At 42.4% G+C, this 71,246-nt stretch overlaps 2 protein-coding genes and 2 pseudogenes across 5 annotated transcripts; 2 read left to right on the top strand and 2 right to left on the bottom strand.

The window, feature by feature from the left end:
• The first annotated feature begins 5,703 nt into the window (after positions 1 to 5,703).
• On the top strand, positions 5,704 to 6,793 carry Cyp4b1-ps2 (cytochrome P450, family 4, subfamily b, polypeptide 1, pseudogene 2; annotated as a pseudogene). The gene is made up of 3 exons (NR_033575.1): positions 5,704 to 5,751; positions 5,847 to 5,929; positions 6,361 to 6,793. The product of NR_033575.1 is annotated as a cytochrome P450, family 4, subfamily b, polypeptide 1, pseudogene 2 (transcript).
• A 3,022-nt stretch (positions 6,794 to 9,815) lies between these two features.
• On the bottom strand, positions 9,816 to 25,204 carry Cyp4a31 (cytochrome P450, family 4, subfamily a, polypeptide 31). Of its 3 annotated transcripts, none has more exons than XM_006503279.3 (12): positions 24,926 to 25,204; positions 23,677 to 23,821; positions 23,116 to 23,160; positions 22,224 to 22,351; positions 18,998 to 19,122; positions 18,491 to 18,645; positions 17,962 to 18,068; positions 17,683 to 17,873; positions 17,453 to 17,586; positions 14,067 to 14,131; positions 13,865 to 13,924; positions 9,816 to 10,895 (listed from the first exon to the last, which is right to left on the bottom strand). In XM_006503279.3, the coding sequence occupies exons 1-12, from the start codon at positions 25,112 to 25,114 to the stop codon at positions 10,863 to 10,865; spliced, it is 1,377 nt and encodes a 458-aa protein (XP_006503342.1). In that variant the 5' UTR covers positions 25,115 to 25,204; the 3' UTR covers positions 9,816 to 10,862. The 3 variants fall into 3 exon arrangements, with proteins under 3 accessions (XP_006503342.1, NP_964002.2, NP_001239468.1); NM_201640.3 differs by having other exon boundaries at positions 13,865 to 13,941; positions 24,926 to 25,182; NM_001252539.1 differs by lacking the exon at positions 23,116 to 23,160 and having other exon boundaries at positions 24,926 to 25,182.
• On the top strand, positions 43,762 to 45,447 carry Cyp4b1-ps1 (cytochrome P450, family 4, subfamily b, polypeptide 1, pseudogene 1; annotated as a pseudogene).
• Positions 55,182 to 70,544, bottom strand: Cyp4a10 (cytochrome P450, family 4, subfamily a, polypeptide 10). The gene is made up of 13 exons (NM_010011.3): positions 70,321 to 70,544; positions 69,057 to 69,201; positions 68,535 to 68,579; positions 67,636 to 67,763; positions 64,459 to 64,583; positions 63,952 to 64,106; positions 63,423 to 63,529; positions 63,143 to 63,333; positions 62,913 to 63,046; positions 59,532 to 59,596; positions 59,313 to 59,389; positions 56,127 to 56,300; positions 55,182 to 55,697 (listed from the first exon to the last, which is right to left on the bottom strand). The coding sequence occupies exons 1-12, from the start codon at positions 70,507 to 70,509 to the stop codon at positions 56,132 to 56,134; spliced, it is 1,530 nt and encodes a 509-aa protein (NP_034141.3). The 5' UTR covers positions 70,510 to 70,544; the 3' UTR covers positions 55,182 to 55,697; positions 56,127 to 56,131.
• Positions 70,545 to 71,246: the final 702 nt, after the last annotated feature.

Genomic DNA, 71,246 nt, shown 5'->3' with positions numbered 1-71,246 from the left:
ATTAATTTAAAGTTAGATATTTTATTTTGATCTTACAACAGTTATGTGCACATGAGCTGCTTTTCTTTCTTTTTATATTTTTTATTAGGTATTTTCCTCATTTACATATCCAATGCTATCCCAAAAGTCCCCCATACCCTCCCGCCCCACTCCCCTATCCACCCACTCCCACTTTTTGGCCCTGGCATTCCCCTGTACTGGGGCATATAAAGTTTGCAAGTCCAATCGGCCTCTCTTTCCACCGATGGCCGACCAGGCAATCTTTTGATACATATGCATCTAGAGTCAAGAGCTCCGGGGTACTGGTTAGTTCATAATGTTGTTCCACCTATAGGGTTGCAGATCCCTTTAGCTCCTTGGGTAATTTCTCTAGCTCCTCAATGGGGGTCTTGTGATCCATCCAATAGTTGACTGTGAGCATCCACTTCTGTGTTTGCTAGGCCCTGGCGTGGTCTCACAAGAGACAGTTATATCATAGTCCTTTCAGCAAAATCTTGCTAGTGTATGCAATGGTGTCAGCGTTTAGAGGCTGATTATGGGATGGATCACTGGATATGGCAGTCTCTAGATGGTCCATCTTATTGTCTCAGCTCCAAACTTTGTCTCTGTAACTCCTTCCATGGGTGTTTTGTTCCCAATTCTAAGAAGGGGCAAAGTGTCCAGTCTTTGGTCTTTGTTCTTCTTGAGTTTCATGTGTTTTGCAAATTGTAACTTATATCTTGGGTATTCTAAGTTTCTGGGCTAATATCCACTTATCAGCGAGTACATATCATTTGAGTTCTTTTGTGATTGTGTTACCTCACTCAGGATGATGCCCTCCAGGTCCTAGGAATTTCATAAATTCATTCTTTTAAATATCTGAGTAGTACTCCATTGTGTAAATGTACCACATTTTTTGTATCCATTCCTCTGTTGAGGGGCATCAGGGTTCTTTCCAGCTTCTGGCTATTATAAATAAGGCTGCTATGAACATAGTGGAGCATATTTCTTTCTTACTAGTTGGAACATCTTCTGGATATATGCCCAGGAGAGGTATTTCAGGATCCTCCTGTAGTACCATTGTCCAATTTTCTGAGGAACCACCAGACTGATTTCCAGAGTGGTTGTACAAGCTTGCAATCCCACCAACAATGGAGGAGTGTTCCTCTTTCTCCACATCCTCGCCAGCATCTGCTGTCACCTGAATTTTTCATCTTAGCCATTCTGACTAGGGTGAGGTAGAAACTCAGGGTTGTTTTGATTTGCATTTCCCTGATGATTAAGGATGCTGAACATTTTTTCAGGCGTTTCTCAGCCATTCATTATTCCTCATGTAAGAATTCTTTGTTTAGATCTGAGCCCCATTTTTTAATGGGGTTATTTGATTTTCTGGAGTCCACCTTCTTGAGTTCTTTATATATATGGGATATTAGTCCTCTATCTGATTTAGGATAGGTAAAGATCCTTTCACAATCTGTTGGTGGCCTTTTTGTCTTATTGATTGTGTCTTTTGCTTTACAGAAGCTTTGCAGTTTCATGAGGTCGCATTTGTCAATTCTTGATCTTCAGCACAAGCCATTGCTGTTCTATTCAGGAATTTTTCCCTTGTGCCAATATCTTTGAGGCTTTCCCCCACTTTCTCCTCTATAAGTTCCAGTGTCTCTGGTTTTATGTGGAGCTCCTTGATCCACTTAAATTTGACCTTAGTACAAGGAGATAGGAATGGATCAATTCGCATTCTTCTACATGATAACAACCAGTTGTGCCAGCACCATTTCTGAAAATGCTGTCTTTTTTCCACTCGATGGTTTTAGCTCCCTTGTTGAAGATCAAGTGAGTATTTTGCATTGATATTCATAAGGGAAATTGGTCTTAAGTTCTCTATCTTTGTTGGATCTTTCTGAGGTTTAGGTATCAGAGTAATTGTGGCTTCATAGAATGTGTTTGGTAGAGTACCTTCTACTTCTATTTTGTGGAATAGTTTGTGCAGAAGTGGAAATAGATCTTCTTTGAAGGTGTGATAGAACTCTGCACTAAACCCGTCTGGTCCTGGGCTTTTTTTTGGCTGGGAGACTATTAATGACTGCTTCTATTTCTTTAGGAGATATGGGACTGTTTAGAAAATTTACTTGATTTTGGTTTACCTTTTGTACCTGGTATCTGTCTAGAAATTTGTCCATTTCGTCCATGTTTTCCAGTTTTGTTGAGTATAGCCTTTTGTAGAAAGATCTGATGGTGTTTTGAATTTTTCCAGGATCTGTTGTTACGTCTCACTTTTCATTTCTGATTTTGTTAATTATGATACTGTCCCTGTGCCCTCTAGTGAGTCTGGCTAAGGGTTTATCCACCTTGTTGATTTTCTCAAAGAACCAGCTCCTCCTTTGGTTGATTCTTTGAATAGTTCTTCTTGTTTCCACTTGGTTGATTTCACCCCTGAGTTTGATTATTTCCTGCTGTCTACTCCTCTTGGGTGAATTTCCTTCCTTTTTTTCTAGAGCATTTAGATGTGTTGTCAAGCTGCTAGTGTGTGCTCTCTCTAGTTTCTTTTTGGAGGCACTCAGAGCTATGAGTTTCCCTCTTAGAAATGCTTTCATTGTGTCCCATAGGTTTGGGTACATTGTGGCTTCATTTTCATTAAACTCTAAAAAGTCTTTAATTTCTTTCTTTATTCCTTCCTTGACCAAGGTATCATTGAGAAGAGTGTTGTTCATTTTCCACGTGAATGTTGGCTTTCCATTATTTATGTTGTTATTGAAGATCAGTCTTAGGCCATGGTGGTCTGATAGGATGCATGGGACAATTTCAATATTTTTGTATCTGTTGAGGTCTGTTTTGTGATCAATTATATGGTCAATTTTGGAGAAGGTACCATGAGGTGCTGAGAAGAAGGTATATCCTTTTGTTTTAGGATAAAATGTTCTGTAGATATCTGTTAAGTCCATTTTTTTCATCACTTCTGTTAGTTTCACTGTGTCCCTGTTTAGTTTCTGTTTCCACGATCTGTCAATTGATGAAAGTGGGGTCTTGAAGTCTCTCACTATTATTGTTTGAGGTTCAATGTGTGCTTTGAACTTTACTAAACTTTCTTTAAGGAATGTGGCTGCCCTTTCATTTGGAGCACAGATATTCAGAATTGAGAGTTCCTCTTGGAGGATTTTACCTTTGATGTGTATGAATTGTCCTTCCTTGTCTTTTTTGATAACTTTGGGTTTGAAATCAATTTTATTTGATATTAGAATGCCTACTCCAGCTTGTTTCTTCAGACCATTTGCTTGGAACATTGTTTTCCAGCCTTTCACTCTGAGGTAGTGTCTGTCTTTTTCCCTGAGATGGGTTTCCTGTAAGCAGCAGAATGTTGGGTCCTGTTTGTGTAGCCAGTCTGTTAGTCTATGTCTTTTTTGGGGGAATTCAGTCTATTGATATTAAGAGATATTAAGGAAAAGTAATTGTTGTTTCCTTTTATTTTTGTTGTTAGAGTTGGCATTCTGTTCTTGTGGCTGTCTTCTTTCTGGTTTGTTGAGGGATTACTTTCTTCCTTGTTCTAGGGCGTGATTTCTCTCCTTTTTTATTCTGTTATTATCCTTTGAAGGGCTGGATTCGTCGAAAGATAATGTGTGAATTTGGTTTTGTCGTGGAATACTTTGGTTTGTCCATCTATGGTAATTGAGAGTTTGGCTGGGTATAGTAGCCTGGGCTGGCATTTTTGTTCTCTTTGGGTCTGTATAACATCTGTCCAGGATCTTCTGGCTTTCATTGTCTCTGGTGAAAAGTGTGGTGTAATTCTGATAGGCCTGCCTTTATATGTTACTTAACCTTTTTCCCTTACTGCTTTTAATGGCTACTCCAGCTTGTTTAATATTCTATTTTTATTTAGTGCATTTGTTGTTCTGATTATTATGTGTCAGGAGGAATTTTCTGGTCCAGTCTATTTAGAGTTCTGTAGGCTTCTAGTATGTTCATGGGCATGTCTGTCTTTAGGTTTGGGAAGTTTTCATCTGTAATTTTGTTGAAGATATTTGCTGGCCCTTTAAGTTGAAAATCTTCATTCTCATCAACTCCTATTATTTGTAGGTTTGGTCTTCTCATTGTGTCCTGTATTTCCTGGATGTTTTGAATTAGGATCCTTTTGCGTTTTGTATTTTCTTTGATTGTTGTGCTGATGTTCTCTATGGAATCTTCTGCACCTGAGATTTTCTCTTCCATCTCTTGTATTCTGTTGCTGATGTTCGCATCTATGGTTCCAGATCTCTTTCCTAGGGTTTCTATCTCCAGCGTTGCCTCACTTTGGGTTTTTTTTATTGTGTCTACTTCCCTTTTTAGGACTAATATGGTTTTGTTCATTTCCATCACCTGTTTGGATGTGTTTTCCTGTTTTTCTATAAGCACTTCTACCTGTTTGGTTGTGTTTTCCTGTTTTTCTTTAAGGACTTGTAACTCTTTTGCAGTGTTCTCCTGTATTTCTTTAAGTGAGTTATTAAAGTCTTTCTTGATGTCCTCTACCATCATTATGAGATAATCTTTTAAATCCGGGTCTAGCTTTTCGGTAGTTTTGGGGTGCCCAGGACTAGGTGGGGTGGGAGTGCTGCGTTCTGATGATGGTGAGTGGTCTTGATTTCTGTTAGTAGGATTGTTAAGTTTGCCTTTTGCCATCTTGTATTCTCTGGAGCTGTGCAGAATACAGTAGGCGGGGTCCCGGAACCAAGATATCTGCTGCCGATGCTCAGGCAAAGTGCTCCCGGGGCGGGCGGATCTCTATCCTCTGGCCGGGAAAGTGGCCAGCTGTCTGGGGCCTGAAAAGGGGGATGCCTTAGAAGCTCTGTAGTTCCCGCCTGTCCCAGAAGCTTTTAGCTTCTGTATTCCGTACTCTCACCTGTGCAGAATACACTCTACGGGGTCCCAGAACCAAGATGTCTGCTGCCAATGCTCAGGCAAAGCGCTCCCACGCCGGGCGGACCCCTTTCCTCTGGCCGGGAAAGTGGCCAGATGTCTGGTGCCTGTGCAGAATACTCTCGGCTGGGTCCCGGAACCAAGATGTCTGCTGCTGATGCTCAGGCAAAGCACTCCCGGGCTGTGCGGACCCCTTTCCTCTGGCCCGGAAAGTCAAAGTTTATTTTTCTTTTAGGTTTCAGGGTAGTTATATGGATTTATTTTTCTGTGGATTGAAATAACAATATATATGTATTGTAAATGTATAGGTATAGGAATAGGTATACGTATACCTATACATATGTATTTGTGAGTATTCCATAGCTTCAGTTATAGTGTTAGGCCCTGAGAGGAGTTCTTGTAGCCTGAAAGTTGTCTCTTTCTCTTTTTTTCTTCTGTTTAAAAGTATATTAAATTATTCTACCGTGGTACTATTGTGGCCTTGACAAGTTCAGGGAGATGATTGGCATACACTATGACACAATGCACGTACATGTCCAATTCTGTGTAATGGCTTCATAAGTGTTCAGATCTGAGCCTGACATAGTAAACATCAAATGGATATTATCTCTTATTACTAATTGCACAATAACTTCCTGGGATATTGGAGATGCTGCTGCTGCTTCTGCTGATTATTAAAGTACTTGGACTGTGACCAAGAGATAAGTGTCACCAGCAGTGAACAGGCAGAGGCTGGTGTGCAAGATAAGGGGACATTAGGGGACTCAGGCCTAATATGGAGGTAGCCTGGCTGCCTCATGATCCCTCATTTTGCTTACAGGCAGCCTGATCTCTCTGCACATCTATGCCCTCCATAGGAACAGTGCTGTGTGGCCTGACCCAGAGGTACAGTGTCTCTGGGCCTGGAGGTTAGACAGGGTATGGGTTACCCTCTGCCAGGATTTGGTGAGTACTTAATAAAGCCCTATCTATCTCCCTAGGTCTTTGACCCACTGCGCTTTTCTCCTGAGAATATGACAGGACGGCATCCCTTTGCCTTCATGCCTTTTTCTGCAGGGCCCAGGTAGGTAGAGACACAACATTAACAGGCCCTCATGACTGGGGAGGAAAAGTGAAGGCCATGTGTGTGTGTGTGTGTGTGTGTGTGTGTGTGTGTGTGTGTCTGTGTGATCATCTTGGAGTGCTCTGTAACAAGGGGGCCCTTTTGCTATTTTTTTCCTGTTCCTAGGAAATAGGTGGGACAGCTGTTTTCATTCTGTGAGAGACTGAAAGCCAGAGCTCCCAATGTGAAGCTACTCACTGGGGATTTTTACCATGCTCTTAGGATTTGTGTTTTTAAAGCCCACATCAACAAATCAGCCAGCCATTTTGTGTCCAAAACTTGTTTTTTTTTTTTTTTTTTTGTTTTTGTTTTTTTGTGGGCTTCTAAGAACACTAACCACTGTCACTCTGGTTAGCCAATATCTTGATGCTTCTCTGTGTTGTTTGTTGCAGGAATTGCATTGGGCAGCAGTTTGCCATGAACAAGATGAAGGTGGTCAACAGCTCTCTGTTTGCTGTGCTTTGAAATCTCTCAGGATCCCTTAAAGATCCCCATTAAGGTCCCCCAGTTGATCTTGGGCTCCAAAAATGGCATCCACCTCTACCTGAAGCCACTGGGCCCTGGGTCTGGAAAGTAGGTCTTAGGAGAGCAAGAATATGGAGTCATTGTGGATCCCTGCCTGTGGGGGGCTTGTGAGATAAAAGCATGCACATTGAGAGTATCCTGGAAGACATTCTCTTGTAAACATGTGTGTGGAATGATTCAATGCCTGGTCTCTAGAACTCATTCCTTCACTCCAAAAACATTTGCTGCCTTGAGAAACTTAATTTATTATAACTGCATTTATTTAGCCATCTCAGTGTGCATTTGGGATATAATAGACATAAGGAAAATTGCTTAAACTAAATATGTACAAAATAAATAATACTATAAAAAGCAAACACCCACCACCGAATTCAAAGAATATGAAATATGTTTTTACTGACATAATGTCTTTCTTGGGATGTATCTCTGTGGTACTTCTTGGTGTTGGTGTTTCACAGGTATATAGTGCTCTGGGCAGTCACAGTATCTCTTGGGAAGGTGATTCAATAATATTAAAGGGGGGCTCCCAGGAAAAAAGAAACTCTTTTCTATAATACAATGCATGAATATGCAAAGGACTTTTGGGGTAAAGTTCAGGTTGGGGCTACATGTTTTTTTTAGAGGTCCTGCCCTGGCAGTTGCTGCAGCAGCTTCTTGATGGTTATGGGTACCTATGTCACTAGGGGTCAAAGTCTAAGATCACTACACTAGGAGGATCAAATCTTGGAATTAGCCTTATATGGAAAGAGGGCACCAGAAGCTAGGATCAGAAATAGGAGCCAAGAATTCTATCCCTGAGATTTGGTAATATTTTTAGGGCAATGGTTCTCCACCTGTGAATCACGATCTTTTGATAGGAATCACCCTTTTACAAGGGCCACCAACACTAATCAGAAGACACAAATTTTACATTATGATTCATTACAGTAGCAAAATTACATTTATGAAGTAGCAATGAAGTTACTTTATGGTTGGAGAGGGGTCCCCACAACATGAGGAACTGTATTAAAAGGTCAAAGCACTAGGTAGGTTGAGAACTACTGCTCTAGGGCATCTTGGGAAATGTGCCATATACCTTTCCTAATACCAATTCTTTTCTGATTGGAAGAAGGCCACAGCTTGGAAGATCTACCCTAAGATACTTTCTAACTCCTCTAAAGCCATCCCTGTTCACTAGAAGCTGGGTTGTAAAGGTCCCATTATATTGTGCCTATTAGCTATAAGCCTTAAGGCAACTAACTTGCCCTTTTTTCCTAGCACACAGATAAATGGTTCTCTGTGGGACCATGAAAGGCAGCCTGTTTCCTGGTTGAGCTAGGTTTAAACCCCAGAGACCCAGCAGATAAGTCTGCAAGGGACGGAAGGAAGTTGCCCACGCCCCCAGACACCAGGCTCCTGACTTGAGGTTCCAGCTCTCCATAATTCTGTCGCCATCAGTCATGTAGGACAATACCCCAAACCCCTGGTAATTTGTCTCGACTCCACCCCCACAGTTACCTGGCAATAGCCAAGTAGGCCTGGTCTGCTATAAAAGGGGCTGCTTGCCCCCTCCCCCCTCTTACTCATATTCTCTTACTCTTGCCTCTCTCTTCCCTCTTGCTCCCCCTCTCTCCACATTCCCTTCCCCCTCTCTTCACGTGGCCATGGCTTCTCTATTTTATCCCTTTCTCTGCCTTTCTCTGCCTCTACTACCCTCTTAGCTCCCCTGTCTTCATGACAGAAAATGCTTTAAAACCATGACCTGCCTCTTCTCTGTGGGATCCTCTGTGCTGGAGCAACAGAGCAGGTCTTCTTCTAAAGAGCACGCATGTAATCTTCCTCGGGAGGCCTCCCTGTGCTCTCAGACATGGCTTCCACCAACCAAGCCACTACTGGACAAGCCAAGGACTCTCGTCCTTATGACCCAGCTGGAGTGCTTCCCCTTACCCTTTTTCATTTAGCTCCAGGCCATTCAGCCCCACGGGCCCACATCTGTTCTCAGCTTTTTATCAGCATCCAGAAGTGTTTGCGGTGTCCAAGAGCTAGAACCTGTTGTCCCTGGCCACTGTGTGTCCCAAGAACCTATGAGTCAGATCATGGAAGTTCTGCGGCGACCCCAGACTGTGCTTCTCCACCCCTGGAGTTTGGGCCTGCAGCTTCTCACAGCCTGACGCCCACCCAGTGGTTGTATGGGGTGTGTGAAGTCAAACTCACCATGTCTGACTCCATGAGCAACACTAGCCTTGTGGTGGGCTGGACCCAGAACCCCATTTTAACCCACAGTTCTCTGAACAAATGTAGTAATATTTCAACATTTATCATATTGGTGGTATTGTCCAGTCATAACCAGCATGTGTCTCCCGGTGGTACCTGAGTCTAAACTGTTACATTTATATCTTCAACACGTTGGCACTCAGTAGTATAGACAGGATGGTGGTATTCCCTCTCTGATAGGAGGAAGCTGTGACTGAATTTAAATAATAAGGAAGGAACTTGAGGGCCACTGATCTAGAAGGAACTTGAGCTGAGGCTTCCTGACTCTGGTGTCTTTTGATCAAGACACCATCATTAATATCAGCTCTTCATGAGTGTTTGGATAAATCCAAGAACTCTAATGTGTGTGTGTGTGTGTGTGTGTGTGTGCATGTGTATACGTGCATGGTGTGTTTGTGTGTGTGTGTGTGTGTGTGTGTGTGTGTATTAGGACCTCCTGGGGAGAGAGAGTGGACACTGGAACTGGTGGCCATTACAGATGACCACTGCGTCATTTTTATGATTTTTCAAACACAGCATGAGGCTCCATTGGTCTGGGTCATGCACATGTGTGGGTGAAATATGTTATGCGTGTGTAATGTCTCTTTGTGTGTATCATGGAGGGGAATGTACAAGACATTGAATTGAGCTAGTCTTGCTCATTGATTTTAGGCAAAAGAGCCACTTTCTGGTTACACATTCGACTCAATTGGAATCCTATCGTTAGACCTTGGCTGGTCACCCAGGGTTCTGGGCTCTTACTTTTCTGTGTTCTCTCAACATGGCTAACATGAAGCTTTTTGCATTGACTGATGATTTTGCTCTTATTCCTGCCTTGGTTCTCCCTTTAGTCAGGTGCTGAGTATCCAATCTGTCTTCTCATGCCTTCCTAATAATTAGCTCAGCATGCTGGTAGGTTAGGAGAATAGGAAGGAGTCCTGGTGGCATCAGTGGTTCCACAAGAAACCCACCCCAGGAAGCAGAACATGGCAGATCAGGGAAGGCAGAGAACTCATCATGGATCCTGATCCAGGAACAGCTTCAAGCAACATGGGAACCTGTGTTCAGATTCATCAAGAGAAGACAAAGCTGTGCATGACACTTGGACCTTTATTGCAGAAAGGAGGGAAGATGGAGAAACTTGTGTGAGGATTAATAGGGTAGAGAGAGACTATGCAGGGTAGATTTAGATGAACACATTAGGTAATTGTCATGTGAAAATGATACTAGGCTGAATAATGGCTTCACAATGACATTCAGGCCTTGGGTTTGGAGCCCATGGTACATATTGAATAATTCCTCATAATTCAAAAGGAACTTAGTAGGTTAGATTGAATAAGATATATTTAGATGAAGAAAATATCTTGGAGCTTTTAGGGATCTTGATGATGTCATAAGCATTTGTAAAAGGGAAGGAGATTAGAAGAGACAGGACGAGGAGGGTGGTGGCATTGAAGCAGGGGAATATTCCAGTGCCAAGGAATGATGATCTATACTGAACAGAGGATGAGAGGACTCTCTGGAGTACTCTTCTGAAGAAGGTTGGTCACACCAACAACTTAGCTTTCTGCCAGTGAAACTCATCTCAGACATGGAGCTCCACAACTGTAAGATAACAACTTTCAATTATTTCAGACCACCAAGGTTGTGACAATTGATTATTTGTAAAATGAAGAAGTCATGTAGGGAAAAATAAGATGGTAGGAAGTGAGAGGCAAGGAGAGATGGCTGGAGGAGGGAGAAGGTTCATGATCAGGTATAGGTAGCAGGAGACAGAAAGACAAATGGGGAATGAGGAGCAAGGTGTGTGTGTGTGTGTGTGTGTGTGTGTGTGTGTGAGAGAGAGAGAGAGAGAGAGAGAGAGAGAGAGAGAGAGAGAGAGAGAGAGAGCAGGAGGCAGGGAACAAATAGGTGTGAAGAAAGATGTACAGAGAGGAAGATGGTGGCAGGACAAGATGTCAGGCAGTATGTTTATAGAGTCTGTCCTTGTCCTTATCAGAATCAGTGGACCTTCTTGAGATGTAGGTAGATCCCATTTTTGGACTTCAGCACAAATCGGGCTAAGGACATGGGGACCCTGGTAGGATCTGGCAGTAGTTCGAAGCGGAGCAGTGTCAGGGCCACAATCACCTTCAGCTCACTCATAGCAAATTGTTTCCCAATGCAGTTCCTGGGTCAGAAAGGGACAATACAACTCATTAGCCTCTCACCTCTTTTAAGGGTTGACTCTTGAAACAGCCCAGAATAACATTCAGGGCCTGCTGTCGCAGGTTCAGTCTAACAGCTGTGACTACAGGTCATACCTACTTTCACCCTAGGTCTTGGCTCTCCTGAATTTTTGACATAGCCTCAACATTATTCAAGGCCACTTGGACCCCTACTTCTTTTAGTGTTATGAAATCTGTTAGGCCAGCATTTTAAGGACTAGAGGTCAAATTTATGGATAATTTAATATGTTAATCATTCCTTAGTTTACTCCATTCAGGGAGATCTAGCACATATCTTCCACAGAGTGGAATCAGATTATCAGTAGAAAAGTTCCTACAAGGAAGACTGTGTTGAGAATCCTCAAGTGGCTGCTGTATCTGCCTCCTACTTAGGGTATCCCACCTCCTTAATCCATCATCTTCTATAGACTTCTAACTCTACTTCAGAAATGTTCACAATTCCTTCTTCGGTTTCCTTTCCTGGACTTCTTTGGTGTCTCTGACCCTCCTTCCGTGCTCACGCCCTATACCTCCACCAGGTCAGGTTGTGTTCCGTGCCTAGTTGCCTCTTCAGGTTACATATCCCCAGTGTAGTGAGTCACAGATAAGGTCATTCCCATTGATGCTTGGGCTCTTCCCGTATCCCAGGTCTCTGTCTCATCCTGGAGATGTCCCCTACCTCCTTACCCAAGTCAGTTTCAAATATCCATTCATTTTCATGGCCAACTAGCCATCTCTCCTGATGGCTAGTTCTTCTCCACACCTGTTCCTGAACCCCTTTTACCCTCCCCACCCTCCCTCCTAGTTCCCTCCTGCCATCTGCTTCTTATGACTATTTTATTCCCCCTTCTAAGTAAAATTCTCTGTCATCTAGGCCTTTCTTCTAGATGAGCTTTGCTATTGCCTGTATGTGAGATATGTTCTTCTAGCTGGGCTGCTTTGTCTGGCCTCAGTGGGAGAGGAAGTGCTTAGTTTCACAGAGACTCGAAGTGCCAGAGTTGAGGGGGGATACTCAGGGGGACCCCCTACCTGCTCAGATGTAAGGGGAAGGGGGAAGGGGAAAGAATTTTGGAAGGGATGACTGGAAGGGAGTCAGTGAGTGGGATATAAAGTGAATAAGTAAAAAGAAAATTAAACAATCCAAAGCAAAACAACAAATGCCTAACTGCATTTACATCCTCTTCTGGCTGCTGCTCTCATCTCTTTCCTGCCTCTCCCACTTCCTACTTAAGATCAAGCTGTTGTGGTGTTTGAGCATGTCTCCCCCACCTCTACTCCCCCACCGCACCCCTAGGCTTCATATTTCCAAATCTCAGGTCAATGAGCAGCTGGCTCTTATTTTTTGATGACTGTCCCTGTTCCTCCTAAGCACCTCAGGCACCATCAGTGCCATATTCAAGGGCATGACACAATCAGGGCATGGGATGATGGCAGGAACATGGAATGTTTTGCAAACTGCTAAGTGGGCAAGTGGAAGAATGGAGGATGAATATATTTTAATTGCAGATATATTTGTCTGTGTAGATGACAATTTTGAACTCCTAGAGGCAGGAATGGATAGTATCACTATTCCTATATTTTTATGTACCATAGCACCTGACACATAGGAGTAGTTTAAACTTTAATTTACCTTTAAAATAATTATTTTTCCTTGGTTCTCAAAATTTAATTTATTTGAATTTAAGGAGTGAAAAAATAGAATGAAATACAATAAAAATTAAAAACCTTCAGATCAAAGCAAGGTGTGGGAGCCTGTTACTGAATCCTAGTTCTTGGGAAGTAGAGGGATAGAGACCATGAGCTCCAGACAAGCCTGAGACTCTGTATTAGAAAGCACCTGCAGCAGCATGGTTTGTTCCAACTTAAGCTGAGTTGCCCAATACTCTCCTGGCTTCGAGTGGCAGAGACATGGCTTGCAGTGAGTGGCGATCAGAGCATTCAGTTCTGAAGTACACCAAGTGTGTGTGCATAGCCTGTGCTTGAAAGAACTTAAAATAACTTATAGCCTGTTCTGTGAAATCTGATTTGCCACTTCATGAGTTCATGAAACCCTTCTTCTGTACCACCTTTGAAAGTTTACAGTGAGTCAGGTCCCAAGGGACAATTTCCCTAGAAGCCATCAGAAAGTCTTTGTCCAGTTCAGGAGCTATTTCAACTCACTAGAGACCTTAAAAAATGCTATGTTAAATGTAAAACAGAGGATTTACTTAAAAGCAGACTAATCTCCTTTTTAATGCCTTTTTTCCTGAAGTTAGACTACATAGCCTCTAGTTGTAAATTTGAGGAATATACATTATATGTGAATTTGGGCCATTTGGCAACTGCAAGAGAGACGTGAGTATCAACATTGATTCTAAAATTCTGTTAGGAAAGAGTGCAAATGTGGGATCAGCACATCCTGGTGTGAACCTTGCCTCAAATGACCCACTGTAACACTTCACATATCTCTTTGGACAGTTGCTTGCATGTCCTTGGCAGGCAGACATGCAAGCAAATGAACTACTTGCACAACGATTCCAGAATAAAGATCTACCTAGGAATTGTGATGGGTCAGGTCGAGGTGTGGAAAAGACACACTTTTTAAGAGCCCTAAAATTTGACAAGCTGGACATCTAAAGTTAAAATCACTTACAAAACAAACAAAGAAACAATGTAAACTCTTGCCCTTAAAGTGAGGAAAATATCAGAATACATGCAAGTGCGTGGCATCCACTACATAAGTTTGTTTGACCAATGGATTGATGTCTTCATAGTGTGTGCTGAAGTGCTACCCTCCTTTAGTGCACAGATACATCCTCAAGAAGCTCCTCCCCCTCCCATAGCCACCTATCAGGATATACTTGGAGATGTCATATAAGCAGGAGACCAAAAACAAGGTATGCTGCAACTATTCTCCAGAGTATATTCCATCATCATACACAGGATGTCTCACCTGGCTCCTCCTGAGAAGGGCAGGAATGAGTGGCTGTGTCGGGGAGAGTCTGGTGCAAACCTGGAAGGGTCAAACACCTCAGTCAGAACAGGTAGAGGTCAATTGCAACCCAAAAGGGGACAATTTGCCCAGAGGTGGGAACAATAGGATGTATTTATTGGTCTTGTGACCAACTTCTCTGCTCTCCTTGGGGGTTTCCTACCTCTGGGTTTGGCCACACCTTCGGGTTGTGGTGGAGACCATAAATGGAGAGTGTGACCTGGACACCTGTGGGGCAGATAGGAATATGAGAGAAGATGGGTTACACCCAGGGGTAACTCCTTGGTTCCTGAGACAGCAAGGGATGATATGCCTGCACAAGATACTTGGGTGCTATAGAACATCACTTTCTGCACATGTGCATGAATTGGGAAAGAACTTGAGACACAAGTGAGGAGTATAAAAAATGGAGTGTAAGAGAGAAAATCGAGAAAGATGAACCTGAGTTTTGGGAATAAATAACATTAGAACTTAAATTTGATGAAGGATTTCCACTAAAAATGTATATTAAGTCCTGACATTGAGTTGGTTTATTCTGTTTTTTCAGGTAAGGTACTGTGATGGTTTGTATATTCTTGGACCAGGGAGTGGCACCATTCGGAAGTGTGGCCTTGTTGGAATAGGTGTGAATTGGTTTGAGTAGATGTGTCACTGTGGGTGTGGGATTAATACTCTCACCCCAGTTGCCTGGAAGTCAGTCTTCCACTAGCAGCCTTTGGATGAAGATGTAGTACTCTCAGCTCTTCCTGTGCCATGACAGCCTGGATGCTGCCATGTTCCCACCTTGATGATAATGGACTGAACCTCTGAACCTGTAAGCTAGCCCCAGTTAAATGTTGCTTTTTATAAGACTTGCCTTGGTCATGGTGTCTGTTCACAGCAGTAAAACCCTAACTAAGATAGGTACTGAAGTTTCAGAGAGGGGTTACATATCACCAAAGCAGGATGTGACAGTCATAGGGTTTTGACATAATGAGCTGAGACAAGGGTTACTTTCCTGACATTGCAGGGGTCTTGTATCTGCTGATCAGTTCATCTTTGCTGTCAACCCTAGTGCTTCTCAGAGAAGGAATCACATATGACTCACATAGGATTCATTGAACTCTTTCACTTGCTTTGTCTCATAAAAGAAACACATCTTCCTAGCCCCTGTCTGGTTCTTTATCCTGTACATCCCAGTGAATAGTATTTGAGAGATAAAGTAAAAATAACATATTCACAGGTTTCTTTGAGAAAAAGTTTTACACACACACACAACTTTGTAATGAAAAGGAGCTTATTTAGCTCACAGATTTGGAGTTGAAATTTCAAACAGTTCCCTCCCCTTGGTTTCATCCTATCATGGTGAGGACAGGTGTATATCTCTTCATGGTCTCTTTCTTTTTCTTTCTAAAGCCACTATATAGAACAATGTGAGACCAACCCTAATCTAATCGATCCACTACCTTGTGGATCTACCTCTAAACATAGTCAATCTAAGTTTATCCATCTTGTCTTGGGATAAGTTGGTCAGTCCTAGGGCACATGCTTAGCAAACAAGAATCCTCTTGTACAATTTACAGCACCATCAAGATCAACATAAATTAACAAAAACTTTCACCCTCCCAACTCCATTAACTCGTGACTCTGGGAATTGCATAGCTGTATGAATTTGGCAGGGGACAAATACCAAGCCACAGCAAAAGGTCAGCAGAAAACAGCTGTGGGGGTTCTACTTCTATGATATGCTAGAGACAAAGAAGTCAGTCATCAGGAAGTGAGGAAACTCATTCTTTCCTTCACAGACATCCAGATAGACAAATTGAAGATTCCAAGGAATTCTGCAAGAAAAAAAACTCATTCTATTTTGTTTAAATTTGTCTTATTTGCTCTTTGTTATTTGAAAAACTCTCTCCCCCTTGGTGTGTGTGTGTTCTATGCATGTATAATGCAAAACTATTAGTGAAATAAGCTTAAAAAAACCTGTATTCACTATTTGGGTAGAGAATTAGGGCTATTAGTAGGGCATCATGTTATTTTCTGTGTTTGATGACATCAAACCACCAGGTTATAGAGAGTGACCAATAATTTGAACTCGGCAAGAGTCTAGAGTCACATTGTATTTGCTCATCTATATATAAATAGTAGTTCTTTATAAAACAAAAAGTCTACATATTATATCAAATGTTGAGGATGATAAAAATAAGTGACTATTGGTGATTGAGAGAAAGACCTAAGCTCGATCTGCAGAACCCTTATAAAAAAAGCTGTGTGTGCATGAAACTCAGGAAGAAGGGATACCAAAGTGTGGATACACTTCATTCTTTCTTAGAATGGGGAACAAAATACCCATGGAAGGAGTTAGAGAGAAAAAGTTCAGAGCAGATCCTGAAGGAACTACCATCCAGAGACTGTCCCAGTTGGAGATCCATCCCATAAACAACCACCAAACCCAGTCATTAGGCAGATGCCAACAAGAGCCTCCTGAGAGGAGCCTGATATAGCTGTCTCCTGCGAGGCTCTGCCAGTGCCAGGCAAATACAGAAGTGGATTCTCACAGTCATTCATTGGACGGAGAACAAAGTACCCAATAAAGGAGCCAGAGAATTACCCAGGGAGCTGAAAGGGACTGAAGCCTCACAGGAGGAACATCAATATGAACTAACCAGTACCCCCCAGAGCTCCTTGGAACTATAACACCAATCAAAGAAAATACATGGTGCAACTTGTATCTCTAGCTATATATGTAGCAGAGGATGGCCTAGTCAGTCATCAATGGGAGGAGAGGCCCTAGGTCCTGTGAAGGCTCTATGCCCCAGTACAGGGGAATGCCAGAACCAGGAATGGGTGTGCGTGGGTTGGGGAGCAGGCGGAGAAGAAAGGGCTAGGGGATTTTCGGAGGGTAAACTAAAAAATGGGATAACATTTGAAATGTGAATAAAGAAAATATCCAATAAAAAAAAAAAGCTGTGTGTGGTGGCACATGCTTGCTATCTCAATGCTGGTGAGGTGGGGACAGGCAGGTTCCTTCCACTCACTGGCCAGCCTAGCCTAATAAGTGACTTCCAGACCAGTGCTAGACTCCTGGACATTATCTGTGGAATGAAAACTAACGTTGATCCTCTGGTTCCCACTTGTATGTACAAACATATGCCTATGTTTCCAAGTCCAACATGAAAACCCACATGTGACAGTGAGGACATCTGAAGAACAAGTGTAGCCTTGAACTATATGGTGTTGGCATCTGGAATTGAGTCTGAGTATAAAAATTGAATAATGTCACTGTTCTCAAATTAGAATGGATGCACCATGGTGAGACCATAGATTCAAATCAAGAACTAATGTTTGCTGATAAAAGAAGAGATGCTTGCAATGTTATTCATTCAAAGCAGCAGAACTGGAGATCATTTAAGTGTAGAGGAGGTCATTGAAGCTTATTATTGTACTTTATAAGTAGGAAGCATTTATTCACTGAAAAGGAAACTGGAACTCAGTGATTCAGAACTGGTGAAGGACATAGACTATTGACCATCCATTATCTCTGCAAGGAAGGGCCTGGGAAATTCATACCTTTAGGTAAAGAACATCCATCAGGAAAGGTGACAGATGTACTGAGTTCTCTGCCAATGCTTGGGACAGGTGGGTAGAGCCTTAGGGCCTCCTTGATGCACATTGTGGTATAGGGAATCTGGTCTAGGTGATCCCTGAAATAAAGTCCATCCTTAAGGTCAGGTGGACTGAAGACCAGGGGCTCCTCCCAACCCAAAGAATAAGGGCATTTCTACTTCTTGAACTCTTACCAGGTGATAGAGGATCCATCCCCCAGTAGACTCTGAACTTCCTCTCTGCATCTCTGTTGGTGCTCAGGGTGTGTGGCCAGAGCATAGAAGATCCAGGAGACTCCACTGGCTGTGGTGTCATGGCCCTCGATCATGAATGTGTCCACCTCAGCACGAAGGTCCTTGTCAGACATGCTGTCCTCATTCTCCATCTCAGGGAAGCAACAGGCACTGTCAGAGCTATGCTTGTTCCTTGTGTGTTCCCAGGAAGACTCTCAGGACTTTGCTGAACATACTCACTCTGGCAAATAAGAGGATATCCAGAAAATCCAAACGTCTCTTCTTCTTGATATTTTCCAGCTCTCCCTCATCCTGCAGCTGATCCTTTCTCATCTTGATCACTCCATCTATTCCAGAACATCAATTATCACATAGACCTAAGAGCTATTGTAGCCCCATGTAGCTTCATGTGTCTCCTTGCCTGAAGATATGTGCTCTATATAGGTCAGCGAGTAAGGAGTGGGCAACATTAGAGGACTGGTGACATCTGATGTAGATCAGACCTCTTTTAGCACCATGGGCAATGGAAGCTCTGCTTGACTTGCTTGGTCAAGTCTCACTACACATTATCAATATGATGATAGTCACATAGTACCTAGCATTCTGATGTTCAAACTCACAACAATGTCAGTTTTAAAGTATCAAGCATGTATGTGATCCAGGTCCTAAAGGGATGTGCATTGAAGGGTCTGGATGTGCCTCAGAAATCATCAATAATCCTTTTGAGCTGATCCTAGGAAATGAGGGGTACAGAATGTGCAAGCAGAACCTGTGTGATCATGGGCAAGTTGACAAGCTTGGTTGGACAAGCGGCCATTGGAAGAAAGTTTGTAGATAGTATCATTCTGATGAAACATATTCCTCACACGAGAGTGAACTAGGTTATTCAAGTCCCCAATGGCCTGGAGGTAGGTCTTGTAATTTCTGAAGAAGAAGATAAAGAACAGATTAGACTGTAGAGAGATTTGACCCGCAGATAGAATGGACTCTGGGAGATTTCTATATGGTAGGAATAGATAACGTTGAGAAACACACTAACTCTGTCTTATAACCCTTGTAAATTTCAAGTCAGTAAAAGGTGGCATGAGTGACTAGGCATCTACCCCAGCTAGGGATCAGTGGTCTATTGTTGAGTTTACATTGGATTGGATCAGAGATTGAATGGAGGCTGGGGTAATACTTTTTATTGAGTATCCTAGATGTCCCACATGCATCACAGTGAAGTCCATATCAGTTGGTAAGACAAAGGCCGTGAAGTTCAAGGCTTGTCACTCACCCATCTACCTGAACACTGCCCTTGTGGCTGAAGGCACACTTCATGACAGTGTCTAGGGTCATTAAAGAGATGTGTTGAAAGATCTCTATAGAGGAGTCCTGACCAGCCAGCCGTTCCCATTTGTCCTGCAGTGGGAGAGAAAGATTGACTTAATTTCCTCAGAAGACATGTGTTCAGTTGACTGAATTCTTTCCCTATATTTTAAGATACTGTGTTCTAAGTCTTTCAATTTAGATAACAAATGTTTTACAGATTGCAAAACAAATCTTTGTGAATGGACAGTTACATTATTGTAAATTATTTCAGAATTATATATAGAAACTCATAAGAAAGGAAGCAAGTTTCACAAGTTTACAATTAGTTAAGATGTCTTATCTGATAAACAACATTGTTTTTAGGGGATAAAAAAGTTGATACATTAGTGTATGGGAAGCTGAGCTCAGCCTGATAACAGCAGGACTTTTATGTATAGAGTATAAAAACCCCAAGTAGCCAGGATAGCATTTCTAATGGGGTTCTACAGTGACCCCAGTTACTATGTATTCATCAAAAGCTTGCTGAGAATAATTGACTCATTGTAGTGGTTTGAATGAAAATAGCCGCCATATGTCCCCCAGAGTGGCACTATTAGTAGGTGTGGACATGTTGTGGTAGCTGTGGCCTTGTTGGAGGAGGTGGTCACTGGGGGCAGGCTTTGTGTTATCAGATGCTAGTGTTATGCTTAGTGTTTCACTCTCTTCTTGCTGCTTTTGGATCTGATGTAAAACTCTCAGCTACCTCTCTAGCATCGTGTATGCCTGTGTGACACCATGCTTCCCATGGTGACAATGGACTAAAACCCTAAACTGTAAGCTGACCCCAATTAAATGTTTTCTGGTTTCTCTTCACAGCAATGTGACCCAAATTAAGACAGAAGTTGGTACCAGGAGTAGGGTATTGCTATGATAGACCTGACCATGCTTTGTTTAGAGTAATATTTTCTTTGGAAATTTGAAAGCAGTTGAATGCTTTAAGTGGGGTTTAAAGGGCCATATTCTAGTAGAAGGACAGTGGTGCAAGAATGATTTGAATTGTGGGGTCCTGGCTCAAGATGTTTCAGAGGAGAAGAATTTTAGTATATGGCCTTGGGACTGTTATTGTGATATTTTGGCAAAGAATGTGGCTGCTTTTTTCCCTTGTCAAAAAGTCTGCCTAAGGCTAAAGTGAAGAGTTTTGGATTAATTGCATTGGTAAAGGATATCTTAAAATAGCTTAATATGAATTCTGTCATATGGTTATTAGTATTCACTCTTATGCAGATCTATAATGAATAGGAGCAAACTGAGCAAGAAAAAAAAAAAAACAAAATGTATAGTTTGAGGAGAAAGGAGCCACCAGAAATTCAAAATGTAGCTAAAGCCTATGTTGAAGGGGATAAACAGATTAAAGAAAGCTTGATGCTATGTGGAAAAAGAAGTGCCGACCTCACACCAGAACTCCACCCAGGTAAACTTCCATTTTGTAAAAAGAAATTAAAGAAAGGTGAAAAAGAATTAAAGAAAAGCCTAGGGCCAGGTCTGGAGGTGCATACCTTTGATCCAAACATTCAGAATGCAGGGGTTGATGAATCTCTAAGTTTGAGACCAGCCTGGTATAGAGATTGAGTTTTAGGACAGTCAAGCTTAGGCAATAAAGGAAACCATCAAATTCAGCTGGTGAAAATGTAATTTAATGAGGGGTCCATGTCCAGGCCTAGCAAGCATCAGAACTTAGCAGTATGGCCACATTGTTCTTTCTTTAGAGTCAAGGAAAGAAGCAAGGGATTATGGAATTTCCCTCCATAACTAACGAAAGCTGCTGAGGCCCGGCATATGTCGTGTGTGTCCTTATAGAGAGAATTAAAGAGGCTATTGTGTGAATCTGTGAAGGTGAAGCGTTGATTGACTTAGAACCCCAAGATGTTGGAGATGTTAGAGCTGTGGGCTATCTGCAGAGCAGGGCTGCTAACAGGGAGGGGAACAAGCCAACAACACTGAAACAAGTTGGAGATTTCAAGAGCACTCTGACATAAGATATTGAAATGCAGATTTTGGAGTTTGCCAACTTGTTTTCAGTCTTGCTTTGGTTCAGTACTTCTTTACCATGCTCCCTTTTCAATTGTTTGGAATTGTAAAATATATCTTGTACATGAGAGGAGTATGTGATATGCCTTTTCATTTTGATTTTACAGCAGATTAAAGTTAGACTACATGAGCCTCTTAGACTTTGTTCTTTGGAACAGTGCTATGATAGACTATGGGGAATTTTGGAGTTGGACTGAATGTATTTCTGCATTAGGATATGACTATCAGCCTATGGGGGGGGGGCATTAGGGAGTGTAATGTGGTTGATGAATTAAATGAAAATGTTCCCTAAAGTTCCATTCAGAGGTGTGGCCTTGTTAAAGTATGTGTGGCTTTGTTGGATGAAGTAGTCATTGCAGGTAGGCTTTGAGAACTCTAATGCTCAAGGCACGCCTAATGTCTCACTCTCTTTCTGCTGCTTTTGGATCAGGAGGTAGAATACTCAGCTACCTCTACAGCATATCAATGTATACCTATGTTCTAGTGTGCTTTCTACTATGATAGTAATGGACTAAACTTCTGAATTGTAAGCTAGCTTCAATTAGCTAAAACAGGCATAATCCAGAGTCCTATTGAAAGGTGGTGGTATGGTAGGTTTTGCTATGACAATGTGGATCTGTAGTCCATCTCCCTGATGAGTCACTCAAGTCTGTGCAGAAGCACTGAGACCCAAGGGAAACCACAACTAAGTATTATCCTGAGAAGTCTCTCTGATGTTCAAGATTTGAAGAGGCAGAAGAGTACCCTGATGCTCTTTGCCTTGGGCAATGAGAAAGTGTGACCATATCCTACTACCTGGGAATTTTCTGTTCCAACTATATTTGAAGAACATATTAGAATATATATGTGATACTTGTTGATGTATACACTGAGTATATGAAGAGAGAGATTGAGAGAGAAAGAGAGAAGAGAATATAATCAATAAGAAGAGAAGAAAGGAGGAGGAGTTTGAGGAGGAAAATGAGGAGGAGGAAGTGGAAGAGGAAGATGAAGAGGAAGAGGAAGAGGAGAAGCAGCAGTAGCAGCTCTGGCACCTGTGGCAGTAGTAGTAGCAGAAGAAGCAGCTGATGGAGAATGGACAGCAGAGCTGTGGGGAGTAGGAGAATAAGATAAAATGAACTCACTAGCATCAATCGAATGGAGTCAGCCATGTTTTTCACATAGGTTTTCAGAATGTCATAGTGGAAGGCTGGGGTTAGCATCTTCCGGTGCTGGAACCATGACTGTCCGTTTAACAGGAGCAAACCATACCCTGGTACAGAGAGAGGTGTGTGTTTACGTGGGATCAAATAAGAGAGACCAGCCTAGCAGTGGTGGCACATGTCTTTAATCCCAGCACTTGGGAGGCAGAGGCAGGTGGATTTCTGAGTTTGAGGCCAGCCTGGTCTACAGAGTGAGATCTAGGACAGCCAGGGCTCTACAGACAAACCCTGTCTTGAAAAACCAAAAATACCTAAAAAAACCATAAAAACAAAACCAAAAACAAACAAGGAAACAAAAAAACAAATAGAGAGACCATTAGATAAATTGGGGGCAAGGAGCGACATAGTGGAACTGTTAGAGACAACTCTGAAGAATGGTACAGTCCTGATCGTCAATTTCCCAGCTAGTGTCACATGCTGTGATTATGACAGCTGTGAGATAAAAATTGCCAAAGAGGAAGGTTGATCAAATTGATGTTCATATAGGACTGTTTGCTGAAGTGAAGGGTCAGAGTAGAGCATTGGGGGTAGACCATGACAGTGGTAGTGCCGGGCGTGGTGGCACACGCCTTTAATCCCAGCACTTGGGAGGCAGAGGCAGGCGGATTTCTGAGTTCGAAGCCAGCCTGGTCTACAGAGTGAGTTCCAGGACAGCCAGGGCTACACAGAAAAACCCTGTCTCGAAAAACAAAAACAAAAAAAAAAAAAAAAAAAGACAGTGGTAGTCTGTCATATTTCATTCTCTGTGAACCAAAGACACAACACGGAAAAGCTAATTATATGTAGACCACATTTCTGGTTTAGACATACATACCAATCCAAGGAGCTAGCAATCTGTACGCACCATTAGCCTTTGGATCTGAAAGGGAAACAATGACTTAACAAGAAAAGGGATAAATAAGGCAGCCCCAAGGTAACTATGGTTGAAGCCATGATTTTCTATGATACCCATAGAAGCTGTCCGTTGGTAAACTGTCTAATGTCACTGTCCATTTTCTCATATCCCCCTCAAGCTCTGTCCTAACAGTCAGGCTTAGGAAGGTAGGATTTGTGTGTGTGTGTGTGTGTGTGTGTGTGTGTGTGTGTGTGTGTGTTGCTTGCTTAGTTATCCTATGAGTCCTGGCAGGAAACAATTAGAGATTTCAAACCTGGAACAATTAACAAGATTTACCATCTTAATTTGATTAAATAACAAAAAAAGATAAAGATATTAGGCTAAGGGATTTGGTTTTCAGTACTGAGTGTTGTTGGCCACATCCTAGGTTGTAGCCTGAGAGAGTGGTAGAGTGTGTAGGGTCACACTCTTCCAGAATTTGACAGGGTAAGTACCAAAGAAGAAGGTGCTTATCTCTTCACAACAGCAAGTTATGCTCACCTGATCGCCCCAGAATCACTTTCATGTAGTCAGGGTCATAGACAGTTAAGTAGGCCTTGCTCCCCCAGAACCATCGAGGAAAGGCACTTGGGAAGTTCTCTATGCATGACACAATTTCCTGTAGTTCTTGGTCACCTTTGAACTGCTGTTGAAGGAAAGATAAGGTAGTGGACTCTTGTTTAGTTTTTGGACTGGAGACAAGAGTAGAGCAAGAACAGGAACATAGCTCTGTTTTTTTCTGAATTTGCCAGGAAGGTGGGGCAGTTCGATGAAGTATGTGTGCTATCACTCATAGCTTTGCTATATGGGTACGGGTCCTGAGCTGGATTTGAGAGTCCTATTGGATGGAGCTGTGTTCCTCAGATGAATCACAGTTTCAGATCCTCAGATCTGCACAGAACACGGCATACCTATGTCTTTCTATTGCACAATCCTTTGTTGTGGACATTTCCATGTATCCTCCTATTTGGCTCTGTACTTTATTTCCTGGGGTGATAGTGCATGGGTCAGTTCAGTCCCTTCCCAGCTGCCTTTCTGGGTAATTTAATGCACCTGTTCCAAGCTCTTGAGCTGAACCCTGTGGGAGATGAAAGTGATGTTGTGCTTTAATCAAAATAGTTTATATTGCAGTGTGTGGAAAGAGAAAGAAGAGCCAAATGGCCCCGTGTAAATACTAATATTAGTGTTTTCATATGAGAGTCCTACCCACCCTTTCCCTTTAATGTGCCATTACTTTGGAATTTCAATTTGTAATTCACCCATCCTAAAATTTCTAGTCTGGGTCAGCCACTCACTCATCCCAGCAGTGTAAACCCTTCCTGTGCCTGATAATTTCTAAGATGTTCACCATTGTTACACCAAGCACTCCTGGAGGCAAGGTTTCTATCTCTCTGATGCCTGCTTTCCCAGGCAAGCCCAGAGCTTGGGAGAGAATAGCCATAAGTAACTTGTCAAGGAACTACTTAAAAGTTGTTTGAGAACAGTAGAAATATTAAAGGTGCTCAGCCAGAAGAGGAGGAGACTAGGTAGGACCAACCAAAACTTTCAAAGTGCAAGACTATTAGTATAGAATTGAGCAATGGCCAGATAGTAACCCTTTTGTTAGGATGACATGCCTCAGCCTGAGCTGGACATCTTATGAAGCTCTTGGACTCTTTATATATCAGGATTTTCCCTGTGAATTTGATGGCTGGTCTCTGAGACACCCATCTTCCCTTCTCTCCCACCCATCCTTCCCTTTCCTTCATACCTCATGCCCAAAGAACCAGTGAAAGGGCGGTGATGGGAACTGCTGGAGAGCCTTGAGTAGCCATTTCCTGTGCAGGTAGACCTGGACAGCTTTCACCAGCAGCAGGAGCAGACAGAACACAGAGGCCACTTGGAGGAAGCCAGAGAGGCTGCCTGCAAATCGGGTCAGGCTTAGAGCAGAGACACTCATAGTTCACCTTTGTTGAGGTCCTCACTCTCAATAATCCTTTCTGCCTCCTGCCTAAATCCTGTAAGGATTGCCCGCCTACCTGTGGGAGAATGGTGAGGGTGACCAATCTTGATCTCAAAGTTCAGTTGGTTAAATATAAATAACAGGAATGATTTACCTTGGGAATCAGAGACAACATTTTTTTCCAGCTGCCAGTGCCTACCTGTGTCTACTTTCCTCTCTGTGCGAGTCAAGAACAGTGACTTGTTTCCCTTTTACTTTCTTTTCATTGTATTTGCTGTCTAAACTTATGGGTACAGTGTGATATTTCAACACCTAGGTACTGCACACATAAGCTAAGCAGAATAGTTATTATTTTCTTAAATATTCAACCACTTATTTTTTAAATATTTTCTTGCAAAATTTTATTAAATTATTAAACATCAAACAAGGGTGTCATATAAAAATAAATATCTTGTTGAAGTCCCGTGTGATATGGGGGTCCTCACAAACTGGCTCTTTCTCAAGCCCCATAGCTTTATTTGTTGTTTTTGTGAGTTACTTGGGTTTCCATGGCAGATCCAGTATCTAATAGTTTCTTTTGAATTGTCCATGCCAAATGGATGGTGAGTGGTTGCCGATTCAGACTGGAGAACATCTAGGCACTGCTGCTCTTATCCATCTAGGTAGGTTAGTCTCATGGGTAGTCCATGCCTGGGGATGCCAAGGGCTCTTGTGCTTGTTTTGCTTCGGGGGAGCTAACGGGTTTCTTTCCATTCCTTGGTACTTTCTTGTGAGATTTTTTTGATTTTTTTTTGTAGATAGCCTACAGTTGAATTTCATTAAAAAATCTATCCAGCCAACTTAACTCTTTTACTTGGAGAGTTTAATCCATGTTTGAAAAGTTTCTGCTGTAGACTCTAATGTTCGTCTACTAAGGCTTTGCTTATATAGGACTTGCATTCTTCTCTTGGTTTTAGAATTTCTTGTCTTGGACTTGTTAGAGCTTTTATATAGTGTGTCTTCAACAGGACCAATCAATTGAATCCAAATGGGGCCCTTTGATTTACTGTACTTGGGTGCCCATGTATTTCTCAATAGCTACTGGAAAGCTTTCAGCTATTATTTAGCTAAATAGCTTTTCGTTTTTAGGGTTTTACTGCTGTAAACCAACACCATAACCAAGGCAACTCTTACAAGAACAAAATTAATTGGTTCAGTCCATTATCATCAAGGAGGGAACATGGTAGCATTTGGGCAGGCATGGTACAGGAGGAGCTGAGAGTTCAACATCTTGTTCTGAAGGCAAACAGACAAAGACTGGCTTCCAGGACGGTAGGATGAGTGTCATAAAAAGCATGCCCACAGTGGCACAGTTCTTGCAACAAGGCCACACCTCCAAATAGTGCCAATACCTGGGCCAAGCATATTCAAACTACTACAGCTTTATTTGTTTATGTGTTTACTTATGATTTACTTGTATGCATGTGCCACATGAATGGCATATGTGTGGAGGTCAGAGGACAATTTACAGGAGTCAGTTTTCTCCTATCATGTAGGTTCCAGAGATGGAACTCAGGTCTTGGTCCAGATGAAACTTGGTAGCAAGCGCTTCTAACCACCAAGCCACCTCACCAACCCACTCGAAACAGGTTTCTTTTCATTTGGTAACTCCTATAATGTCATCATTTTTCACTTAATCGTATCTTGTTGTTCTTATAGACTTTAGTTTTTGTCTTTTTCCTATTTTTTTTTCTCTTTCTGTCTAGCTGGGTTATCTCAAAAGCTTGTCTTCAAGCTCAGGATTCTTCCTTTTGTGTGATATATTCTGTTACTGGGACTCAACTGTGTCTTTAGTTGATTTATTAAATCCTCTGTGGCTACTCTTTTATGATCTGTATTTCCTTTTTGGAGTTTCTCCTTCAAGTGATACTTTTCGTTTGTTTTGTTTTTAACGAAGTGTGTATTCTTTCACATCTTGTCAGGTTTCCTTAAAATCATCATGTTGAGCTTTGCTTTTCTTGATGGCAACCTATTGATATTTTTTCTTCCGTGGCACTTACTAGAAATATATTTTTATTATGTTAGCTGTGCCTTTATTCGGATCCATGTCACTTGCCTTTGCTGCTTTTATAGGATAGCTTTTTCCCCAGCAAGGTACCTTGTCCTGGGGTTGTGGCAGTTTGTTGGTAGTTGTAACTCCCCCTGCAACCTGAAGCTGGATGAACCGGACCTCGACTTTGCTGCCACTAAAGAGGTTACCTAGGGTGGAGCCTGCCTCCCTAGATCACTGTATTGTTCATCCACTGTCGCTGCTGCTACCTGCTGGGAGTTGGCCTAACTATTCCAGAGACTATATTCTATCCTGCATGTGATCACCTGCAGCTGGGCTCCAAGGATGAATTGGTGGGAATGGGCCTCCCCCCTCCTTTATAAATCATGTCCACCATTAAACATTAGAACCTTGAACAGACTAATTGTCTTCGTTTCATTATTTCTCGACCCACCCAGGTCCCCTCTTCTCTTTCAGCTCCAGGCTGCCTCCCAGGCTCAAACCCGGACATGACAGCTTTAGGTTGGCCCCAACAATTTGGCGAACCAACGTGGGACCTGGGAATGGCAGAAGATGCTGGAAGAAACACTGCTTGTATGAAGCTCCACAGATAGAAAATTTGCACTGGAACATGGAGAAGTAATGGGCAAAAGGTTGCTAAGGTGTGGTACGGTCTGAGCTAGGACAGCAGTGACCCAAGCTGGATCCGCTCAGGTTCATCAGTGATATCAGGATCTAGGAACGTAACAGGCAGCCGACCGCAGCTTCCAGAAGCTGCTTTTTAGGGGAGAGAAATAAAAGTGTTTAATAAAAGGGATTAAGTAATCAGGCGGATTGGCCGCAGTCAGAAACTGCATCAGCTGGGAGGAAAATGTCCCAAAGGCAGAGAGAAATATTAAGGTGTGCCCTGCCTTTTTCTCTCTAGCCCTTACAGCAGAAGTTCCCTGCTCTCTTTGTGTTGTCTAACGTCTAATGTCTGGTTCACGTGTTCAATTCATGTGTGTTTGTGTCTAGTCGTCTGAATGACTGAATGTTCTGTGTTTCATGGTAGAAAATAAAGGTGGCTAAAACTTTATCTGCTGGTTTAGCAAGAGAGTGGCCACATGCTTTAGTCAGGATCAGGCACAGCAGAAGGGCCCCTTCTGGAAAAACTGTTTTTTAAGAAAGGGAGTCCGCAGCCTCATGGTTTTGGGGAGAAAAAGCTGATAGATTGTTTTTTCCTAGGAAAATTCTCTGCAATCGTGATTATTGTGTTTAGCTAATGACAAAGTGCTTTTTATTTTATAATTATAGCTAGAAAAATTAAAATTCTCTGATTAGTCTAAGTGTAGCTGCTTCTTTTGTTTTTTTACTGGTAATGTGCTCTGCGTGACTTCACAAGGGTATCAGCTCATAAGTTACTGGTTAGGAGTAAATAATTGTAACATTGGTAACAGAAGGTTAACTATAAGTAATCTTAAGAAAGACTGTCCAAAGATTAGAAGCATAGACAGACAGTATAATTATTCCCCCAAAATCTGTCCTCATTACAGGATGGCCAAAATGCTCGGGTTAGAAAAAATTTTCTTATGTTCGAGTTAATGCAAGTTCAGAGCAGCCTCGGGGAAGTTGGCATGAAATCTTCTTTGTTTTGCAAACTGTGACTAGGGAAGTTCTGAGAATCTCCCCCTCCCTGCCTTCAGGAGAGAATTCCTTTTAGCTGTAAGAGCACCTTTGCAGATGTTGTTCTAAATAAAGTTTAAATTCTAAGTTTATAAAAAAGGGCAATCAGGCTGTAGAATTTATCAGGACATTGTGATTTGACTTGCCTACTTTATATAAAGTTATTATAGATTTAAAAGTTTGTTTTTTCTTTTGCATCTGGATAAATTGTAATGGGTTTGCTTCTAGTGAGCTGTAATCAAGAAGCTAAGAGTTTGAATCTTTCAGTGTATATTGTTTTCTAAGTGGAAAGTATTTTATTAGCTAATGTCTCTCATTGGAAATTTACTTTAAATCCTTGCTCTCACACAAGGAGCTTTTAGGTTCTGGGGAGTAGCTGTTGTGCCAGAAAATATTCCGAGGCAATATCTTTTTAATATTTAGGGTTTCAGTTTACTACAAAAGGCTTTACAGAAAATAAAGAAAGCTTTTATAATTGTTTTTAATTATAATCAATGGTAATTAAATATTAGCTGTGCCCACAGCAATTCTTTGGCAAGAGAAAACATTATTGTAAAGTCATTTTTCTCATCTTCCCAGCTGATCATTGGCCCACGTGGAGCCAGCTAGCTGCTGGCTGCTGTGGGGCAGGGCCTTGGGGCACGCAGCTTTCCCAGAGCTGTAGTGGTATGGGAGGCCACCAGAAAGCAGGCGGCTTTGTAGTGAACTCAGGGGAAGGCCATGCTTGCCATTGCCCCATGAGCTTCTGCCTGTCCCCAATTGGGTAGCCGTATTTTTCCCGCTAAGACTCGGGGTGCTCTGCAGCCCTCGCTTGGGCTTTCTGGCCTACAACAGATTGGGCCATCTTCAGCCTCTTCTGCCTGAGAGGAAGGCCGAGGGTGGGCAAGGCTGAGGTGACACTCATCTCAAAGCACAGTTTCAACATCCTATTAAAACTATTGTTTAATGCCAAGAGGCCGTGGTTTATTAATAATACACCACAGGGCCATGTAAAAGATTGAAGGCAAAGATTAATGTCTTAGAAGTAGTAGTCTTAACAATAGGGCAGGGCAAAGCATGTATTAAGGCTTGGAAGGCAGAAATTTCAGATATTAGGAATAGTCACTTGGACACTTGGAACACTGATGAATTGGACAGAGATTTAAAAAATAACCTAAGTGCATTGAATCTGCTGGATTGGGTTCAATATATTATCCTACTTGCTATTATTATTGGCATTATTTTATTAGTAAATCATTGTGTTTCCACTCATCTTTAGAGCATTCCTGAGATCTGTAGTTATGACGAAGCGGGACATTCTGGAACTTTGGCAGAGATATAAGAAAGAGAGAGAATGCTATGCACAATCCAGTGAAGTTTGCTTGGCAGGCCGAGAGGCCTGAGAGCACTCACGAGGCAAAGAGTTTCACTGAAACTCACCTCCTGGAACTTTGGCGTTCTCATAACCCGTATATTCTTACCTATCCCTGCATTAGTCTGGTGTGTGGATCCACATGCTCTCTTTTAGTATTATCTTATTATAAGTGCCTTGAATTCTGACATAGATAAGTCTTCGACAGTGTTCCAAGGTCCTAGAAAGACCTTGAAGCTGACAACTTGGAATTCAGTAAGGAAGTTACCTATTCAGTAACTAATTAAGCATTACAAAAGATGGAGCCAGCAGCTCAGGGTGTTCCTTAAGGACAGTAGCCAGTCTTAACCAAACAAGGGTTTACCATAAGAAAAGTTAGGGAATCCCACTGAGACAGGTTTCTTCACTATGGCCAAAGTAATCATGCAGAACTATAGAGCATACATAAATCTTGTGCCTCAGTCCAGCTTTTTTTTTAATATTAATAACAGGGAGGAAATTGTAACCTCCCCCCACAACCTGAAGCTCGATGAACCAGACCTCTACTTTGCTGCCACTAAGGAGGTTACCTAGGGTGGAGCCTGCATCCCTAGACCACTCTATTGTTCATCCACTGTCACTGCTGCTACCTGCTGGGAGTCTGCCTAACTATTCCAGAGACTACATTCTATCCCGCATGTGGGCTACAAGGATGAATTGGTGGAAATGGGCCTCTGCCCTCCTTTATAAATCATGTCCACCATTAAACATTAGAACCTTGAACAGACTAGTTGTCTTGGTTCCATTATTTCTCGACTTGCCTAGGTCCCCTCTTCTCTTTCAGCTCCAGGCTGCCTCCCAGGCTCTAACCCGGACATGAGAGCCGCAGGCTGGCCCCAACAGCTAGTGTGGTTACACTGATATTAATTCCAGTTTTGTGGTTCCCATGCAGCATCTTCAGTTACCTGTGTGTGTGTTTCAGTGGCCTAGCCCTCAGGTATTTATGGGCTATTGCTGAGACTCTCCTTAGGAAGCTAGCCTTTTTGTACCACTGAGCACAATGCATGCTGTTGTGTATGAGGATGAGGAGGTCAAATTTTAGTCTCTGTTGCTTTCACTAGGTAGGGCTGATCTAATGGACCCAGGAAAGCAAGCATGCCTGACACATTCCAAGCAGGAAAGGGTGCTAGTCAGTTTTGGAGGCCCGCCAGGGAGGAAGCTGCAGAAGAAAGACCTCCTCCTTGTCTTCTTTCCTTTTCTTCTCTTTCTCCTCCTCATCTCCTTCTCCTCCTCTTTGAAATGCTTTCTATACCAGGCTCACCTCAAACTCATATAGACTTTCCTGCCTCTGTCCCATGAAAGCTGGGACTAAAGGCATGTGACACCACAGCCGGGCCTCTGGAAGTTCTGATCAGCCTGGCCCCAGGAATTTGGTAACCTTAGTTTCTACTCAGTCCTTGTACAGGACAGACATGACTGGAGTGGCAAGGGAATGAGGAAACGACAAACACATACATACAAGGAAACAGACATCCAGAAAGAGCTGGGCTTGAGTGGACTGGGGTCTCTGATGGAGAGGCTGAAGCTTTTCTCGCCATGCTTACTGTGTCTATTTACACAGACAGGAGGGGTTTTTGCACACATGAATCAAGGGGGTAGGGTTAGTTAACCACGGTAGGTGCAGTTTCTATAGGGGAGAGTTCTCAGGCTCTCCAGGGGGAGAAGGCTATGGTGGACACTTTCTGCACACACTATCAACACCTGCATGCAGTTTTGCTATCCCTATTGCCCTCACACCAGGAAGTAAAGCTGTACCATTTTCCCATGGGTTTGAGGCTAGGGTCCTTGATAAGTTCACACCTGTGTCAACAGCACACATTCACTCAAGAGTCCATTTATTCAGGGTTTTGCTACTCCTCATCATAGTCTCAGAATTATGCCTGGTCTGAGGTATACATAGTAGTCTCAGGTAGGAGACCAGATACTGTCCATTGGCTGCACACTATCTTCATGGGGACTTCACTCACTGAATTGATCAGGGTAGGCTGCTCAATTGCCCCTAGAGCTCAATTGTGCCCTGACTGGGGGAAGGGTCTCTCAGCTGTTTCCTAGGGCCTTGGTAAGCTGAGATGCTCAGAGCTGTATGGATGCTTTGTGGAAATTTAGGAGGTTTATTGGTGCTGGCAGGATACATCATGGGATGCTGGGGCAAGGGTGGACCTCAAGATAGTGTTGTGCAGGAGAAGCTTGAGTGGTGGCCTGAGTTAATGCTGCAGGGATAAGATTACCTGACAGAGCTGCAAACTGGGCTTGTGCTTCTCTATGGGCAAATATTTTAGGTGCTTGTGGTTCAAACAGAAATTACTGGAAACCAAGACATATGCATTCCCTACAGCTTGATCTCATTTGGGGAACTTTAACAGTAGATTTTATGTGTTCTATTTCCCTCTTTACAAAGACATTCTGGGTCTCTGGGCTCTGTGTAATATTTGTTATTACCTTCAAACACTATTCCAGTGGAATAATACTTGCTCTTTCTTGTTTTTTGACCTTGTTATTGATGGAAACAGGACAGATACATCCAGTCAACTATTTTGCTGTTGACACCTTCCATGTGCCAGGCAGGGTGGTAAGGGGCATGCACAGCAGCAAGAAAAATAGACACAAACCTTGACTTAAAAGAACTCAGTCTAGTTTACCAAATTTTCAAGAAATATGATTGGGTGTAACCTTGCCCTTATTTCAGTGATAAGAAACTGATAACAGTGAGTCCAAGTGATATTATTCAAAGGATTGTTCAAAGGATTGTTCAATGATTGTTCAAACAATCACTGAGAGTCCATGGTGGTATTGTAACCTTCCCTATTGGACTAGAAGGCTGCCTCCCCCAGAATCTGCTGACATGCCTTCAAACGCTTCTCCTCTGCTTTTCTAATAACAAGGGATTTATTTCTCAACTCCTAGGGCCAAAGATCTTTTCTTTTTCTCCCAAATCCTATGCTCTGTCAAAAACGAGAGCAAAGGGCAATGGAATAACTTACACTCCATCTCACTGAACTTTACCCTAGTTTCATGCCTACTTTTTCTATCCACATTGTACTCTTCTCCTCTGACCTAGGACTTTTAGACTGTGGCCTTTCCCTTCTTTACCCAAGAACCCATTTTTTCAGCCCTAAAATGAAGGAACATATTGTAAAGAATTTTGGAATTTAAATCTGCTTGTCAGTTACTGTCAAGAATCTTTGAAAATGTTATACAACATGTTTTGATTACATTCATGCCCTCACATTTCCTCCTAGATCTGTACTCCATTTCCCTTTAGACTGAATTCCTTGTCTTCTTCTTGTGACCCTAAACCAATCAAGTTCATTTAGTGTAATACATATACTCCTGTGTGTGTGGCCATTCACTGGAACATTGTCAACCTTCAGGGGTTGACCCTTTATATCTTTTCTAGAATTTGTTGACAGTTGTTTCCTTGATCTTAGTTATTCTGTCTGGCTTAAGATGATATCTCAAAATTAGCAATGTTGAACACTTTGACAGTATTTTCTTGCTTGATCTTAGTTATTCTGTCTGGCATAAGATGATATCTCAAAATTAGCAATGTTGAACACTTTGACAGTATTTTCTTGCCCTTTTTATTTGTTCTTTTCAGAACATTTTGCTAATATACATAGTCTATTTTTTTTGAAATTATAATTTACATTTTCCCCCTTTCCTTTCCTCCTTCCCACAAATCTCTTACTTTCTTTCAAGCTCATGTTTTCTCTTTTGTGGTTTTTGACTCTTTCTTTCTCTCTCTCTCTCTCTCTCTCTCTCTCTCTCTCTCTCTGTGTGTGTGTGTGTGTGTGTGTGTGTATGTGTGTGCCTAATACAGAAATACAACTTGTTCAGTTTATATAATGTTACTTGTACGTATGTTTTGGGAGTTTACTATTTATTATTGGATAATCAAATGTACTCTTCCCTGGAGAAGACCATTTCCCCTGCTCTCAGTATTTCTTAGCTTCCTGTATGCCTATGCATGTCCTTATGAGCTTTCCTCCTTCCATGTTAGCAAGCCTTTTGGTGGCATCTTTGGAGAGATCTTATTATTTCCATTTTCCTTAACCCATATAATTTCTAACTCTATTCTAAATAGTTAATCTTATACCCACTGACAAATGTCACTCCCATCCCTCGTTAAAGAAACAAATTCTTTCTCTTCCTCCTCCTCTTCTTCCTTCACCTCTAGCTCCTCACAGCAGGCAGATGCTCTGGTCAAAGTGCAGAGAATAAGTGAGCTCAGGGTGCTCAGTGACAGTGCATCTGCAACACAAGTTTACCTGAGGCTTAGGGACCGTCATAGATGTGGTGGTGAAAAGATTGTAAGAGTCAGAAGACCATGAATCCTGTGGCCAGAAAGTCTTTTAGACATGGCAGGGGAGTTGTAGCTATGAAATCTCAACAATGTAGTTACCTAAATAAGACCTGCTTAATCAGTTACTATGCAAACAATGATGGAGAAAATGTCACAAGACTTCATCCCTTGGTAAAGAGCCTTAGGCAACAAATGGGAAGGGGAAAATTAGTTTTATCCAAAGATGATACCCTTGGTAGGTCAAGTCATCAGCCCTAAATGAATCTACATACCAAATATATAATGAAAGAATATCTTGAATTTGACAGAGCCTGGGAGAGTAGAAATGGGAGGAGTTGAATAGAGAGCAGGAGGTATGGAAATGATATAAGTACAGTACTCATGTATAAAATTATCAAAAAGATGAAAAAAAGAAAATTAAAAAACAACTTCCAGTTAATCCCATGATGTGGTCAGACTGAGCATTTATTGAATAAGTAAATTACAGGATCAAATACTGAATAAAAAGTTTCACATACTTCCTTGCAAAATACTACATATAATAAATTATTTGTTTTAACAGGATCACCTCACTGGCTAGAGGTACAGCCTAGATTCTAACCCAGGCAGTCTGTTAGAGGGACTTTGTGGCTAGCTATGGATGTAAAGAAGATGGTGGTTAGGCTGAGCCTCTGGACCATATGTCAGCCCATGAACTTCTCAGAAACCATTTCATGTTTCCCTTAATATTCAACAGAGCAGAAGGTGTCAGAGATGATCTGTGTTGGTACAAAGTTTCCAGGGAGCTCATGTAAGGTGTATAGTCAGCCTGTGACTAGATGCTGGCTGTGTTGTCTTCTCAATGATTTTCATGAGTGATTTGGAAATGTATAAGTCAATCTTTGGTGGGACCCTGGCAGAGGGTCCCAAGGTCCCCAGAGGACTCTCCACACTCCAGGCCCTCTAGAACACCCAGGATCTGGGGATCACTGGTGAGTGGAACTCAACATCAGTTCCAAAAAGTCCAGGAGGTTCTTATGCCAGCTGAAACAGGGACAAAGGAACCACGCCTGATCAGAGGTTGTGATTCCTTTTGGTTGGGGCCAGCCCTGCGATGTCTTTGGCACGAACCCAGTGGAGGGTCCCAAGGTAACCAGAGGACTCTCCATGCTGCATGAGTCCTAGCACACCCAGGATCTTGGGATCACGGAGACCAGTCTACTCAGAAAAGCACTTGAGCGGTAGAAGCAACAGAGCTTCTTGGACAGGGTCCCTTCAGGCCTTCATCCTCAGCCAGGAGGCAGAGCTGAGACCAAGATCCTTAGGCACCTTCCTTGCCAGAGGAGAGTCAGCCTCTAAGGCAAGCTCTGACCCCAGGACTCAGGAGGTATATCTGAGCTCCAGACTTCTGGGCACCTTCCCTGCCAGAGCAGAGCTTGCCCGAAGAATGAGCTCTGATCTTTGGAACTCAGGAAAAAGTTGGACTCCCAGGAGTACTGACAAAGGCTAACAGAATCACAGGAGGAACAAGCTTCAGCCAGAGACAGCTAGAACATCTAATACCAGAGATTAACAGATGGCAAGAGGCAAACCTACGAATCTTACTAACAGAAACCAAGACCAATGGGCATCATCAGAACCCAGTGTACCTACCACAACCCAAAGCACACCCGAAAAGGAATGCTCAGATTTAAAATCATATCTCATGATGGTGGTAGAGGATTTTAAGAAGGGCATTAATAACTCACTTAAAGAAAAACAGGTAAAAGTCCTTAAAGAATTACAGGAAAACACTGCTAAACAGGTAGAAATCCTTAAGGAGGAAACACAAAAATCCCTTAAAGAATTACAGGAAAACACAACCAAACAGGTGATGGAATTGAACAAAACTATCCAAGATCTAAATAGGGAAGTAGAAACAATAAAGAAAACCCAAAGGGAAATAAATCTGGAGATAGAATCCCTAGGAAAGAAATCAGGAACCATAGATGCAATCATCAGCAACAGAATACAAGAGATGGAAGAGAGAATCTCAGGTGCAGAAGATTCCATAGGGAACATGGACACAACAATCAGAGAAAATGCAAAATCCAAAAAGATCCTAACTCAAAACATCCAGGAAATTCAGGACACAATGAGAAGACCAAACCTACTGATAATAGGAGTAGATGAGAATGAAGATTTTCAAATTAAAGGGCTAGCAAATATCTTCAACAAAATTATAGAAGAAAACTTCCCATACCTAAAGATAGAGATGCCCATGAACATACAAGAAGCCTACAGAACTCCAAATAGACTGGACCAGAAAAGAAATTCCTTTGGATACATAATAATCAGAACAACAAATGCACTAAATAAAGACAGAATATTAAAAGCAGTAAGGGGAAAAGGTCAAGTAACTGATACAGGCAGTCCTATTAGAATTACAACAGACTTCTCACTGGAAACTATGAAAGCCAGAAAATCCTGGACAGATGTCATACAGACCCCAAGAGAACTCAAATACCAGCCCAGGGTACTATACCCTGCAAAACTCTCTATTAACATAGATGTAGAAACCAATGTATTCCATGACAAAACAAAATTCATACAGTATCTTTCCACAAAACCAGCCCTTCAAAGGGAAATAAAGGGAAAACTCCAACACAAGGATGGAAATTATGCCCTAGAAAAAGCAAGAAAGTAACTCTTCAACAAATCTAAAAGAAGACACCCACAAGAACAGAACCCCAACTCTAACAACAAAAATAACAGGAAGCAACAATTACTTTTCCTTAATATCTCTTAATATCAGTGGACTCAATTCCCCAATATAAAGGCATAGACTAACAGACTGGCTACATAGACAGGACCCAACATTTTGCTCCATACAGGAAATCCACCTCAGAGACAAAGACAGACACTGCCTAAGAGAAAAAGGCTGGAAAACAATTTTTCAAGCAAATCGTCCCAAGAAACAAGCTGGAGTAGCCATTCTATTATTGAATAAAATTGATTTCCAACCCAAAGTTATTAAAAAAAAAAGAAAGTAAGAAACCAAGGAGGGGCACTACATACTCATCAAAGGTAAAATCTTCCAAGATGATCTCTCAATTCTGAATATTTAAAATATCTGAGATTTTTCATTTATTTTAAATGTAAGCACTCATAGTTATAAACTTTCCCGTTAGAAGTGCCTTAGCCCAAAAGTTCTGGCAACTTCTACATTCATCTTCGTTTCTTTTATTCTCTAAAAGTTTTTATTGATTCTTGTGAACTTCACTTCCAAATGCAAGGGCAGACACATGCATCAGGAAACTTTAGTAAAGCTCAAAGCACACATTGCACCTCACACAATAATAATGGGAGACTTCAACACCCCATTCTCATTATTGGACAGATCCTGGAAACAGAACTAAACAGAGACACATTGAAACTAACAGAAGGTATGAAAGAAATGGGTTTAACAGATATCTACAAAACATTTTACTCTAAAACAAAAGGATATACCTTCTTCTCAGCACCTCATGGCGCCTTCTCCAAAATTAACCATATAACTGGTCACAAAACAGGTCTCAAAAGATACAAAAATATTGAAATTATCCCATGCCTCCTATCAGATCACCACAGATTAAGGCTGATCTTCAATAACAATATAAATAATAGAAAGCCAACATTCACGTGGAAGCTAAACAGCACTCTACTCAGTGATAAAGAAAGAGATTAAAGACTTTTTAGAGTTTAATGAAAATGAGCCACAACACACCCAAACTTATGGGACACAATGAAGGCAGTCCTAAAAGGAAAACTCATAGCCCTGAGTGCCTCCAAAAAGAAACTAGAGAGAGCACACACTAGCAGACTGACAGCACACCTAGAAGCTCTAGAACTAAAGAAAGCAAATTCACCCAAGAGGAGCAGATGGCAGGAAATAATCAAACTCAGGGCTCAAATCAAGTAAGTGTAAACAAAAAGAACTATTCAAATAATCAACTGCTTGTGGATCTGAATTACTCTCGGGTTTTAAAGACTTTTAGATGCATCATTTGAGATTTTTTTCATTTATTTTAAATGTGAGCACTCATAGCTATAAACTTTCACCTTAGAACTGCCTTAGCTCAAGGGTTCTGGAAACTTCTGCTTTCATTTTCCTTTTCTTTTTTTCCTTAAAATTTTTTATTGATTCTTTTTGAACTTCACGTCATATATCCCTGTCCCACTCATCTCGCAGTCCCTTCCTATTAACACTCCACACTTACAACCTCCCTCCACTCTGCAAAAACCACAAACAAAAATAAACAAACAAAACAATGGTTAGAAAACATCTCATTGGAGAAGCTATAGTATGTCACAGTGTGTCCCGCAGTTTATCCTTCTGTCCATACAGCTTAACTTACAAATGTTCATTGCAATGACTCATTGGTTTGGCTTGGGATCTCTGGCTTCTGTGACACCATCAATATTGGATCTCCACCAGGACTCCTCCTAGCTATCCTGTTGTTGCCTTGTGTTGTAGTTTTGGATTTGCAGCTTCCATGCACCCAAATAGTTTATAGATAACATAGATTTTGGAGTGGGTCAACTCAAAGCCCTGGATCTGGGCCTGGTTGGTAGCTGAGCTAGTTAGCTATCCAGTTCTCTCTTACCTGTACCTTCAAGGGTGAACTCTCTAGCACTCTAGCTATGCTACTCAGTGCTGCCATGGCTGGAGGCATGCTTAGCTCTCCCCCTCTCATGCACCTGCGACCTCCACACCAAAACCCATGACTCCAGACTCAGCTCCGCTATGGTTTCCATGCAAGGCTCAAGGCCTACTCTCCCAAGTACTGTGACCAGTGAGGGGCTGGGCAGCTCTCCTGCTCTCACAATCTCAGAGCTGGCTCAGCTATGCCTTCACCATCAGGGCCAGCTCCACTGTCTTACTCAGGCAAGATGCAGGTCCTATTCTCCTAAATGTTATAGCCAGTGAGGGTCAGAGACATCTCTTCTCCTTTCATTACTTTGGAGGAAGCTCTCCTAACTACAGTTGGCAAGGGGCAAGGTAGGGGAGGGCATTACCCCTGTGCCCCGGCCACTTCACACCATTTGATGGACTGGGACAGGATTCCTGTGCTCTCACCCTCAGGGCAAGCTCACATAGCACCACTACCATCGGGGTGAGCTCTACTGTGCTGTCTTTGTGAGGTGTAGGGTCCACTCTACTCTTGGCCTAGTTTTGCCGACTGCAGAAGGTGCTAAGAGATGATGGGTACTTACATTTGCTTACTGGAACCTTTTTGATTTCTTCTCTAATTTTTTAATAACTCGCAATTCATTCACAAGTATTTTGTTAACTTTCTATATATTTGTGTAATTTCTACAGTTTTCCTTGCTATTGATTTATAGGTTTATTGCACTGTGATCTGAAAAAAACTCACAATATCTTTTTATTTTATTTTATTTTTTTACTATTGTATTTAGTAAGATTTGATTTTTTCATTTAAACAATTTTTTATTAGATATATTTTCATTTATAATTCAAATTCTATCCTGAAAGTCCCCTATACCCTCCCCTCGGCCTGCTCCCCAACCCACCCACTCCTGTTTCCTGGACCTGGCGCTCCCCTCTATTGGGGCATATAATCTTTGCAAGACCAAAGGCCTCTTTTCCCAGTGATGGCCGACTAGGCCATCCTCTGCTACATATGCAGCTAGAGAGACAAGCTCTGGGGGTACTGGTTAGTTAATATTGCTGTTCCTCCTATAGGGTTGCAGACCCCTTCAGCTTTCTCTAGCTATTCCTTTGGGTCCCCTGTGTTCCATCCAATAGATGACTGTGGGCATCCACTTCTGTATTTGCCAGGCATTGGCATAGACTCATAAGAGAGAGCTATATCAGGATCCCGTAAGGAAAAGTGTTCTGGCATATCCAATGGTGTCTGGGTTTGGTGGTTGTATATGGGATGGATCCCCGGGTGGGGCAGTCTCTGGATGGTCTTTCCTTCTGTCTCAGCTCTGAACTTTGTCTCTGTAACTCCTCCATGGGTGTTTTGTTGCCCATTCTAAGAATGAACGAAGTATACACACTTTGGTCTTCCTTCTTCTTGAGTTTCATGTGTTTTGCAAATTGTATCTTGGATATTCTAAGTTTCTGGGCTAATATCCGGTTATCAGTGAGTGCATACCATATGTGTTCTTTTGTGAGTGGGTCATGTCATTCAGGATAATATCCTACAGATGCATCCATTTGCCTAAGAATTTCATGAATTCATTGTTTTTAATGGCTGAATAGTACTCCATTGTGTAAATGTATCACATTTTCTGTATCCATTCCTCTGTTGAGGGACATCTGTTTTTTTTTTTTTTTATAGCTTCTGGATATTATAAATAAGGCTTCTATGAATATAGTGGAGTATGTGTCCTTATTACAAGTTAGAGCATCTTCTGGGTATATGGCCAGGAGAGGAATTGGTGGATCTTCTGGTAGTACTATGTCCAATTAAAACTAGAGACACTGAAACTTATAGAGGAGAAAGTGGGGAAAAGGCTCGAAGATATGGGCACATGGGAAAAATTCCTGAACAGAACAGCAATGGCTTGTGCTGTAAGATTGAGAATTGACAAATGAGACTTCATGAAATTGCAAAGCTTCTGTAAGGCAAAAGACACTGTCAATAAGACAAAAAGGCTACCAACATATTGGTAAAGTATCTTTACCAATCCTAAATCAGAGAGGGGACTAATATCCAATATATATAAAGAACTCAAGAGAATGGGCTCCAGAAAATCAAGTAACCCTGTTAAAAGTGGGGTACAGAACTAAACAAAGAATTCTCAAATGAGGAATACCGAATGGCTGAGAAGCACCTGAAAAAATGTTCAACATCCTTAATTATCAGATAAATGCAAATCAAAACAACCCTGAGTTTCCACGTCACACCAGTCAGAATGGCAAAGATCAAAAATTCATGTGACAGCAGATGATGCTGAGGATGTGGAGAAAGAGGGATTCTCCTCCATTGTTCATCGGATTGCAAGCTGGATTTTTAATGTTTTTAATTGGACTGAAATTATACCACTAACCCCTTCCTTTATTCAGAGACACCAGGTACCTCAAATTGAGAGCTTCTTTTAAAAAATTATTGTTACATACCTCTGTGTGTGTGCATGAGTATTGAGTATTCTCATATATATATATATATATATATATATATATATATATATATATATATATATATATATGTATGTGTGTGTGTGTGTATATATATAGTTGGTGGTTTAGTTCCTGGGAGGTTTGCAGGGGTGTGGTTGGTTGATATTGTTGTTCTTCCCATGGGGTTGCAAACCCCTTTGGTTCCTTCACTCCTTCCCCCAATTCCTCCATTGGGGTTCCCATGTTCAGTCCGATGAATATCTTACTTTGTTAGAGAAGATCTCTTACTAAACCTGTTGCTCTCCATTTTGGAAACACTGGCAGGTCAGCAATCCCCTCCCTCCATCTTTCTATCTCACCCTTGGCTTACAGATGCTAACCATCATGTCTGTCTTTTAAGTAGGGGGCTGGAGTTCAAACTCAGGTCTTCATGCCTGGGAAGCAAGTGTTTCTCCCTACTGAGCCATCTCCCCACGCAGATACATTTTATCCTCAAGCAGTCCCCAAGAGCACTGTAGCTCCCTCACACTGGAGAAGCAGGGAACTTGTTCCTTGGATACTGCCTAACTGATCTTTAGGTCCATTAGGGAATGGCCTGAGTGGATTTGTTGACAGGAAGGAAGCTCAGTCATGATTTCCGGTCAGCTCTATCTCTTGAGATAGTTCTGTTGGCCTTTGAATGCACTGTTCCCACTTATGAAAGGTCATGGTTCAATTAAGCTTCATTGATGTCCCATTCTTATCTGATTCCTGAAGTGTAACTTACTCAGACTATTGGAGAGCAAGTCCTTCCCATTGCTCACTGCTGCTGGGTTTAACACTGGTGCAAATGAAGGGTTGGGGGCAGGTTGCTCAGGAGCTGGGTGCAGTGACTTATCTTTATGTCCTGTTTTCCTGTTTCCTTCCTTTGTGAGAAAACAATCTGTCCCAGCTCTGATAGTGGTGGTCATGTTGCAGCACCAGAGGATAAATCTGAGGCATTTGTTGTATAACTCAGAGAAGTTTGCCAGCAACCACATGACCCATAGAAGAGCAATGTCTCAGCAGTCATTTTGAGGGATTACAGCTGCAAAATGGGTCCAGATGCTGAGAGCTGTCTTCACTCTAATGGGCTCCTGGGGACAATCAGGGCTCATAGGAGAAGGCTGTCTCAAGGGAGGCCATGGCAGTCTGTGACTGAGGCCAAGGTCTCATGTCTATGGTTAGGATGCTACAGAAGGGCACAGGAATGCTGCCTGGAGCTGGGAAAGACAGGAGCAGAATGTAAGGAACCCCAAGCTGGGGAACAACCCATTCAAGAGTATCCAATTAAGAGGATTTAATCAAATTAAGTAATTAATTAAGAGTAATTAATCCAATTAAGTGTATCAGAGTTCTTTAATTTTGAGTGGCAGCCAATAGTAGGTTAATGCTTCAGAGCTTCTTGGTGCCAAAATTCAGGGGTACAGCACTTCTCAAGAGAAAACCCACAATTACATCAATGCTAGCGAAGGGTCAGAGTAAGCTTGTAACATTATTTAGTTATTTGATATAACATGACAATTATTTTGGTTAATATACTGGGTCATGTTTGGAGACACAGAAATGTGTTGCCAGAACACATGGCTATTGGGAGGGAAGAGTGTTGAAAAATCTCTAAGCAGATACAAAATGAAGTCAGAACAAGATGGTGTTACCTTGGTCACTTTAAGTGCAGACAGAAAAGAAGAGAAACAGGGCAGAAGGGAGAAGTTCAGGGATGCCAGCCAGAAAGGAGGAAGGTGGCAGGAGTGTTCCTTTTATCTATAGGTAAAGATGATTTTTATCACTTTTGCTCCTTGCCATTGCACACATAAGGCAACGTTTTGTGTGGAATTGAGTATTCAGAAAGATGATTCTGCATGGAGATTACAGCAAACTCTGTAGAACACTGGGGCCAGACTTGCAGAGAAGGCACAGCTGGTGGTAGGATAATCTCTTGGGTCTTGGAGGGGAGTGGCTTGGGTGAGACAAAGATTCCTGGATTTAGAGCAGCAGTTCTGGGACTGGAGAGGGTATTAGAAATGTACATGAAACAGGAGGATGGAAGTAGATTCCAGGGGAATGGACAGTATCCTTCCTTCTCTGCCCAGAAACCTGGTATATGCTGGGAATTCTGTGCTCCCGTGTAGTCCTTGTCTTCTGTTACTTTTTCACATCCAGAAGTTAGGAGACTTGGACAAGGTGGGTACATGGACCGAACAGTTCCCCTATGCCCACCCACTCTGGCTTGGACAGTTTGTTGTTTTCCTGAACATCTATGAGCCTGACTATTCTAAAGCTGTATACAGTCAAGCGGGTAAGGTGCCCTAGAGAGAGGGTGGGGTTTTCTGGAAATCATGGCCCCAGGGATGAAGTTGGGTGAGGTCAGGGCTTGTGTCTAGACTCTGGGAAAAGAATGACCACATCCCTACCTAATTTATCACTATTCCTCATTTGAGAATGTCCTATTTCTCCTTGACTGATGTCCCCTTGTCCTGCAGCCCTGAAGGCTGCATATGTTTATGACTTCTGCCTCCAGTGGATCGGTAAGTAAGCGTCTATCTTTCTGTGTCTTCCCTCCCTCCCTTGTGCTAAGTGACCAGAATCCTGCCCTGCCACAGTGGTCACCCCTCCATTGGCCTGCCTGTCCTAAGCTTAGTGTCTCTGTGGGGAGGTGGGGGAGCAATAAAAGAGCTTCTACCTGTCAGGGGATATCCTTGCTGGACATTCCACTTTCCTCCCAAGCAGAGGCTAGGCAATGTGTGCTTGAAGAGTGGCTTCCTAGAGGGGGGCAACCCTAGAGTTGATCATGTAGGATATTATAATGGTGGTGTTTTCCAGAAGAAGGGTCTGAGGAGAGGTCAAATAATAGTTGGCCACTGAGGTTGCAAGGTGTCTGAGGGACTTGAGTAGAATGCAGACTTCTATTAGTAGATGAGGCTGGGCAGGGAAGATGGGCCAAGTTTAGCTGTTATTATGTAGACTGATGTTGAAGATATTGGGAGCCATTGAGTCATCTTCTTTTAATTGAGTGATTAATTACTTAATTTTGAGACAAGGTCTCACTATTTTGCCTTAGCTGATCTATGTAGAACAGACTGGCTTTGAACTCACAAAGATCCACCTGCTTCTGACTCCTGTGTGCTGGGATTAATGGTGTGTAATACCGTATTCTTTTTAAACTTTTATTTATTTGTGTGTATGTTTCTGTGGATGTATGCCACTTATGCATAGGTACCTGTGGAGCCAGGTTGAATGTCCGAGAAATGGACTTAAATGTGGTTGGGAGGTATTGTGTATGTGCTGGGAACTGAGCCAGGTCTTGTGTAAGAGCATTAAGGACTCTTGACACATCTCTCTCGAGTTCACTGTGCCTTCTTGACCCAAGGTCATATATGTCTCCCAAGTTCTTTTAAAAAACAAGACAACAAAACCAAAACAAAAACAAAAGCCCATGGCAATTTCCTGGGAGCTAAGAAAGGGCTGGTTAACAGGAAGGCAACAATCCTAGACTTAATTGACTTAGTTAAGGTCTGCTACCTTCTCCATGTTGGATACTAGCAGACTGGGATTGGGACCAGAGTCTCGGCTGGGTCTTGTAGTGCCTGTCCCCCATCCATGTAGTGTTCCAGGCTTGGGATTGTCAGAAGCTGTGATTGATCTCAGCTCTCAGGGGTAGAGTAGGATTGTCTGGACTTCACAGCCTCCATCTCTCCTCCCTTCTCAGGAAAAGGCCTACTGGTTCTGGAAGGGCCAAAATGGTTCCAGCACCGCAAGCTGCTCACACCTGGCTTCCATTATGATGTGCTGAAGCCCTATGTGGCCATATTTGCTGAGTCCACACGGGTGATGCTGGTGAGTTCCCTTCCAGTGGCAGGCTCCTAGCACTGTGGGCTTCTAGACCATCCCTATCCCCATTTGCCCTGGGTGAAGGCAAGTGGTGCTCTCTTGGGGAGAGAGTCCCCGAGGCCCTGTCATCCTTATGCTTGTAGCAATGGTGCCAAAGGCCTGCTTTGCCTTCCTCTCTCTGCTGTATGCTGTGGAGGCATCCAAGCATTGAGGTTGCTTGGGGCTTGTCTCTACCAGGAGACCTGTTTCTTTCTGTTTACAGAATTTAGTTCTGGGAAGCCACCATACGTGCCCTACTGGAGATTTGAAGGTAGCCTATGTTTCAGAGTATCATAAAATACTTTACACTTCCAAATTTATTTACATTTTCACACTTGTTTAGACCCTCATCACTGAGGACAATGCCAGGTCTCACTTAGGTGCTTGGAGCTGGAAGAATGGGGCAATACTCCTTCTGTTTCTATTTTGTGCAATAACTTGAGGAGTATTGGTGTTTATTAACTTTTTTTTCAAAAGTCTGGTAGAATTCTGCACTAAAAAATTAGGCTTTGACAAGCCCCTTCCGCTCCACTCGAGCCCCGGGCTACCTTGCCAGCGGAGTTGCCTGACACCCACAAGGGCCCACACAGGATTCCCCACGGGATCCTAAGACCTCTGGTGAGTGGAACACAGCGCCGACCCCAATCCAATCACGTGGAACCTGAGACTGCGGTACATAGGGAAGCAGACTACCCGGGCCTGACCTGGGGCACAAGCCCCTTCTGCTCCACTCGAGCCCCGGGCTATCTTGCCAGCGGAGTCGCCTGACACCCGCAAGGGCCCACACAGGATTCCACAAGGGATCCTAAGACCTCTAGTGAGTGGAACACAACTTCTGCCAGGAGTCCGGTTCGAACACCAGATATCAGGGTACCTTCCCTGCAAGAAGAGAGCTTTCCTGCAGAGAATACTCTACCCACTGAAACTAAGGAGAGTGCTACCCTCCCAGGTCTGCTTATAGAGGCTAACAGAGTCACCTGAAGAACAAGCTCTTAACAGAGACAACTATAACAGCTAGCTTCAGAGATTACCAGATGGCGAAAGGCAAACGTAAGAATCCTACTAACAGAAATCAAGACCACTCACCATCATCAGAACGCAGCACTCCTACCCCACCTAGTCCTGGGCACCCCAACACAACCGAAAATCTAGACCCAGATTTAAAAACATTTCTCATGATGATGATAGAGGACATCAAGAAGGACTTTCATAAGTCACTTAAAGAATTACAGGAGAGCACTGCTAAAGAGTTACAGGCCCTTAAAGAAAAGCAGGAAAACACAGCCAAACAGGTAGAAGTCCTTAAAGAAAAACAGGAAAACACATCCAAACAGGTAATGGAAATGAACAAAACCATACTAGAACTAAAAAGGGAAGTAGACACAGTAAAGAAAACCCAAAGCTAGGCAACGTTGGAGATAGAAACCCTAGGAAAGAGATCTGGAACCATAGATGCGAGCATCAGCAACAGAATATAAGAAATGGAAGAGAGAATCTCAGGTGCAGAAGATTCCATAGAGAACATCGACACAAATGTCAAAGAAAATACAAAACGCAAAAGGATCCTAACGCAAAACATCCAGGAAATCCAGGACACAATGAGAAGACCAAACCTACAGATAATAGGAATTGATGAGAATGAAGATTTTCAACTTAAAGGGCCAGCTAATATCTTCAACAAAATAATAGAAGAAAACTTCCCAAACATAAAGAAAGAAATGCCCATGATCATACAAGAAGCCTACAGAACTCCAAATAGACTGGACCAGAAAAGAAATTCCTCCCGACACATAATAATCAGAACAACAAATGCACTAAATAAAGATAGAATATTAAAAGCAGTAAGGGAGAAAGGTCAAGTAACATATAAAGGAAGGCCTATCAGAATTACACCAGATTTTTCACCAGAGACTATGAAAGCCAGAAGAACCTGGACAGATGTTATACAGACAGTAAGAGAACACAAATGCCAGCCCAGGCTAATATACCCGGCCAAAGTCTCAATTACCATAGATGGAGAAACCAAAGTATTCCACGACAAATCCAAATTCACACAATATCTTTCCACGAATCCAGGCCTTCAAAGGATAATAACAGAAAAGAAGCAATACAAGGACAGAAATCATGTCCTAGAACAAGCAAGAAAGTAATCCCTCAACAAACCAAAAAGAAGACAGCCACAAGAACAGAATGCCAACTGTAACAACAAAAATAACAGGAAGCAACAATTACTTTTCCTTAATATCTCTTAACATCAATGGACTCAATTCCCCAATAAAAAGACATAGACTAACAGACTGGCTACACAAACAGGACCCAACATTCTGCTGCTTACAGGAAACCCATCTCAGGGAAAAAGACAGACACTACCTCAGAGTAAAAGGCTGGAAAACAATTTTCCAAGCAAATGGTCTGAAGAAACAAGCTGGAGTAGCCATTCTAATATCGGATAAAATCGACTTCCAACCCAAAGTTATCAAAAAAGACAAGGAGGGACACTTCATACTCATCAAAGGTAAAATCCTCCAAGAGGAACTCTCAATTCTGAATATCTACGCTCCAAATGCAAGGGCAGCCACATTCATTAAAGACACTTTAGTAAAGCTCAAAGCACACATTGCACCTCACACAATAATAGTGGGAGACTTCAACACACCACTTTCATCAATGGACAGATCGTGGAAACAGAAACTAAACAGGGACACAGTGAAACTAACAGAAGTTATGAAACAAATGGACCTGACAGATATCTACAGAACATTTTATCCTAAAACAAAAGGATATACCTTCTTCTCAGAACCTCACGGGACCTTCTCCAAAATTGACCATATAATTGGTCACAAAACAGGCCTCAACAGATACAAAAATATTGAAATTGTCCCCTGCATCCTATCAGACCACCATGGCCTAAGACTGATCTTCAATAACAACATAAATAATGGAAAGCCAACATTCACGTGGAAACTGAACAACACTCTTCTCAATGATACCTTGGTCAAGGAAGGAATAAAGAAAGAAATTAAAGACTTTTTAGAGTTTAATGAAAATGAAGCCACAACGTACCCAAACCTTTGGGACACAATGAAAGCATTTCTAAGAGGGAAACTCATAGCTCTGAGTGCCTCCAAGAAGAAACGGGAGAGAGCACATACTAGCAGCTTGACAACACATCTAAAAACTCTAGAAAAAAAGGAAGCAAATTCACACAAGAGGAGTAGACGGCAGGATATAATCAAACTCAGGGGTGAAATCAACCAAGTGGAAACAAAAAGAACTATTCAAAGAATTAACCAAACGAGGAGTTGGTTCTTTGAGAAAATCAACAAGATAAATAAACCATTAGCTAGACTCACTAAAGGGCACAGGGACAAAATCCTAATTAACAAAATCAGAAATGAAAAGGGAGACATAACAACAGATCCTGAAGAAATCCAAAACACCATCAGATCCTTCTACAAAAGGCTATACTCAACAAAACTGGAAAACCTGGACGAAATGGACAAATTTCTGGACAGATACCAGGTACCAAAGTTGAGTCAGGATCAAGTTGACCATCTAAACAGTCCCATATCCCCTAAAGAAATAGAAGCAGTTATTAATAGTCTCCCAGCCAAAAAAAGCCCAGGACCGGACGGGTTTAGTGCAGAGTTCTATCAGACCTTCAAAGAAGATCTAATTCCAGTTCTGCACAAACTATTTCACAAAATAGAAGTAGAAGGTACTCTACCCAACTCATTTTATGAAGCCACTATTACTCTGATACCTAAACCACAGAAAGATCCAACAAAGATAGAGAACTTCAGACCAATTTCTCTTATGAATATCGATGCAAAAATCCTCAATAAAATTCTCGCTAACCGAATCCAAGAACACATTAAAGCAATCATCCATCCTGACCAAGTAGGTTTTATTCCAGGGATGCAGGGATGGGTTAATATACGAAAATCCATCAATGTAATCCATTATATAAACAAACTCAAAGACAAAAACCACATGATCATCTCCTTAGATGCATAAAAAGCATTTGACAAGATCCAACACCCATTCATGATAAAAGTCTTGGAAAGATCAGGAATTCAAGGCCTATACCTAAACATGATAAAAGCAATCTACAGCAAACCAGTAGCCAACATCAAAGTAAATGGAGAGAAGCTGGAAGCAATCCCAGTAAAATCAGGGACTAGACAAGGCTGCCCACTTTCTCCCTACCTTTTCAACATAGTACTTGAATTATTAGCCAGAGCAATTCAACAACAAAAGGAGATCAAGAAGATACAAATTGGAAAAGAGGAAGTCAAAATATCACTTTTTGCAGATGATATGATTGTATATATAAGTGACCCTAAAAATTCCACCAGAGAACTCCTAAACCTGATAAACAGCTTCGGTGAAGTAGCTGGATATAAAATTAACTCAAACAAGTCAATGGACTTTCTCTACACAAAGAATAAACAGGCTGAGAAAGAAATTAGGGAAACAACACCCTTCTCAATAGTCACAAATAATATAAAATATCTCGGCGTGACTTTAACTAAGGAAGTGAAAGATCTGTATGATAAAAACTTCAAGTCTCTGAAGAAAGAAATTAAAGAAGATATCAGAAGATGGAAAGATCTCCCATGCTCATGGATTGGCAGGATCAACATTGTAAAAATGGCTATCTTGCCAAAAGCAATCTACAGATTCAATGCAATCCCCATCAAAATTCCAACTCAATTCTTCAACGAATTAGAAGGAGAAATTTGCAAATTCATCTGGAATAACAAAAAACCGAGGATAGCAAAAACTCTTCTCAAGGATAAAAGAACCTCTGGTGGAATCACCATGCCTGACCTAAAGCTTTATTACAGAGCAATTGTGATAAAAACTGCATGGTACTGGTATAGAGACAGACAAGTAGACCAATGGAACAGAATTGAAGACCCAGAAATGAACCCACACACCTATGGTCACTCGATCTTCGACAAGGGAGCTAAAACCATCCAGTGGAAGAAAGACAGCATTTTCAACAAATGGTGCTGGCACAACTGGTTGTTATCATGTAGAAGAATGCGAATCGATCCATACTTATCTCCTTGTACTAAGGTCAAATCTAAGTGGATCAAGGAACTCCACATAAAACCAGAGACACTGAAACTTATAGAGGAGAATGTGGGGAAAAGCCTTGAAGATATGGGCATAGGGGAAAAATTCCTGAACAGAACAGCAATGGCTTGTGCTGTAAGATCGAGAATTGACAAATGGGACCTAATGAAACTCCAAAGTTTCTGCAAGGGAAAAGACACCGTCAATAAGACAAAAAGACCACCAACAGATTGGGAAAGGATCTTTACCTATCCTAAATCAGATAGGGGACTAATATCCAACATATATAAAGAACTCAAGAGGGCGGACTTCAGGAAATCAAATAACCCCATTAAAAATGGGGCTCAGAACTGAACAAAGAATTCTCACCTGAGGAATACCGAATGGCAGAGAAGCACCTGAAAAAATGTTCAACATCCTTAATCATCAGGGAAATGCAAATCAAAACAACCCTGAGATTCCACCTCATACCAGTCAGAATGGCTAAGATCAAAAATTCAGGTGACAGCAGATGCTGGCGTGGATGTGGAGAAAGAGGAACACTCCTCCATTGTTGGTGGGATTGCAGGTTTGTACAAACACTCTGGAAATCAGTCTGGCGGTTCCTCAGAAAATTGGACATAGTACTACCGGAGCATCCAGCAATACCTCTCCTGGGCATATATCCAGAAGATGCCCCAACTGGTAAGAAGGACACATGCTCCACTATGTTCATAGCAGCCTTATTTATAATAGCCAGAAGCTGGAAAGAACCCAGATGCCCCTCAACAGAGGAATGGATACAGAAAATGTGGTACATCTACACAATGGAGTACTACTCAGCTATTAAAAAGAATGAATTTATGAAATTCCTAGCCAAATGGATGGACCTGGAGGGCATCATCCTGAGTGAGGTAACACATTCACAAAGGAACTCACACAATATGTACTCACTGATAAGTGGATATTAGCCCAAAACCTAGGATACCCAAGATATAAGATACAATTTGCTAAACACATGAAACTCAAGAAAAATGAAGACTGAAGTGTGGACACTATGCCCCTCCTTAGAAGTGGGAACAAAACACCCATGGAAGGAGTTACAGAGACAAAATTTGGAGCTGAGATGAAAGGATGGACCATGTAGAGACTGCCATATCCAGGGATCCACCCCATAATCAGCATCCAAACGCTGACACCATTGCATACACTAGCAAGATTTTATCGAAAGGACCCAGATGTAGCTGTCTCTTGTGAGACTATGTCGGGGCCTAGCAAACACAGAAGTGGATGCTCACAGTCAGCTAATGGATGGATCACAGGGCTCCCAATGGAGGAGCTAGAGAAAGTACCCAAGGAGCTAAAGTGATCTGCAACCCTATAGGTGGAACAACATTATGAACTAACCAGTACCCCGGAGCTCTTGACTCTAGCTGCATATGTACCAAAAGATGGCCTGGTCGGCCATCACTGGAAAGAGAGGCCCATTGGACACGCAAATTTTATATGCCCCAGTACAGGGGAACGCCAGGGCCAAAAAGGGGGAGTGGGTGGGTAGGGGAGTGGGGGTGGGTGGGTATGGGGGACTTTTGGTATGGCATTGGAAATGTAAATGAGCTAAATACCTAAGAAAAAATGGAAAAAAAAGCAAACACCCACCACCAAAGTCAAAGAATATGAAATATGTTTTTACTGGCGTGATGTCTGTCTTGGGATGTATCTGTGGTATTTCTTGGTGTTGGTGTTTTTTTAGGTGTATAGGGCTCTGTGCAGTCACAGTATCTCTTGGGAAGGTGATAGTATAACATTAACGGGCGCATCCCAGGAAAAAGGAAACTCTTTTCTATAAGGCAAAGAATGAAGATGCAAAGGATTCTTGGGGTAAAGTTCAGGTTGGGGCTACATGTGATTTAGAGGTCCTAGCCTGGTAGTCGCTGCAGCAGCTTCTTGATGGCTATGGGTACCTATGTCACTTGGGGTCAAGGTCTAAGATCACTACACTAGGAGGACCAAATCTTGGAATTAACCCCATATGGAAAAAAGGGCACCAGAATCTAGGATCAGAAATAGGAGCCAGGAATTTTATCCCTGAGACTTGGTAAAGATTTTAGGGCAATGGTTTTCCACCCATGGGTCACGACCCCTTTGATAGGAATGACCCTTTTACAGGGGCCACCAACATTAATCAGAAGACACAAATTTTACATTATGATTCATTACAGTTGCAAAATTACATTTATGAAGTAGCAATGAAGTTATTTTATGGCTCTATGGGGGTCACCACAACATGAGGAACTGTATTAAAAGGTCAAAGCACTAGGAAGGTTGAGAACTACTGCTCTAGGGCATCTTGGGAAATGTACCATATACCTTTCCTAATACCAATTCTTTTCCTATTGGAAGAAGGCCACAGCTTGTAAGATCTGCCCTAAGATACTTTCTAACTCCTCTAAAGCCATCCCTGTTCACTAGAAGCTGGGTTGTAAAGGTCCCATTATATTGTGCCTAGTAGCTATCAGCCTTAATGTAACTAACTTGCCCTTTTGTTCTAGCACACAGACAAACGGTTCTCTGTGGGACCATGAAAGGCAGCCTATTTCCTGGTTGAGCTAGGTTTAAACCCCAGAGCCCCAGCAGATAAGTCTGCAAGGGACGGAAGGATGTTGCCCATGTCCCCAGACACCAGGCTCCTGACTTGAGGCTCCAGCTCTCCATAATTTTATGGCCATAAGTCATGTAGGATAATGCCCCAAACCCCTGGTAGTTTGTCTGGATTCTACCCCCACAGTTACCTGGCAACAGCCAGGTAGGCCTGGTCCACTATAAAAGGGGCTGCTTGACCCCTCCTCCCTCTCTTACTCTCTTACTCTTGCCTCTCTCTCTTTCCTCTTGTTCCCCCTCTCTCCACATTCCCTTCCCCCTTCTCTTCACATGGCCATGGCTTCTCTACTTTCTCCCTCTCTCTGCCTTTCTCTGCCTCTACTACCCTCTTAGCTCCCCTGTCTTCATGACAGAAAATGCTTTAAAACCATGACCTGCCTCTTCTCTGTGGGATCCTCTGTGCTGGAGCAACAGAGCAGGTCTTCCTCTAAAGAGCATGCATGTAATCTTCCTCGGGAGGCCTCCCTGTGCTCTCAGACATGGCTTCCACCAACCAAGCCACCACTGGACAAGCCAAGGACTCTCGTCCTTATGACCCAGCTGGAGTGCTTCCCCTTGTCCTTTTTCCTTTAGCTCCAGGCCAGTCAGTCCCATGGGCCCACACTCTGTTCTCAGCTTTTTCTCAGCCTCCAGAAGTGTTTGCAATGCACAAGATCTAGAACCTGCTGTTCCTGGCCTCTGTGTGTCCTGAGGACCTATGAGTCAGCTCATGGCAGTTATGTGGGGACCCCAGACTGTGCTTTCCCACCCCTGGAGTTTGGGCCTGCAGCTTCTCACATTCTGATGCCCACCCAGTGGTTGTATGGGATGCGTGAAGTCAAACTTTCCATATCTGACTCCTTGAGCAACCCTAGCTCTCTGGTGGGCTGGACCCAGAACCCCATTTTAACCCACAGTTCTCTGAACAAATATAGTAATATTTCAACATTTATCATGTTGGTGGTAATTGTCCACTCATAACCATCATGTGTCTCCCGGTGGTACCTGAGTCTAAACTGTTACATTTATATCTTCAGCACTTCGTTACTCAGTAGTATAGACAGGATGGTGGTATTCCCTCTCTGATAGGAGGAAGCTGTGACTGAATTTTAATAATAAGGAAGGAACTTGAGGGACACTGATCTAGATGGAACTTGAGCTGAGGCTTCCTGACTCTGGTGTCTTTTGATCAAGACACCATCATTAATATCAGCTCTTCATGAGTGTTTGGATAAATCCAAGAACTCTAATGTTTGTGTGCATATGCATGTGTATATGTGCATGGTGGGTTTGTGTGTGTGCATGCATGTGCCCGTGCATGTGTGTGTGCGTGCATGTGTGTGTGTATTAGGGCCTCCTGGAGAGAGAGAGTGGACACTGGAACTGGTGGCCATTACAGATGACCACTGCTTCATTTTTATGATTTTTCAAACACAGCATGAGGCTCCATTGGTCTGGGTCATGCACATGTGTGGGTGAAATATGTTATGGGTATGTAATGTCTCTTTGTGTGTATCATGGAGGGGAATGTACAAGATGGTGAACTGAGCTAGTCTTGCTCATTGCTTTTAGGCAAAAGAGGCACTTTCTGGTTACACATTCGATTCACTTGGAATCCTATGGTTGGACATTGGCTGGTCACCCAGGGTTCTGGGCTCTTCCTTTTCTGTGTTCTCTCAACATGGCTAACATGAAGCTTTTTGCATTGCCTGACCATTTTGCTCTTATTCCTGCCTTGGCTCTCCCTTTGGTCAGGTGCTGAGTGTCCAGTCTGTCCTCTCATGCCTTCCTAAGAATCAGCTGCACTAGCTCAGCATGCTGGTAGGTTAGGAGAATTGAAGGAGTCCTGGTGGCATCAGTGGCTGCACAAGAAGCCCGCCCCAGGAAGCAGAACATGGCAGATCAGGGAAACAGAGAACTCATCATAATTCCTGATCCAGGAACAGTTTCAAGGAACATGGGAACCTGTGTTGAGATTCATCAAGAGAAGACAAATGCTGTGCATGACACTGGGAACTTTATTGCAGAAAGGAGGGAAGATGGAGAAACTCGTGTGAGGATTAATCAGGTAGAAAGAGACTATGCAGGGTAGATTTAGATGAACACATTAGGTAACTGTCATGTGAAAATGATACTAAGCTGAATAATGTCTTCACAATGATGTTCAGGCCTTGGATTTTGGAGACCATGGTACATATTGAATGATTCCTCATAATTCAGAAGGAACTTAGTAGGTTAGATTGAATAAGATACATTTAGATGGGAAAACTATCTTGGAGCTTTTAGGGATCTTAATGATGTCATAAGCATCTGTAAAAGGTAAGGACATTAGAAGAGAGGGGATGAGGAGGGTGCTGGCTTTGAAGCAGGGGAATATTCCAGTGCCAAGGAATGATGATCTATACTGAACAGAGGATGAGAGGACTCTCTGGAGTATTCTTCTGAAAAAGGTAGGTCACACCAACAACTTAGCTTTCTCCAGTGAAACTCTTCTCAGACATTGGAGCTCCACAACTGTAAGATAATAACTTTCAATTATTTCAGACCACCAAGGTTATGACAATTGATTATTTGTAAAATGAAGAAGTCATGTAGGGAAAAGATAGGTGGAAAGTGAGAGGCAAGGAGAGAAGACTGGAGGAGAGAGGAGGTTCATTATCAGGAGTACAGTCAGATGTGGGTAGCAGAGACAGAAAGACAAATGGAGAATCTAGAGCAAGGTGTGTGTGTGTGTGTGTGTGTGTGTGTGTGTGTGTGTGTGTGTGTGTGTGAGAGAGAGAGAGAGAGAGAGAGAGAGAGAGAGAGAGAGAGAGAGAGAGAGAGAGAGATTGTGCAGGAGGCAGGGAACAAATAGGTGTGAAGATAGATGAGCAGACAGAGGGGAAGATGGTGGCTGGACAAGATGTCAGGCAGCATGTTTATAGAGTCTGTCCTTGTCCTTACCAGAATCAGTGGAGCTTCTTGAGATGTAGGTAGATCCCATTTTTGGACTTCAGCACAAGTCGGGCTAAGGGCATGGGGACCCTGGTAGGATCTGGCAGTAGTTCGAAGCGGAGCAGTGTCAGGGCCACAATCACCTTCAGCTCACTCATAGCAAATTGTTTCCCAATGCAGTTCCTGGGTCAGAAAGGGACAATACAACTCATTAGCCTCTCACCTGATTTAAGGGTTGACTCTTGAAACAGCCCAGAACAACATTCAGGGCCTACTGTCACAGGTTCAGTCTAACAGCCGTGACTACAGGTCATACCTACTTTCACCCTAGGTCTTGTCTCTCCTGAATTTTTGACATAGCCTCAACATTTTTCAAGGCCACTTTGACCCTACGTCTTTTAGTGTTATGAAATCTGTTAGGCCAGCATTTTAAGGACTAGAGGTCAAACTTATGGATAATTTAATATGTTAATCATTGCTCAGTTTACTCCATTTAGGGAGATCTAGCACATAGCTTCTACAGACTGGAATCAGATTATCAGTAGAAAAGTTCCTACAGGAAGACTGTGTTGAGGATCCTCAAGTGGCTGCCCTATCTGCCTCCTACTTAGGGTATCCCACCTCCTTAATCCATCATCTTCTATAGACTTTTAACTCTACTTCAGAAATGTTCACAATTCCTTCTTCAGTTTCCTTTCCTGGACTTCTTTGGTGTCCCTGACCCTCTTTCCGTGCTCACCCTCTATACCTCCACCAGGTCAGGCTGTGTTCCGTGCCTAGTTGCCTCTTCAGGTTACATATCCCCAGTGTAGTGAGTCACAGATAAGGTCATTCCCATTGATGCTTGGGCTCTTCCCGTATCCCAGGTCTCTGTCTCATCCTGGAGATGTCCCCTACCTCCTCACCTAAGTCAGTTTCAAATATCCATTCATTTTCATGGCCAACCAGCCATCTCTCCTGATGGCTAGTTCTTCTCCACACCTGATCCTGAACCCCTTTTACCCTCCCCATCCTCCCTCCTAGTTCCCTCCTGCTATCTGCTTCTTATGACTATTTTATTCCCCCTTCTAAGTAAAATTCTCTGTCATCTGGGCGTTTCTTCTTGATGAGCTTTGCTATTGCCTGTATGTGAGATATGTTCTTCTAGCTGGGCTGCTTTGTCTGGCCTCAGTGGGAGAGGAAGTGCTTAGTTTCACAGAGACTTGAAGTGCCAGAGTTGAGGAGGGATACTCAGGGGGACCCCCACCTCCTCAGATTTGAGGGGAAGGGGGGAGGGGGAAGGGGAAAGAATTTTGGAAGGGATGACTGGAAGGGAGTCAGTGAGTGGGATATAAAGTGAATAAGTAAAAAGAAAATTAAACAATCGAAAGAAAAACAACAAATGCCCTAGCTGCAGCTCTATCCTCTTCTGGCTGCTGCTCTCATCTCTTTCCTGCCTTTCCCACTTCCTACTTAAGATCAAGCTGTTGTGGTGTTTGAGCATGTCTCCCCCACCTCTACTCCCCCACCCCACCCCTAGGCTTCATATTTCCAAAGTTCAGGTCAATGAGTAGCTGGCTCTTATTTTTTTTTTTTAATGACTGTCCCTGTTCCTCCTAAGCACCTAAGGCACCATTAGTGCCATATTCAAGGGCATGACACAATCAGGGCATGGGATGATGGCAGGAACATGGAATGTTCTGCAAACTGCTAAGTGGGCAAGTGAAAGAATGGAGGATGAATATATTTTAATTGCAGATATTTTTGTCTTTGTAGATGACAGTTTTGAACTCTTAAGGCAGGAATGGATAGTATCACTTTTCCTATGTTTTTATGTAGTATAGCACCTGCCACATAGGCGTGGTTTAAACTTTATTTTATGTTAAAAATAATTATTTTTTCTTGGTTCTTAAAATTTAATTTATTTGAATTTAAGGAATGAAAAAAATAGAATGAAATACAATAAAAATTAAAAACCTTCAGATCAAAGCAAGCTGTGGGAGCCTGTGACTGAATCCCAGTTCTTGGGATGGAGAGAGAGAGAGAGAGAGAGAGAGAGAGAGAGAGAGAGAGAGACCATGAGCTCCAGACAAGCTTGAAACTCTGTCTTAGAAAGCACCTGCAGCAGCATGGTTCTTTCCAACTTAAGCTGAGTTGCCCAATACTCTCCTGGCTTCTAGTGGCAGAGACATGGCTTGCAGTGAGTGGCAAGCAGAGCATTCAATCCTGAAGTACACCATGTGTGTGCATAGCCCGTGCTTGAAAGAACAACTTACTTATAGCCTGTTCTGTGAAAGCTGATTTGCCAATTCACGATTTCATGAAACCCTTCTTCTGTACCACCTTTGAAAGTTTACCTTGAGTGAGGTCCCAAGGGACAATTTCCCTAGAAGCCATCAGAAAGTCTTTGTCCAGTTCAGGAGCTATTTCAACTCACTAGAGACCTTAAAAAATGCTATGTTATATATAAAAGAGAGGATTTACTTAAAAGCAGACTATTCTCCACCTTTTTAATGCCTTTTCTCTGAAGTTAGACTACATAGCTTCTAATTTTAAATTTGAGGAATATACATTATCTCTCAAGTTTTGGCCATTGGGCAACTAACTGCAAGAGAGATGTGAGTATCAACATTGATTCAAAAATTCTGTTAGGAAAGAGTGCAAATGTGGGATCAGCATGTCCTGGTATGTACCTTGCCTCAAATGACCCACTGTAACACTTCACATATCTCATTGGACAGTTGCTTGCATGTCCTTGGCAGGCAGACATGCAAGCAAATGAACTACCTGCACAATGATTCCAGAATAAAGAACTACCTAGGAATGTTGATGGGTGAGGTTGAGGTGTGGAAAAGACATGCTTTGTAAGAGCCCTACAATTTGACAAGCTGGATACCTAAAGTTAAAATCACTTAAAGAAACAAAACAAAACAATGTAAAGTCCTCCCCTTAAGGTGAGGAAAATATTAGATCATATGCAAGTGAATGGCAACCACTGACATAAATTTGTTTGAAAAATGGATTGATGTCTTCAAAGTGTGTGCTGAAGTGCTACCCTCCTTTAGTGCACAGACACATCCTCAATAAGCTCCTCCTCCTCCCATAGCCACCTATCGGGAAATACCTGGAGATGTCATATAAGCAGGAGACCAAAACCAAGGTATGCTGCAAATATTCTCCACAGTATATTCCATCATCATACACAGGATGTCTCACCTGGCTCCTCCTGAGAAGGGCAGGAATGAGTGGCTGTGTCGGGGAGAGTCTGGTGCAAACCTGGAAGGGTCAAACACCTGCAGGGAGACAGCACCTCAGTCAAAACAGGTGGAGGTCAATTGCAACCCAAAAGGGGACAATTTGCCCAGAGGTGGGAACAATAGGAGGTATTTATTGGTCTTGAGACCAACTTCTTTGCCCTCCTTGGGGGACTCCTACCTCTGGATTTGGCCACACCTTCGGGTTGTGGTGGAGACCATAAATGGAGAGTGTGACCTGGACACCTGTGGGGCAGATAGGAATATGAGAGAAAATGGGTTACACCCAGGGGTAACTCCTTGGTTCCTGAGACAGAAATGGATGATATGCCTGCACAAGATACTTGGGTGCTATAGAACATTACTTTCTGCACATGTGCATGAGTTGGGAAAGAACTTGAGACACAAGTGAGGAATATAAAAAACGGAGAGTAAGAGAGAGAAACAAGAAAGGTGAACCTGAGTTTTGGGAATAAATAACATTAGAACTTAAATTTGATGAAGGATTTCCACTAAAAATGTATATTAAGTCCTGACATTGAGTTGGTTTATTCTGGTTTTTCAGGTAAGGTACTGTGATGGTTTGTATATTCTTGGACCAGGGAGTGACACCATTCGGAAGTGTGGCCTTGTTGGAATAGGTATGACCTGGTTTGAGTAGATGTGTCACTGTGGGTGTGGGATTAATACTCTCACCCCAGTTGCCTGGAAGTCAGTCTTCCACTAGCAGCCTTTGGATGAAGATGTAGTACTCTCAGCTCTTCCTGTGCCATGACAGCCTGGATGCTGCCATGCTCCCACCTTGATGATAATGGAATGAACCTCTGAACCTGTAAGCTAGCCCCAGTTAAATGTTGTTTTTTATAAAACTTGCCTTGATCATGGTGTCTGTTCACAGCAGTAAAACCCTAACTAAGATAGGTACTAAAGTTTCAGAGAGGGGTTACATATCACCAAAGCAGGATGTGGCAGTCCTAAGGTTTTGACATAATGAGTTGAGACAAGGGTTATTTTCCTGACATTGCAGGGGTCTTGTATCTGCTGATCAGTTCATCTTTGCTGTCAACCCTAGTGCTTCTCATAGAAGGAATCACATATGACTCACATGGGATTCATTGATCTCTTTCACTTGCTTTGTCTCATAAATGAAACACATCTTCCTAGCCCCTGTCTGATTCTTTATCCTGTACATCCCAGTGAATAGTATTTGAGAGGTAAAGTAAAAATAACATATTCAAAGGTTTCTTTGAGAAGAATTTTCACCCCCCCCCCACAAACTACTTTGTAAATGAAAGATGCTTATCTAGCTCACAGATTTGGAGTTGAAAGTTCAAACAGCTCCCTCCCCTTGGTTTCATCCTATCATGGTGAAGACAGCTGTAAATCTCTTTGTGGTCTCTTTCTTTCTCTTTCTAAAGCCACTATAGAACAAAGTGAGACCAACACTAATCTAATCGGTCTACTACCTAGTGGATCTACCTCTAAACATAGTCAAGCTAAGTTTATCCATCTTGGGTTGGGATAAGTAGGTCAGTCCTAGGGCACATGCTTAGCAAACAAGAATCCTTCTGTAAAATTTACAGCACCACCAAGATCAACATAAATTAACAAAAACTTACACCCTCCCAACTCCATTAACATGTGACTCTGGAAATTACATAGCTGTATGAGTTTGGGAGGGAACAAATACCAAGCCACAGCAAAAGGTCAGCAGAAAACAGCTGTGGGGTTCCACTTCTATCATATGCTAGAGACAAAGAAGTCAGTCATCAGGGAGTGAGGAATCTCTTTCATTATTTTCTTCACAGACATCCAGATAGACAAACTGAAGATTCCAAGGAGTTCTGAAAGAAAAAAAACTCATTCTATTTTGTTTAAATTTGTCTTATTTGCTCTTTTTATTTGAAAAACTCCCTACCCCCCTCTCTCTCTCTGTGTTTTCTGTGCATGTATAATGTAAAACTATTAGTTCAATAAGCTTTAAAAAACCCTGTATTCACTATTTGGGTAAATAATTAGGGCTGCTAGTTGGACATCAGGTCATTTTCTGTGTTTGATGACATCAAACTATCAGGTTATGGAGAGTAACCAATAATTTGAACTCAGCAAGAGTCTAGAGTCACATTGTATTTGCTCATCCATATATAACTAGTAGTTCTTTATATAAAAAACCTACATATTATGTCAAATGTAGAGGATGATAAAAATATGTGACTATTGGGGATTGAGAGAAAGACCTAAGCTCGATCTGCAGAACCCATATAAAAAAAGCTGTGTGTGCAGGAAACTCAAGAAGGAGTACAAAAGTGTGGATACTTTATTCCTTCTTAGAATGGGGAACAAAATACCCATGGAAGGAGTTACAGAGAAAAAGTTCGGAGCAGATCCTGAAGAAACGACAATCCAGAGACTGATCCACTTGGGGGTCCATCCCATAAATAACCACCAAACCCAGTCACTATGCAGATGCCAACAAGAGCCTGCTGAGAGGAGCCTGATATAGCTGTCTCTGTGAGGCTCTGCCAGTGCCAGGCATATACAGAAGTTGGTGCTCACAGTCATCCATTGGACGGAGAACAAAGTCCCCAATAAAGGAGCCAGAGAAATACCCAGGGAGCTGAAAGGGACTGAAGCCCCATAGGAGGAACATCAAAATGAACTAAGCAGTACTGCCCAGAGATCCTTGGAACTATACCATCAATCAAAGAAAACACATGGTGCAACTTGTATCACTAGCTATATATGTAGCAGAGGATGGCCTAGTCAGTCATCAATGGAAGGAGAGGCTCTAGGTCCTGTGAAGGCTCTATGCCCCAGTACATGGGAATGCCAGAACCAGGAATGGGATTGGGTGAGTTGGGGAGCAGGGCGAGGAGGGGAGGGATAGGGGATTTTCAGAGGGTAAACTAGGAAAGGGGATAACATTTGAAATATGAATAAAGAATATATCTAATAAAAAAAGGTGTGTAGTAGCACATGCTTGTTATCTCAATGCTGGTGAAGTGGGAACAGGCAGGTTCCTTCCACTCACTGGCCAGCCTAGCATAATAGGTGGATTGCAGGCCAGTGCAAAGCTCCTGGACATTACCTGTGGAATGAAAACTAACATTGATCCTCTGGTTCCCACTTGTATGTACAAACATATGCCTGTGTTTCCAGCCCCAACATGAAAACCCACATGTGACAGTGAGGACAACTGAAGAATAAGTGTAGCCTTGAATTATATGGTGTTGGCATCTGGAATTGAGTCTGGAGTATAAAAATTGAAGAATGTCACTGTTCCCAAATTAGAATGGATGCACTATAATGACAATAGATTCAAATGAAAAATGAGTGTTTGCTGATAAAAGAAGAGATGCTTGCAATGTTATTCATGCAGAGCAGTTGAAAGGAAGATCATTTAACTGTATAGTAGGTCATTTAAGCTTATTATTGTACTTTATATGTAAGAAGCATTTATTTACTGAAAAGGAAACAGGAACTCAGAGATTCAGAACTGGTGAAGGACATAGTCTACTGACCATCCATTATTTCTGGAATGAAGGGCTTGGGCAATTCATACCTTTGGGTAAAGAGCGTCCATCAGGGAAGGTGACAGATGTACTGAGTTCTCTGACAATGCCTGGGACAGGTGGGTAGAGCCTTAGGGCCTCCTTGATGCACATTGTGGTATAGGGAATCTGGTCTAGGTGATCCCTGAAATAAAGTCCATCCTTAAGGTCAGGTAGACTGGAGACCAGGGGCTCCTCCCAACCCAAAGAATAAGGGCACTTCTACTTCTTGAACTCTTACCAGGTGATAGAGGATCCATCCCCCAGGAGGCTCTGAACTTCCTCTCTGCATCTCTGTTGGTGATCAGGGTGTGTGGCCAGAGCATAGAAGATCCAGGAGACTCCACTGGCTGTGGTGTCATGGCCCTCGAACATGAATGTGTCCACCTCAGCACGTAGGTCCTTGTCAGACATGCTGTCCCCATTCTCCATCTCAGGGGAGCAAAAGGCATTGTCAGAGCTATGCTTGTTCCCTTGTGTGTTCCCAGGAAGACTCTCAGGACTTTGCTGAACATACTCACTCTGGCAAATAAAAGGATATCCAGAAAATCCAAACGTCTCTTCTTCTTGATCTTTTCCAGCTCTCCCTCATCCTGCAGCTGATCCTTTCTCAGCTTGATCACTCCATCTATTCCAGAACATCAATTATCACACAGACCTAAGAGCTATAGTAGCCCCATGTAGCTTCATGTGTCTCCTTGCCTGAAGCTATGTGCTCTACATAGGTCAGTGAGTAAGGAGTGGGCAGTGTTAGAAGACTGGTGACATCTGATGTAGGTCAGACCTCTTTTAGCACCATGGGCAATGGAAGCTCTGCTTGACTTGCTCGGTCAAGTCTCACTACACATTATCAATATGATGAGACTCATGTAGTACCTAGCATTCTGATGTTCCAACTCCCAACACTGTCAGAGTTAAAGTATCAAGCATGTATGTGATCCAGGTCCTAAAGGGGAGTGCACTGAAGGGTCTGGATGTGCCTCAGAAATCATCAATAATCCCTTTCAGCTGATCCTAGGAAATGAGGGAGACAGAATGTGTAAACAGAACCTGTGTGATCATGGGCAAGTTGACAAGCTTGTTTGGCCAAGCGGCCATTGGAAGAAAGTTTGTAGATGGTATCATTCTGATGAAAGATATTCCTCACACGGGAGTGAAATAGGTTATTCAAGTCCCCAATGGCCTGGAGGTAGGTCCTGTAATTTCTGAAGAAGAAGATAAAGAACATATTAAACTGTAGAGATATTTGATCCATAGATAGAATGGACTCTGGGAGATTTCTATATGGTAGGAACAGACAACATTGAGGAACACATTAACTCTGTCTTATAACCCTTGTAAATTTCAAGTCAGTAAAAGGTGGCATGAGTGTCTAGGCATCTACCCCAGCTAGGGATCAGTGGTCTATGGTAGATTTAAGATTGGATTGGGTCAGAGATTGAACAGAGGCTGGGGTAATACTCTCTATTGGGTATTCTAGATGTCCCACTTGCATCACAGAATAGTCCATATCAGTTGGTAAGACAAAGGCCGTGAAGTTCAAGGCTTGTCACTCACCCATCTACCTGAACACTGCCCTTGTGGCTGAAGGCACATTTCATGACAGTGTCTAGGGTCATTAAGGAGATGTGTTGAAAGATCTCTATAGAGGAGTCCTGATCAGCCAGCCGTTCCCATTTGTCCTGCAGTGGGAAAGAAACATTGACTTAATTTCCTCAGAAGACATGTGTTCAGTTGACTGAATTCTTTCCCTATATTTTAAGATACTGTGTTCTAAGTCTTTCAATTTAGATAACAGATATTTTACAGATTGCAAAACAAATCTATGTGAAAGGACACTTATATTATTGTAAATTACTTCAAAATTAAATATAGAAACTCATAAGAAAGGAAGCAAGTTTCACATGTTTATAATTAGTTAAGATGTCTTATCTGATAAGCAACGCTGTTTTCAGGAGTAAAATGGAGGATATATCAGTGTATGGAAAGCTGAGCTTAGCCTGAGCTAACAGCAGGGCTTCTATGTATAGAGCACAAAAACCCCAAGTAGCCAGGATGGCATTTCTAATGGGGGTCTCCAGTGACCCCAGTTACTATGTATTCATCAAAAGCTTGCTGAGAACAATTGACTCATTGTAGTGATTTGAAGGAAAATAGCCTCCATATGTCCACAGGGAGTGGCACTATTAGGAGGTGTGGACTTGTTGGAGGAGGTGATCACTGGGGGCAGGCTTTGTGTTCTCAGATGCCCAAGTTATGCACAGTGTTTCACTCTCTTCCGCCTGCTTTTGGATCTGATGTAAAACTCTAAGCTACCTCTCTAGCATCATGTATGCCTGTGTGCACCCATGCTTCCCAGGATGACAATGGACTAAAACTATAAACTGTAAGCTGGCCCCAATTACATGTTTTCTGGTACCTCTTCACAGCAATGTGACCCTAATTAAGACAGAAGTTGGTACCAGGAATAGGGTGTTGCTATAATAGACCTGACCATTCTTTGTGTGGAATAATATGGACTTTGGAAATTTGAAAGCACTTGAATGCTTTAAGTGGGGTTTAATGGGCCATATTCTAGTAGAAGGACAGTGGTGCTGAGAAAGATTTGAATTGTGGGGTCCTGGCTCAAGAGGTTTTAGAGGAGAAGAATTTTAGCATATGGTCTTGGGACTGTTATTGTGATATTTTGGCAAGAATGTGGCTGCTTTTATCCCTTGTTCAAAAAAGTCTGCCTAAGGCTAAAGTGAAGAGTTTTGAATTAATTGCATTGGTAAAGGATATCTTAAAATAGCTTACTATGAATTCTGTCATATGGTTATTAGTATTCACTCTTATGCAGATCTATAATGAAAAGGAGCAAACTGAGCAAGAAAAAAAAATACAAAATATATACATTGAGGAGAAAGAAGGCACCAGAGAGTAGAAATATAGTTAAGGCCTGTGTTGAAGGAGATTAACAGACTAAAAAAAATTGATGCTAAGTGGAATAAAGGAAGTGATGCCCTCAAATCATAACCCCACCCGGATAAACTTCCATTTTGTAAAGAGAAATTAAAGAAAGGTGAAAAAGAATTAAAGAAAAGCCCAGGGCCAGGCCTGGCGGTGCATACCTTTGATCCAAACATTCAGAATGCAGAGGTTGATGAATCTCTAAGTTTGAGACCAGCCTGGTATACAGATTGAGTTTTAGGACAGCCAAGCTTAGGCAGTAAAGAAACCGTCAAAACCAGCTGGTGAAAATGTAATTTAATGAGGGGTCCATGTCCAGGCCTAGCAAGCATCAGAACTTAGCAGTATGGCCACATGGTTCTGTCTTTAGAGTCAAGGAAAGAAGCAAGGGATTATGGAATTTCCCTCTGTAACTAAGGAAAGCTGCTGAGGCCCGGCATATGTCGTGTGTGTCCTTATATAGAGAATTAAAGAGGCTATTGTGTGAATCTGTGAAGGTGAAGCCTCAACTGCCTTAGAACCCCAAGATGTTGGAGATGTTAGAGCTGTGGGCTATCTGCTGAGCAGGGCTGCTAACAGGGAGGGGAACAAGCCAACAACACTGAAACAAGTTGGAGATTTTAAGAGCACTCTGACATAAGATATTGAAATGCAGATTTTGGAGTTTACCAACTTGTTTTCAGTCCTACTTTGGTTCAGTACTTCTTTACTATGCTCCCTTTTCAATTGTTTGGAATTGTAAAATATATCCTGTACATGACAGGAGTATGTGATATGCCATTTCATTTTTATTTTACAGGGAATTAAAGTTAGACTGCATGAGTCTCTTAGACTTTGGACTTTGGAACAGTGGTATGATATACTAGGGGGGAATTTTGGAGTTGGACTGAATGTATTTCTGCATTAGGATATGACTACAAGCCCATGCAGGGAGGAGGGGTCAGGGAGTGGAATGTGGTTGATGGTTTGAATGAAAATGTTCCCCAAAGTTCCATTCAGAGGTGTGGCCTTGTTAAAGTATGTGTGGCTTTGTTGGATGAAGTGGTCATTGCAGGTAGGCTTTGAGAACTCTAATGCTCAAGGCACGCGTAATGTCTCACTCTCTTTCTGCTGCCTTTGGATCAGGAGGTAGAATTCTCAGCTACCTCTCCAGCATATCAATGTATACCTATGTTCTAGTGTGCTTTCTACTATGATGGTAATGGACTAAACTTCTGAATTGTAAGCTAGCTTCAATTAGCTAAAACAGGCGTAATCCAGAGTCCCGTTGAAAGGTGGTGACAAGGTAGGTTTGCTATGACAATGTGGATCTGGAGTCCATCTCCCTGATGAGTCACTCAAGTCTGGACAGAAGCACTGAGACCCAAAGGAAACAGCAACTAATATTATCCTGAGACATCTCCCTGAAGTTGAAGATTTGAAGAGGGAGTAGAGCACTGTGATTCTCTTTGCCTTTGGCAATGAGCAAGTATGACGATATCCTAGCACCTGGAAATTTTCTCTTCCAACTATATTTGAAGAACATAGTAGAATATATATGTGAAGCTTGTTGATGCATACACTAAGTAGGTGGAGAGAGATTGAGAGAGAAAGAGAGAAGAGAATATAAGTAATAAGAAGACAAGAAAGGAGGAGGAGTTTGAGGAGGAAAAGGAGGAAGAGGAAGAGGAGAAGCAGCAGCAGCAGCTCTGGCACCTGTGGCAGTAGTAGTAGCAGAAGAAGCAGTTGATGTAGAAAGGACAGCAGAGCTGTGGGGTGTAGGAGAATAAGGTAAAATAAACTCACTAGCATCAATCGAATGGAGTCGGCCATGTTTTTCACATAGGGTTTCAGAATGTCATAGTGGAAGGCTGGGGTTAGCATCCTCCTGTGCTGGAACCATGGCTGTCCATTCAACAAGAGCAAACCATACCCTGGGCCAGAGAGAAGTGTTTGTGTATGTGGGATCAAATCAGAGAGACCAAATGGGCACTGGTGGCACATGCCTTTAATCCCAGCACTTGGGAGGCAGAGGCAGGTGGATTTCTGAGTTGAAGGCCAGCCTGGTCTACAGAGTGAGATCTAGGACAGCCAGGGCTCTACAGACAAACCTTGTCTTTTTTTGTTTGTTTGTTTTTTTTGTTTTTTTCAAGACAGGGTTTCTCTGTGTAGCCCTGGCTGTCCTGGCACTCACTTTGTAGACCAGGCTGGCCTCAAACTCAGAAATCCGACTGCCTCTGCCTCCTGAGTGCTGGGATTAAAGGTGTGCGCCACCACGTCCGGTTCAAACCATGTCTTGAAAAACCAAAAATACCTAAAATACCATAAAAACAAAAACAAACAAACAAACAAACAAACAAACAAAAAACAAATCAGAGAGACCATTAGATAAATTGGGGCAAGGAGCTAAGAAGTGGAACTGTTAGAGAAAACTCTGATGAATGGTACAGCAAAGAAGGTAGATTTCCCAGCTAGTGTCACATGCTGTGATTATGACAGCTGTGAGATAAAAATTGCCAAAGAGGAAGGTAGATTAAATTGATGTTCATATAGGACTGTTTGGTAAAGTGAAGGGTCAGAGTAGAGCATTGGGGGTAGACCATGACAGTGGTAGTCTGTCATATTTCATTCTCTGTGAACCATAGACACAACACTTGGAAACACTAATTAGAAGTAGACCACATTTCCAGTTTAGACATACATACCAATCCAAGGAGCTAGCAATCTGTACGCACCATTAGCCTTTGGATCTGAAAGGGAAACAATGACTTAACAAGAAAAGGGATAAATAAGGCAGCCCCAAGGTAACTGTGGTTGAAGCCATGGGTTTCTATGATACCCATAGAAACTGTCCATTGGTAAACTGTCTAAAGTCACTGTCCATTTTCTCATATCCCCCTCAAGCTCTGTCCTAACAGTCAGGCTTAGGAAGGTAGGATTTGTGTGTGTTCGCTTAGTTATCCTATGTGTTCTGGAAGGAAACAATTAGATATTTCAAATCTGGAACAATTAACAAGACTAAACATCTTAACTTGATTAAATAACAAACAAAGATAAAGATTTTAGGCTAAGGGATTTGGTTTTTAGTACTGTGTGTTGTTGGCCATATGCTAGGTTGTAGCCTGAGAGAATGGTAGAGTGTGTAGGGTCATACTCTTTCAGAATTTGACAGGGCAAGTAACAAAGAGGAAAGTGCTTATCTCTTCACAACAGCATGTTATGCTCACCTGATCGCCCCAGAATCACTTTCATGTAGTCAGGGTCATAGACAGTTAAGTAGGCCTTGCTTCCCCAGAACCATCTAGGAAAGGCACTTGGGAAGTTCTCTATGCACGACACAATTTCCTGTAGTTCTTGGTCACCTTTGAACTTCTGTTGAAGAAAAGATAAGTTCGTGGGACTCTTGCCTAGTTTTTGGACTGGAGACAAGAGTAGAGCAAGCACAGGAACATAGCTGTTTTTTTCTGAAGTTGCCAGGAAGGTGGGGCAGTTCGATGAACTGTCTGTGCTATCACTCATAGCTTTACTATGTGGGTATGGGTTCTGAGCTGAATCTGAGAGTCCTGTTGGATGGAGCTGTGTTCCTCAGAGGAATCACAGTGTCAGATCCTCAGATCTTCAGAGAACGTGGCATACCCATGTCTTTCTAAGAACATCTATTGCACAATCCTTTGTTGTGCACATTTTCATGTATCCTCCTATTTGGCTCTGTACTTTATTTCCTGGGGTGATAATGCAATGGGTCAGTACTGTCCCTTCCCAGTTCCCTTTCTGGGTAATTTCATACACTTGTGCCAGGCTCTTTAGCTGAACCCTGTGGAACAAGAAAGTGATGCTGTGCTTGAATCCAAGTATCTTATATTGCAGGGTGTGTGGAAAGAGGAAGAAGAGCCACATAGCCCTGTAGAAATACTAACATTAGTGTTCACATATGAGGGTCCTACCCACCCTTTCCCTTTAATGTGCCATGACTTTGGGATTTCAATTTGTAATTTACCCATCCTGAAAATTCTAGTCTTGGTCAGCCACTCACTCAGCCCAGCAGTGTGAACCCTTCCTGTGCCTGATAATTTCTAAGATGTGCACCATTGTTACATCAAGAACTTCAAGGGGCAAGGTTTCTGTCTCTCTGATGTTTGCATTCCCAGGCAAACCCAGGGCTTGGGAGAGAATAGCCATAAGTAACTTGTCAAGGAACTACTTAAAAGTTGTTTGAGAACAGTAGAGATATTAAAGGTACTCAGCCAGAAGAGGAGGAGGAGACTAGGTAGGACCAACCAAAGCTTTCAAAGTGCAAGACTATCAGTATAGAGTTGAGCAACAGTCAGACAGTAACGCTATTGTTGGGATGACATGCCTCAGCCTGAGCTGGGCATCTTATGAAGCTCTTGGACTCTTTATATATCAGGATTTTCCTTGTGAATTTGATGGCTGGTCTCTGAGACACCCATCTTCCCTTCTCTTCCACCCATCCTTCTCTTTCCTTCATACCTCATGCCCAAAGAACCAGTGAAAAGGAGGTGATGGGAACTGCTGGAAAGCCTTGAGTAGCCATTGCCTGTGGAGGTAGAACTGGACAGCTTTCACCAGCAGCAGGAGCAGACCGAGCACAGAGGCCACTTGGAGGAAGCCAGAGAGGCTGTCTGCAAATCGGGTTGGGCTTAGAGCAGAGACACTCATAGTTCATCCACTCTTCTGTTGCTGTCCTCACTCTCACTAATCCTTTCTACCTCCTGCCTAAATCCTGTAAGGATTGCCCGCCTACCTGTGGGAGGGAGAAGGGTGAGGCTGACCAATCTTGATCTCAAAGTTCAGTTGGTTAAATAACAGGAATGATTTACCTTGGGAATCAGAGACACAATTTTTTCTTTCCAGCTGCCAGTGCCTACCTGTGTCTACTTTCCTCTCGTGCGAGTCAAGAACATTGACTTGTTTCCACACCTGTACTGCATGCATAAATTAAGCAGAACAATTATAATATCCTTAAATATTCTTCCACTTATTTTTAATCTTTTCTTGCAAAGTTTTACTAAATTATTAAATATCAAACAAGGTTGTCATATAAAAATAAATATCTTGTTGAAGTCCTGTGTGATAAGGGGATCCTCACACACTGGCTCTTTCCCAAGCTCCATAGCTTAAGTCTGTGGCTTTATTTGTTGTTTTTGGGAGGTGTTTGGGTTTCCATGTCAGACCAAGTATCTAATAGTTTTTTTTTGAATTGTCCATGCCAAATGGATGGTGAGTGGTTGCTGATTCAGACTGGAAAACATATAGGCACTGCTGCTCTTATACATCTAGGTAGGCTAGTCTCATGGGTAGTCCATGCCTGGGGATGCCAAGGACACTCGTGCTTGTTTTGCTTTGGGGGAGCTAATGGGTTTCTTTCCATTCCTTGGCACCTTCTTGTGGGTTTT

The sequence above is a fragment of the Mus musculus genome, chromosome 4 (assembly GCF_000001635.26).
Source record: "Mus musculus strain C57BL/6J chromosome 4, GRCm38.p6 C57BL/6J".
NCBI classification, from domain to species: Eukaryota; Metazoa; Chordata; class Mammalia; order Rodentia; family Muridae; genus Mus; species Mus musculus.
This window is presented reverse-complemented; position numbering and strand designations above follow the sequence as displayed.

Excerpts from the sequence above, each read along its gene's own strand:
- Cyp4a31 (NM_201640.3), bottom strand. The coding sequence starts at position 25,114 with ATGAGTGTCTCTGCTCTAAGCCTGACCCGATTTGCAGGCAGCCTCTCT. Across the intron at positions 18,646-18,997 it reads GGCAGTGTTCAGGTAGATGG|AAATTACAAGACCTACCTCC; the intron begins GTGAGTGACAAG and ends CTTCTTCTTCAG. Across the intron at positions 14,132-17,452 it reads TGGATGTTCTTTACCTAAAG|GTGTCCAGGTCACACTCTCC; the intron begins GTATGAATTTCC and ends TCTGCCCCACAG.
- Cyp4a10 (NM_010011.3), bottom strand. The coding sequence starts at position 70,509 with ATGAGTGTCTCTGCTCTAAGCCCAACCCGATTTGCAGACAGCCTCTCT. Across the intron at positions 69,202-70,320 it reads ACTGGTTCTTTGGGCATGAG|AAGTTCAAAGGTGACCAAGA; the intron begins GTATGAAGGAAA and ends TTTCTTCAACAG. Across the intron at positions 63,047-63,142 it reads GATGGATCCTCTATCACCTG|GGATCACCTAGACCAGATTC; the intron begins GTAAGAGTTCAA and ends ACTTTATTTCAG.